Source organism: Natator depressus, chromosome 1 (assembly GCF_965152275.1).
Source record: "Natator depressus isolate rNatDep1 chromosome 1, rNatDep2.hap1, whole genome shotgun sequence".
Classification (NCBI taxonomy): domain Eukaryota; kingdom Metazoa; phylum Chordata; order Testudines; family Cheloniidae; genus Natator; species Natator depressus.
This window is the reverse complement of record NC_134234.1, coordinates 15,126,379-15,198,309: the sequence shown is the minus strand read 5'-3', so window position 1 is coordinate 15,198,309 and position 71,931 is coordinate 15,126,379. Positions and strand designations below refer to the sequence as shown.

At 45.3% G+C, this 71,931-nt stretch overlaps 1 protein-coding gene across 1 annotated transcript; it reads left to right on the top strand.

Moving 5' to 3' along the window:
- Positions 1-25,690: 25,690 nt before the first annotated feature.
- Positions 25,691-59,396, top strand: WNT11 (Wnt family member 11). Its single transcript, XM_074942968.1, has 6 exons — positions 25,691-25,989; positions 28,956-29,144; positions 39,919-40,154; positions 40,908-41,185; positions 43,917-44,209; positions 58,060-59,396. Exons 2-6 carry the CDS (start codon positions 29,074-29,076, stop codon positions 58,232-58,234), a joined length of 1,053 nt encoding a protein of 350 aa, XP_074799069.1. The 5' UTR covers positions 25,691-25,989; positions 28,956-29,073; the 3' UTR covers positions 58,235-59,396.
- Positions 59,397-71,931: the final 12,535 nt, after the last annotated feature.

Below are 71,931 nucleotides of genomic sequence, written 5' to 3'. Positions count from 1 at the left end.
GTTCATGCTACAGACTTGAAATTCCATCCTGTGCAGGACTTACACTGGCGTTCCGCATAGGGGTGAATTTTACCCTTGGTCCTTAGATTCCTGGATTTTAAGTCCAGGAGAGTCCATCATGATCACCTGGTCCAGGGGTTTCAAACTCGCAGCCCGCAGGCCATCTGCAGCCCTCGAACCTCCCCAATGTGACCCGCCGGGCAGCAGTAGTTTTGGGGCCGGGTCTCTCCCTTGGCCCCACCTGCCGCCCCCAGGCGCTCCCCAGGCGATTTAAAATGGCCCGGGGCCCCGGCAGCACAGCGGAGCTGAGCGGCGTTTGCCTGCTCGCGCCACGTGTCTGCCGGCCCCTCCGCGCGCTGCCCCGCCCCAAGCACCCCTGCGGCCAATGGGAAGCTGTGGGGGCGGTGCCTGGGGGCAGCAGCGTGCGGAGGACCCCTGGCCGGCCCCGCCTTGGAGCCCCAGGTAAGCGCCGCACCCCTTGACCCCCTTCCCGAGCCTGCACCCCCACCCCCAAACTCCCTCCCAGAGCGTTCACCCCTCCCCACACACCCCCAGCCTCCAAACTCCCTCCCAGAGCCTTTGCCCCCTTCCCACACCCCCTTCCCACCCCCAAACTCCCTCCCAGAGCTTGCACCCCTCCCCCTCCTCCCTCCCAGAGCCTGAAATCCCACCCCTCCTCCTGCACCCCCACCCCTTGCCCCAGCCCAGAGCCTGCACCCAGCACCCAAACTCCCTCCCAGAGTCTGCACCCCAGACCCCCTCCCCCACCCAAATTCCCTCCCAGAGCCCAACCTCTCACCCCTTCTGCACCCAAACTCCCTCCCAGTGCCTGCACCCCAATCCCCTACCCCAGACCTCCTCCCCTACCCAAACTCCCTCCCAGAGCCTTAGGCAGGTGGGGGGCGGAGTTTTGGGGGGGCAGGTTCTGGGCGGCATGAGTGACATTATTGGCCGACTGGGAGGATTTGAGGACTGGCACTGGCCCTAAGGTAAACTGAATTTGAGACCCCTGATCTAGTCAGACCTGCTGCATGATACCGGCCAGATAATTTCACCCAGTGATTCCTGCATCAGTCCCAACAGCTTGTGGTTGAAATAGAGCAGGTCTCTTAGTAAGACATCCAGTCTCAATTTAAAGATTCCAAGTGATGGAGAATATCGATGATCAATAAATTATTCTGGTGGTCATTTATTCCCACTGTTAAAAAATTTCACCTTATTTCCAGTATGAATTTTATCTAACTGTAACATCCAGCCATTGGCTCGTCATGCCTTTCTCTGCTAGTGTAAACAGTGTTCTGCTATCAGAATTCTTCTCTCCGCCTAGATACCCACAGACTGTGATCAAGTCATCCCATAACCTTCTCTAAAATAAGCTAAATAGATTGAGCTCCTTTAAGTCTGTCACTGTAAAGCAGATTTTCCAGTCTTTGAATCATTGTTGTAGCTCTTCTCTGACTCCCCCCGTTTTTATTGGCTCTGGAGAGGCTACCAACAAGGGTGCCCAGGTTTGCCAACTGTTAGTGGCTTTTGTGATTTGTTGTGTCCACAGGGTAAGACAACCAAATTGCTCTTCCTGATACGCCATGTCCCATAAGCATAGTGAGCTACTCCCTGCTAAGTATTTATTCTGAACTTTCCTCTCTAGAAGAAGCAATATGTTTCTTAAAAGCGAAAAATGAGGACAATAGAGAACATTCTATAACACTGGAAAATGTTATGCTGTCTCTGTGGAATATAATTTCTTTTCTTTCCTCTTTACCCCTCTCATGTTAGAAGAATGCAGTGCTGAAAACGTGAAAATTTAAAACAAAAATTGTAGACGAGCTGCAGTTTGTTACACCCCCTTTCTTCTCAGCGCCGTTTGAACAAGCAGCCAAGTTTCTCTGGGCTGTTAAATGCTTTTACCTGCTGCGTCCAAGTCAAAAGTTAAATAATGTGTGAATGGATGCAAAAGGAAAACAAGACGCACAGAGAGCAAGAGCTCCTCTTACAACGAGAAGATTGTTATGCTCCTGGAAACAAATAACAAACTCCTCTTTTCTGTGCTTGTGTCCATGAAGTCTTGACAGATACAACTGAATTTAATTATCTGCATTTTTCTTTGTACTTCTACTCTGGGGCTTGATCCTGTAAATACTACGTGGTGTATTGCTTACTACCATGAGTGGCTGTTGAAGTTGAGACTAGTCATGGGAGTAAGCACTATGGGCCAGATGCTTAGGGCATGGCTACACTTGCAGATGTAGAGCGCTTTAGTTAAACCAGCCTTCAGAGAGCGCAGTAGGGAAAGCGCTGCAGTCTGTCCACACTGACAGCTTCAAGTGCAATGGCGTGGCCGCATTTGTGGCACTTGCAGTGGCATTGGGAGCGGTGCATTATGGGCAGCTATCCCAGCATGCAAGTAACTGCAACGTGCTTTTCAAATGGGGGTGGGGGTGGGGTGTGACAGGGAGTGTGTTGTGTGTATGTGGGGGGAGAGAGAGTGGGTTTTGGGGGGTCTGAGAGCATGTCAGCATGCTGTCTTGTAAATTCAGACAGCAGCAGACCCCGCCTCCTCCTCCCCTGCCTCTCTCTCACACACAGCATTCCACAATAATGGTTGCTTTGTCTTGGAGCAGATAAGCAGCCGGCTGTCAGAAATGGAGCTTTCAAAGGGCATATCCACATTCCTGCAGCGATTCCAAAACAATGACAAGAGTGGTCACTTGACTTAAGGGGATTATGGGACGTTTCTGGAGGCCGATCAGAGCGCAGTAATGCAACACCTCGTTCACACTGACGCCCAAGTGTTTCAGCCAAGACGCAGCAAGCATTAATCTTCTCCACCGAGGTGGAGTAGACTAGCTGTGAACTCAGAGCACTCTATGTGCCTTGCCATGTGGACGGGTAGTGAGCTAGGGCGCCTGGGGCTGCCTTAATGTGCTCTAACTCGCAAGTGTAACCAAGCCCTAAAAGATGCAGGAAGGTCCCCAGGTGCTTTTGAAAACCCGAGTAGGTGCCTATCTGTGTCTTTAGGCATCTAAACACCTGTACAAATCTGGCTCTGTAGGCTTAATCGTGCACTGTGGATGTCATTTGGAGAAGTATCAGGCCATGTGTCCATTGGTAATTGTTTGTAGTACCAGGCCTTTGACCGGCAACAAGAATTACATGGATGACATTGGAAAGATGAAAGGCCTAATTTAAATACTTCCAAGTATTGATTAGGGGTACGGTTTCCAAAAGCGCATAATACTGGACTAGCGTTAGGTCAGTGCTGGGCACTTCCCCAAATCCCACCCTATATGGGGCTCCAGACCTCAAAGCGATAGTTAGATATTTAGCTTGGAGCATTTGCTGTAAGAAAATATCTCATTAAAAGTGTTTTTAAAAGACAAAATTGATTGTGGAAATGACTTCTTGAGAAGGCTGGGAAATAATCCCACCCACCCACACAATGCTGAACTCAATGTGTCAATGGGCCTGCCTTCAACACATGCACACACACCAACAAAAAAGTGTATGGCTTTGCGTACAGGAAGTAGCAAAGCAGACTTGCCAACAGGAGAAAGCTATATTAGTTAATTAGATAGTGTCATTGACACCTCTTTTCTTCTCAGTGGTTGTTTGCTGTTCTTTAAGGTTAGAAAGCTTTTGCAGTTAAGTTCAGTTTGCAGTTAAGTTCCCATTCATATACTGCTGCCTATTCAAACAGATATGCCCTTATTTATATCACTATTGGGTCTCTCTTGTTGTTTGGAAAGTCAAGCACTGCAGGTGATGTTCGACTGTGGAATCTATACACAACTCCTGCAAACCCAGCTCCTTGGTCTCAGGTAACAAGTAATCTTTATTCTTCTTTTAAAGTGTTGTAAAGTGTTATCTGCAGATGAATTGGGTTAGTTTTAGATGTAGTATTTGGGTATTTAATCTAAGCACTATATCCAGATGTATAGACACTCTTTTCTCAACCTATGTATTACATAATTCTTTTAACATTAGCTTTAATACATTTTTTGGGTGGATATGGATAGATCAAATTGAAAATGCTTAAAAGGCTCCTTTCAGCTTCTATTTCAAGACTGCGGTGCATAGTAACGAGCAGCCTTACTGTGGCACCTCTCCTCCCAAGAGCCTCAAGCGCTCCGGAAGCATTAATTCTCACAACTGCATTATTGTCCCCTTTTTACAGAAAAGGGGAAAACAAGGAACAAGAGGTTAAGTGAGTGACTTTCAGCAAATCTCACAGTATGTCAGTGGCACAGCCAGGGATAGAACCCAGGAGTCCTGATGCCTAGTCCCCTGCTCTAATCACTTTTCTCCCTTTGGTAAGCAAACTGAATTGGCAGTACTGTGTGGCTGGGGAAAAACAGACAGTCCATTTACACCGTCACTGACAGTAACTTTTACAACTGGTAAAAGAGATGGGTTTGGGGAAGGAGTTTTGTTTAGTCAAGTTTGGGACTGTGGAAAGCTTGATGGTTTGGGAGCCATGGGCCTATGAAAACCTGTTTCCCTCCCCGAATTTCAGTTCATACCCTCCATGTTTCATTCTGAATTTTGGGTTCATCAGAAAACAAAAACTCAAAGAGAAACTCAACCAAAACTTCCAAATTTTGCTTGATTGTCAGTCAAAACTATGAGTTTAGCATGGTTTCCACCTGCAGCTGTAAATGGGACCCAGGCCAACTTGAAACTTGATCAGAACTGGTGAACTTTGGCAAATGTTTCAGTGACTCAGAGTTTCAACTTTATACACATCTCCCCTCCAAACTCAGGTGAGTTTTGCCTTGCTTGGGCTTTAAGATCATTTTGCACATTTTCAGTTGTGACTACAGTATTGTCACTGCTCCTTTGCTATTACAACTAACATTTCCGTATTATTTTTCCTGCCTTAAGTTTCGATTGTCAGGTCCTCAGGGCAAAGACTATGGGCTTGATTCTGCATCCTAGTGTAGATCAGGAGTTACCTACTCAAGTCAATGGAGTTACACTAGTGTAAAATGAATGTGCTCGCTAATAAAATAATAATCATGCATTCTGCCTCTCCAGCTGGTAGTTAAACAAGCCACACCAAAAAATGTGCAAATAAATAAACAATGCCACACACTACAAAAATTTATATTCCAGATACCTTGAAGACTTCTTAGAAAAGACCACATGTGTTTTTCTAAAAACATTTCTTTTGGCAGTTTGTTCCTGGAAGACCAGGGGCCTGAGATGGCATGGGGGCTAAATGAGCAACATCTGTGGTGATAGTTACAAGGTTAGCTGCCGTTGTAAATATTTCTAGGGAGCTTGGCAAAATAACAGAACAAAATGTTATTGAATTACGTCTCAGATAATTTTTGAGTGATTTTGTTCCCAAGAGACAAAATATATCACAGGTTATTCGGCTCTTCCTATCATGCACAAATATAAAGTCCGTTAATACCAGATCTCAAGGCCAAATATATACATGTGTGTCCATTTACTTTCAATCTTGTAAACATTCCAGTCACTGTTCTAAATGCTGGAGGGATTTCAGAAATGCTTCTTCCACTGTGTACTGAAAGGCTAAAAACAGAGGGCCATATTGTAGCATTGGTTTTTAAGTAGAACTCCCTAGGCATTTTTTAGGTTCCAGAAGAATTGTGGTTAAAAATGGTGGCGCACACAGCTTTCTATATAACTTAAGAATTAGGAGCCTGATCATTAGTTGGTGTAAATCAGCAGTGACATGCTGATTTACACCAGCTGAAGATGTGGTTCCTACACCAGAGTAAATATGTTGAGACGGAGGATAGGAGCATATTGTAACCTCACTTGGAGCTTGTCTGCACTACCACTTATGTCAGCAAAACTTATGTCGCTCAGGGGTGTGGAAAAAACACCCCTGAGTGACAGGTTACGCGAGCTGAGTCCTTGTGTGGTGCATCACTGCGTAGCTCACTAGTAGATTTTATATTTTTTTTTGAGTGACTCAAAGGATTGCAGGCTGGTATCACTACTGTTGCAGGCTCAGTGGAAATCAGGCTTGGAATCACACATGGCCAAAATTGGAGCTATAGAATCTCTGTAATTTAGGCCTCGTCCACACACACAAGTTGCCCTACTTTAATTATGCTGGTATTGTTAAAGCAGTACAATTCCCCCAAGACCTGGTCTACACTGGGGGGGAATCAATCTAAGATACACAACTTCAGCTATGAGAATAGCGTAGCTGAAGTCGACGTATCTTAAATCGACTTAGAATCACTTACTTCGTGTCCTCACGGTACGGGATCAACAGCTGCCGCTCCCCCGTCGACTCCGCTTCCGCCTCTCACCCTGGTGGAGTTCCAGAGTCGACGGCAGAGCTATCGGGGATCGATCACTACCCGCCAATCCGGTGGGTAGTGTAGACGTGGCCTAAGGGTGGACACGGGTATGTGGATATAAAAGGATTCATACTGGTATAGCTCTTGCTATGTGGAAAGGGGAATAAGCTATACTGGTATAAGGCATCTTTACAGGGGTATAGCTGTGTCCACACTAGTTGTTGTACTGGTATAACCGTCATGGTAAAATATCACACCTCTAATCAACATAATTATACAAAACCTGTGTGTTGACCAGGCTTAAATCAACATGACCGATCGTGAATACAGAGGTCGGCGGTTGAGCCCAGACCAGGAGGAAGAATATAAACGTTGTTGATGGACTGTAATCCTGAGTTAATTCCTTCCTTTCTGGCCTTTAAAACAGTCCAAAGGTTCTGATAGGAGCACCCATGTAAAAAAATGGTGGGTGCTGAGCACCCACTGGTGGCCCCACCGATCAGAGTCTCCCCCTCCCTCCCAGCACCTCCCGCCCGCCGCAGATCAGCTGTTCTGCAGGATGCAGGAGGCGCTAGGGGGAAAGGGGGAGGAGCGAGGGCGGGGCACACTCGGGGGACGGGGCAGGAAGAGGTGGGGTGGGGATGGGGCCTTGGGGGAAGGGGCAGAGCCGGGGAGAGCATCCCCCAGGAGATTAGAAAGTCGGCGCCTATGAAACAGTATGTCTTGTTGCAAAGGCAGTTGTGTTACTGCATCAAGATGGAGCATGGTTATGGAAGTAAAATCATGGAAGACAGGTTATTTGAAATCTGAATTTGGACACTTTTTAGTAGGCTTGCATTATTATCCTCCAGTCAGCTCAGCATCAGTCAACTGGCGTTTTAGCACATTCTTAAAGATTTAGTCAGAAATTTGTAACAGGCTAGATGCTGAAAATGCAAGTAAGTTGGTAAAAGTATATCCATATCTAAGGATGGAAACAAAGGAGTGGGGTACCTAGTTAGCTACTAGGTTGGGTCCTTGATTACTGTGCTTTGCCTATATACTTCCATGCTTTTCTGACAACGCTTCTGCCATTTTATGGCCAAGAAAGACAATGCATATTATTGTTTATAACAGCCCCAAAAGATCTCAACTGAGATCTGGGCTCTTCAGAGCTAGGCACTGTACATAGGCGTATTGAAGCCAGGTCTACACTGGAAAAGGTTTGCCTGTATAGCTATACGAGGTGTAGGTGTAATTTATACCAGCAAAGGAGTGCATTTGTGGCATACCTTATACTCGTTCCCCAAGTGAAATAATCTATCCTAGCAAAATGACAGGTTTCAGAGTAGCAGCCGTGTTAGTCTGTATTCACAAAAAGAACAGGAGGACTTGTGGCACCTTAGGGACTAACCAATTTATCTGAGCATAAGCTTTCGTGAGCTACAACTGACTTCATTAATTTAGGCTTGAATAGAGACTGGGAGTGGATGGGTCATTACACAAAGTAAAACTATTTCCCCATGTTTATTCCCCCCCCCTCCACCCCCCACTGTTCCTCAGACGTTCTTGTCAACTGCTGGAAATGGCCCACCTTGATTATCACTACAAAAGGTTCCCCTCCCTCCCCCCCGCCCTCTCCTGCTAGTAATGCCACAAGTACTCCTTTTCTTTTTACGAATACAGACTAACACGGCTGCTACTCTGAAAGCTCTCTTGTTACAGTGTGTATGGTAACACCCGTTGTTTCATGTTCTCTATGTACATAAATCTCCCCACTGTATTTTCCACTGAATGCATCCGATGAAGTGAGCTGTAGCTCACAAAAGCTTATGCTCAAATAAATTTGTTAGTCTCTAAAGTGCCACAAGTCCTCCTTTTCTTTTTATCCTAGCAAAAACACTTTTATACTGGTGATAACCATGTCTACACCAGGGCTTTTGCTGGCATAGAAATGCCGCCAAAAATCACACCCCTAACCAACATTGCTGTACTGGCAGAGATTCTAGTGTAGACTTGGCCTGAGAGACAGTTCCTGTCCCAAAGAGTTTATCATCTTAATAGACACGACAGATGAAGGGAAGTGGGGAAACAGAGGCACCAGATACTACAGTAATGGGGGCCATATAAGTACTAAAGATGTATCCAAGTACAGAGTGATGAAGTCACTATCCCAGTGCCACATAGCAGTTCAGTGTCAGAGCTGGGAGTAGAACCAGGTAGCCTGACGCCTCAGCTAGTCTTCAGTCCGCTGATCTGCACTTTAGAGTCAAACACTATATGGGTTGTGTTTCACTTCATAGAAACCTGTCTGGATTTTTTCAGCCAAAATCACAGCAAGCCTGTGCGGTGCGGAGGATCAGTCCTTCCATGTTACCGGAGATGATACATGAGCCAGAAAGAACACATCTGGATATCACAGATCCCAGGTTGAACTTGGAGTGTGGGCAGTTAGAAAAAGCAGCTTTTTCCTTGTAAACTGAGCAAAGTTGCTATGATGTCATTGAGACATAATAAACACAGAATCCCGCAATGCCATTTTTATAGTCACTTTTCTGAGTAAAACCCACTTTAATATTGCTTTCACATGAGCTTTAGTGTAGCTTCTACTTAATTTTTTAACAGTTTTAGTTTTATTACTAAAGGCCCCAACAGAAGAATATGCCATTCCTAACCTCTTCAGGGTCACTGTCCTGAGCTGTGAATCTGCTTTGTCAGTAAATTCGTTTAATACCCCTTTCTTATGAACTGTTTGCAGAATACATCCTAACTCAGTTACCATCTGTTGGGTGAGTGCATTGTTAGGCAGCTTTATTCTGCAGAGGACTGATTTGATGGATTGTAAATGTATTCATGCATGCCACCTTGTACTATCTATGTTAGGTACTTATGTGGCTCCCACTTCCAATAATATCAGCACCTCACGATCTTGAATGTATTTTTATCCTCACAAGCCTCCTGTGAGGCAAGGCGGTGCTATTACCTACATTGTACAGATGGGTAATTGAGGCCCAGAGAGGCTAAGTGACTTGCCTAAGGTCCCTGCCAAGAATTAAACACAGGTGTCCTAACCTAGTACCCTAACCACTGGGCCATCTTGTATTCTCGTTGGAGCTCAAAGGAAGCTCTGCACTATGAACTTTTGCTGGCAGAGCTGTGACACGGTGGGATGCCTGACTGACAAAGCTGGGCTGGCAAAATCCCTAGTGTAGACACAGTTATACTGGCAAAACTTTGCTTTGCCAGTGTAGCTTATTTTATTTGTGTGGGTAGTGTGGGCTGGAATGAACTGTCCCCGCAAAAGTGCGGTTTTGCTGATACACATGCGCACTGTGACTGCTTTGTTGGTATAGCACTGGTACAGCTACACCGGCAAGGCCTTCCCAATGTAGGCTGGCTGCAGGCAAAGGAAGGCCAGGTCAGTACTTGGATTGGAAGCCTACAAGGAAAACTGAATTGCTGTCTCGTTTTACATGTTCGTGCAGTGCTTAGAACAGTGGATCCCTGGCCTCTGGATACTAATGTAATGTAAGTATTAAACACTAGTAACTGAGTGATGCTGCTTTCATAGAGCAGCTGTCTGACATGATAATAAAGCCCCAAAGGTTGAACATATGCGTTTCACCCTTCTAAGTTGACCGTTCTATTGTTTCAGTGGGATGTAGCTGCCAGGGGAGGTCAGAGTCCTGCAAGGTGAACCCGTCCCTTCAGGTAGGTTGGACCAATCCTATGGAGAGATTTGTAAATGAGGACTTGAATCTGGTTTGGTATTCAACAGGGAGGCCAGGATAGAGTGGAGCAGGGGCAGTGTGTTCTTGGGTGGCCTGTGTTGCTGAAATGACAGCTGTGGAGTGAACCATTTGTAGATTTTTTTAAGGTCAGCAGCTTCATAGCTAGGTAAAAGAATTCAGTAACAAAGAACTCAGGAACTGACAGCTCAGAGGGTCATTCATCTGGGAGGATGGGGAATATTTCCAGTTAGTGACAAGGCAGGTCATCCGGGTGCCGTAGTGTGGGGGATCCGGAAAGGTTTCTGGCAGCCGGGAGGCAGCGTTACTGAGCAGGACCGTGCCCTCTAGACAAAGGAACCAGAATGCCCAGAAACCCTGCCTGATCTCCCTCACTAGTGCATGCCGCAGTCTGGCTTCCCAGCACTTAAAGCATTTCGTTCCTAGGAATCATCCACCTGAGAGCTGCTTGGTATTCTGAGGGTTAAATCAAATTTGGTTTTCATCCAAGACCTTGCAGCTGAATTTCAGCCCAGAGTGAGTTTTTATGGCTGAATTATAGACCCCAGAAAAACAGGGGTTTCTAATGGAAATTATGACAGACTCTTAATCGTAGTAGCAGGAACTGCGCCATTGTTAATATACTTATAAACTGGCATTATCCTGCGGGGTATTATAAAAGAAAAAAGACTGCTGCCGTGGTCTGCACCACCAAGTATCAGTACAGGTTGGGGTCTCTGTTGGAGGAGGGAAAGGCTGTCTGCCAAAACGAATTTTGTTTAAAAATTTGTATCCCCTTCAACCCACTGTCAAATCCCATCTCTGCCATAGGAACAGGATTTAAGGCCAGTGTCTGGATACAGCCTTTTTACAGCCCCGAGAAAAGGAAAATAAATACGTAGGACAAATACAAAGTGACACCAGCTATACATCGATCAACTCAAGTTCTACTGTACAAAATGACACCGTGTATATTGTAGAGAACAGGTCCCTGCTGACCCCAAGGGAGATGGCCTAGGTCAGTCGTTATCAACTTTTCCATACCGTAGTCCAATGTTACAAGAGAAAAAATGTTCAGGGCTCCCACCCTCCCACCAAGCCATAAAGAAAGGGACCTATGCACAACCCTCAGGTTCCAAACCTAGGGTCTGCTCTGGGTGACCAAATTGGGCACATCTGCCCCCTCTAGGATCACTTAAATAATACAGAGCTGAAATTCCTGTGGCTCTGGCAGAAATTGAATGCAGCGAATGATAAAGTAAAGAAATGATGGTCAAATTTTATTGGCGTATTGGCCAATGGTTTCTTGAAAATGACTTATGGGAGCGGAGCTATGATTTATGCTACTCCAGACTTTATCTACTGCTGTCTTGGCTGGCACATCCTTATTACAGAGAATTATGGGTTTCAATTGACTTTCCCAATTAAAACAAATATATATACTTTAATGGAAGAGACTTTATTGATGGTTAGGTTTAAATGCTTTTTTATGCAGCGTAGACCTGATCCAAAGTCCACTGACTTCAATGAGCTTTGAATCAGGCCTTATCTTTGCTTTTAAAAACAAATTACTTCCAACAATAGTGCAGTAGCCTAACTCCACAAGAATTTAAAATTAGGTTATGTTCCCCAAAAAAGTTTTTCCATGCAAGGCTTTTAAAGCTCAGCACCTCTGGGAAGGCACAGCATTCAAGGTATTTTAGTAGCTGTTGTTTGAAGACTGAAGATATTCCTCCTGTAACAAACCTCCCCTTTTTCACTCTTCATGCCAGCCATCCCACTCTCTCAATATCTCCTAGCGAAACATTTTGCAATGCATCACACACTGTTTGTGGCCAAACACATTTTTGGCTCCTACATGTAATGTAGAACCTTCTTCCAACTCTTTAGACACTTTCTCAGATTGTTCCTTGCCAGACCTTTTTTTTTTTTTGGCCTGGTGGAATGAACAAGAGCTTTCTGCCTCTCTCTCTCTCTCTCTCTCTTTTTTTAGTTTAAAGATGCTTTCTCCCATATGTACTTTGAGAATGTCTGGTTTGTCACTTCACTGTCTGACTCAAATGCATTCTGTTTCTCAAACAAACATTTGGTCCTCCTTGTCCTTCCTCCCTCCCCCGATCTTTCTAAAACAAAACAAAAACAAAAAAGGAGCAATGACACATTATGTTTGCACCGGTGAGAATAAGATCACATGAAAGTGGGTAACACAAACATTATTAACTGGAAAAACAAGGGAGTTGTCCTGCAAAATATTAGGATGACTCAGTTGTCTACTTAAAAAAAACAATAAAGTGGCAAATTTAGGGACGTTGTTAGTGTCAGGTCTTAAACCACTGCTGTTAGCACGTGTCTCGGGAGGGGGCGGGGCGGGAGGAGGGAGGGAAGACTAGCGGTAAGGTCAGATCCTCAGCTGACGTAAACCTGAAGATGTGACTCTGAATCAACTTTTAGTGCCTGATCCTGCCCGTGGAAATCAATGGTTCTTTACCATTGACTTCAGTGAGTACAGGATTCCTAGATGCTCAGAAGGGACCACTGTGATCATTTAGTCTGACCTGCACCACTCAGGCCCACGAACCCTACCCAAGTAATTAATGCACCAAACCCATAAGGTCTCTTTGAGCTGTGGAAACATCTTATCAGGATCAAGCCTTTAGAGATGATGGGCAGTAAAAGACAAATTACTTGTTTCAAATCATCTGTATACATGCATTCTGTTTAGATATAACAGCAACAAACTATGCAATAATATAGCTCTGGCCATTTCTCTACCTAGGTAATTCTATGACCCCTGACACCGTGGTATCTATGTGATAAGTGTTTAAAAATAGAAATGATTATTTATATTTTGCTAGCACTTAAAGTCTCAGTAATGATCAGGGCTCTGGTGTGCTAGGTGCTGTACATACACATGGAGACAGTCCCTGCCCCAAAGAGTTTACAGTCTAAATAGACAAGTCATGAAAGAGGAAACAGAGGTGAAGCAACTTGCCCAGGAAGATTAGAACACCGGTTTCCTGAGGGCTAGCCCAGGGCTCTGCTCACTAGACTGTTCTTCTCAGTTACACCACACTTACCGTAACAGTTTGTAGGAGCTATAGCTTGATTGGTTGGTTTGTTTGTTTAGAGGTGGCTGTGTTGGCTATACGTATTTGCGAAGAATTAATTGAGGGAAAGCTAAGGCCCTGTCTAAGGAAATTTGAACTGCTGCAAACACCTACAACAGATGCACCGCCCTGGTGCACAGTGAGGCTTATACCAATGCAGGTTAACCCACTCATGTACCAAAGGTGGGCGTGCATCAGGGGTGTGCATCAGTGTAACTCTTACTGCCATATGGCCTGTGTCATACAGGAGATGGGGCAGTTGATCACAGTGGTCCCTTCTGGCTTTGGAATCTATGACGTCGTTTTGCTGGCGTGACTTTCCTTAATGCAGACTGGGCATCTGCCCAAGGAATGAATTTTCCATTTAGTTCTGAAAGTGGAGAGCACGTTCTCTGCTCATTGCAGTGGACGATTACAATAACTGGCGCAGTTCGTCCATTCCTGCAGTGAAAGGGCATGTCTTTCTGGGGAAGGCGCTACAGTGATTTCCTGACAGAGGCGCAGCCACAGAAGGTAGGTGGCTCAGAGGATTCCAGGTGTCTGCAGGAGGCCAGTGCCATCTGCACAGAAGCCCTGTTACGGAGTACTTGCTAGTGTAACCCCAGTAGAGCTATATCTGGCTGTGGCTTCTTCCGGGGCAAGGGGTGGAGTGGCCAGACATCCATAGGACAGTGAATATGAGTCAGGGCTCTATGAACTGTTCCAGGGTAGTTTCACGGGGCTGGTGGGGAGACGACGTACATCCTCCCCTGTTCCCCCACCGCCTCTTGGACAGACACCAGACTACGTGGAGAGCCCCCTACAGGGGAGAGAAGGGATGGTGCCATGGAGACACCCAACCCCCCTTTCTACACAGAAGGGGTGAGATCCATCCATGTAGGAGCTCACCACAAGCGGATCACAGGATCCAAGACCTGGCCATGGCATTTCTAAAATTAAGTGTAGGTTATTAAGGTCAAACAACAACAGAAATCCTTTAGTGTGTGCGGCAGGACTGGAGGATCAGGTCCAGTGGGTGGGGTCTGTCCACACCTTTCACAGTTTCAGACAGGTTTTAGAGCTATTTTGAGCTTTACATGCTTGCAATTCGCTACCTTCTCAGCCTCTCCATTCAAGGCTGAGATCTTCAGAGACATATTACAGAGTCTGGCACATAAGAAAAGCACACCATTATTTTTCATTCTTGATTTACCTCAGAAATGTTGGAAGCCTTTTCTCTCTAACCCCTCCAATAGGACCTCAGTCAGCACTCCCTCCCACAGCAACATGCCCATTGACCTCAGTGGTGGGGGGGTGGGAGGAGGGGAATGTTGCCTAGTAAGGAGAGCTAAACAGGGCCCGTATCTTTCTTCTCAGAATGTTACCTTGATGAATTACCTGTAATTTTCCTGTCAAGCTCCCTTCTGTTCAAGGGACGCGATGATGGATTTCAAACACCGTTGCACTTCATCTAAGAAAGAATAAACTTCATGAATATTTACCTTGTAGATTTCCTTAGTTAAAATGAATATTTGTTCTGCAGATTCCACACAATTAAGTGAATATGTTGATACCTAATAGCTTGGGTTGCCTGAGAGCAGGAAGGTGTCCAAGTGGTAGCATAGCAGTGCGACAAGGAGGGGCAGATCTGGAATGTAGCAGTGGTGAATTAGGCCCTGAAACTTTAAATTGCCCACAGAAAGGTTATGCTTTGGTATGTTCCTATGTTGAAAACGTTTGGCATGCAGAAGAGCAATGAAATCCATCATGGCATTCCTTATTGTTCAGACGCAAATAGTTACACACTTGGTTATGTCGTCAGAGGCGTACATGAACGTCAATATTCAATTTCATTTTCTGGTTGGTTAGCTTGTTTAGAAAGAGGTGTGTGGGAGGTGAAGTAATCCAAAAGGGCAGTGTGGCACTGTGGCAGTGTTCATATGTATATGTGGAGGTTTGTAATTCAGAGGTTCATAGGATGACCCAAACAGCATAATCAGATTTTTGTAAGTAAACAGAAACACTAAAGAAACAGTCACATGGAAATCAGGGAGCAGAACATATGCAGCTTCTGAGACAAATCTGAGCTGTCATAAAAAGAATCCACCTCCAGTATTTTCCAGGTAGTTTTGTCTAACCGTCAAAGTATGGTTGGTGTTACTGGGTAACAGCTTTTCTTCATTATTTCCTATAGAGAACATAAGAACGGCCATACTGGGTCAGACCAGTGGTCCACCTAGCTCAGTATCCTGTCTTCTGACAATGGCCAATTCCAGACGCCCCAGAGAGAATGAACAGAACAGGGCAATTATCGAGTGATCCATCCCCTGTCCTCCACTCCCAGCTTCTGGCAGCAAGAGGATTAGGGGCATGCAGAAAAGAACATAAGAATGGCCACACTGGGTCAGATCAATGGAAATCGGGACCAATGTGTTTTAGCCTTTAAAGTGTGGGGCCTTATTTTCAGAGGCACAACACCTGCAACTGGGGTCATGTTTTCAAAGGCGCTCACCGCCCAGCAGCTCCCATTGTAAGGCGTAAGGCCATGTTTTCAAAAGGGCTCAGCTCAGCTGAAAAACCAGCTCCTTATTTGTGGAAAATCTGTCCCTGACTGTGTGTGCTGATTTCAGAGTAACAGCCGTGTTAGTCTGTATTCGCAAAAAGAAAAGGAGTACTTGTGGCACCTTAGAGACTAACCAATTTATTTGAGCATGAGCTTGATGAAGTGAGCTGTAGCTCATGAAAACTCATGCTCAAATAAATTGGTTAGTCTCTAAGGTGCCACAAGTACTCCTTTTCTTTTTGTGTGTGCTGAGTGCTTGAAAATGTGCCCCAGTAGGGCCCAATCCTGTTCTTGCTGAGGTGAGCAGGAGTTTTGCCATTGACCTCAATGTGAGCAGGATGGATCTCCTAATGGTCAGCGGTGAGAGCCTCAAACACCACCGGGGGTGGGGGATGTAAGCTAACGCCTAACAAATTTAAGCAAGTTTTACAAGTGAAAATGAAATAAAAACCTAACTCTATCTTGTACAATATATGGTTACATAGCCAAGGGTGTAGCTGATAACGGATTTCCTAGTCCAAAATGTTCTAAATTTAGTTTTAAATTACAGGTTTCAGAGTAGCAGCTGTGTTAGTCTGTATTTGCAAAAAGAAAAGGAGTACTTGTGGCACCTTAGAGACTAACAAATTTATCTGAGCATAAGCTTTCCTGAGCTACAGCTCACTTCATTGGATCTGATGAAGTGAGCTGTAGCTCACGAAAGCTTATGCTCAAATAAATTTGTTAGTCTCTAAGGTGCCACAAGTACTCCTTTTCTTTTTTTAAATTACAGTGTTTTGTTCACATTTAACAGTTACTGTCACCTTAAGTTATATGTTGATGGTGATCTCCATTAACCTTCCCCTCTGCCTCCACCAGAATATACAGATTTCCCTGTAGGCTACACGGAGGAATGTTTTGTTGAGGCAGGAAAACTCTGGACCACTTTGTAATTCCCCCACCTTGGTGCTGTAAGTTTTACATTTCAGAAATAGAAGATGCAGCCAACTATGCAACCCCACCCATGAGAAATATGGGCCCCAATCCTATAATGAAAAGGCAATTGCTTAGCCTACAGCAAGATCAGAACCATCATTAATAACATGCACTTGTAACATTTATATGTGTATACTTCAGGGGCCCTGCTCAAGTGATTAGAATAAAGATTCTGTCATGAGTTCTAATATTTAAATGCCTTTTTTGGGGGTGGGTGGGGGGGGAGAAGTGGTTAATTCTGCCAGAAAAATTGGCTTCAGATTTAACCAAGCTATTTTTAAAAGCTATTATGATTTCCAAGTTTAAAAAAAAAAAGTTTGATTTTTGTTCCAAAGGTATTTTTGTTTTAACTGGAAAATTGTTTCCTAAATGGATCTCGTCATTTCAGGGGCCAGATGTGCTCAACCTCCACGGTCAGGGCTAGATTTGCAGAAGAGCTCAGCTCCCAGTTAGGCAACAAAATAAGTAACCAGATTTTCACAGGAGCTCAGTGTGTGTGGTGTGGAGCTGTTTTGAAAAGCTGGCCCTTATTTACATGCATAAACAGGGAGCTGAGCTCTCCTGAAAATCTGGCCTTTAGGCTACTCTGACCACTAAGGCCCCGCTCTTGCAGTTCTGTGCAGGCAGAAGTCATTGGGGCTCCACACAGGTGCCTGGATCCAGCCACATGGGACAACTTGGAGAATCAGGGCCTGAAAGAGAAACTAGCAGTGATAATGAAGTCCTGAGCAGACGCATTGTACTTTCTCACTGTCGTTCACACAGAATTGTACGTCAGACAGGTAATATTTTCATGGGTAAGCATAACTGCATAGTCTCTTGCTTTCATGCGACTTCTAGTCATGGTGGGAAAATTATATTCAACTGCTCAGTCATTTTTCAGCCACCTAGAGGTTCACCTTGGAGGTGGAGGGTTGTGCACGTCTGTGGTCCAAGCATCTCAAGTTGCTTGACAGACACCCTGTGGTGGGGTCTATGTGCCCGCTGCACCCCAACAAGGAATGAAGGGGATTCCTGGTACTGCAGGAAAAATACCTGTCCTGCTTTGGAGGGGATGTTCAGGCTGTGCCCCTTGGAGAGAGGGCCTGACAGTGAGTTTTTTATTAAGGAAGGAGGCCTCTAGAAGGCAGTGTTTGGAGCATGGATGGGACCTTTGCTTCATGGGAGGAATATGCACTCCACAGACTCGAGGCTAAAAGGTCCTTTGTCTGCATGGTCTGCAGACAAATGGCACAGAGCTTTAAAGAGGCTGGGCTTGATTCCCCCTCACATCCCATGAAGTCAGTGGTATTGCACTGGTGTAAATGAGAGGACCACCAGACGCTCTGAGCTTAATCTACATTAGGGGGCTGGGGATGTAGCATCCCCTGGGGAACCAGGCATGATTGCTGAGAGTTTAGTCATCCCTCTCTCAGGGACTCTAGAATAAAACCCCGCAACTACAGTATATCTTGCTGTGTGGACACTCCTGTGGACAATTCAAGGTCAATTCCTGTCGTTCCCGCCACCAACTCCACAGACATGGAGGGCCCTGCCTACTGTGGAAACAGCCTGGCTCTATTGCACTGGGTGGGCAGGGGGAGGATTTCGGGGATTGTGTATGCTGCAGAGCCTGCTTCCACAGGGGTTCGCCAAGTGATGGGATCCATCAGCCACCCTTGCCTCCACACCCTGCAGAGAGGAGCTGCAGGAATCCCGGACTTCCCAGGCTTTCTGGCCAGATGGTCCCTCCTTTCTCCAGCCCCGAAGGAGATTCCCAGTATTCTCAGCATTGTTCCCCAAGCTGTGTGCTGGGGGCGGGAGTTGATGTTATGTCTCATCACAGCATCCCTTTAGTAAACAACTACAGTGCACAAAAAACTCAGGAAAACTATTATTTAAGGGCAAAAGGAAAGGTGGGGGGGGGAGAGGGTGTTATATAAAAGATAACAATCCTTATAGAAGCATCTGCTATCCAAGATTTATGAGGTTTGATTTGGTTTTGTTTCATTCAAAAGCCTTCTTGACACTTGCTGATTGGTAATCCCATATTTCCACGGCTAAGCCTTTGGTATTTGGTGGTTTTCTTGTTATAGAAGTATTATTGTAACCATTTCACACATTGGGTAAACTGAGGCTCAGTAAGGTTACATTTCTTGCCCACAGTGAACCAGTGATATAGTCTGAAACTGAACCCAGGAGTCCTGGCTTCCGATTTGCTGCTGAACAATTATGCTAGCTCTGTCCCAGTACAAAGACTGTGGAAAATAGTGGCAGTCTCATTGTTTCCTTGTGCTCTCCCGTCTGTAAGTCTGTAGCCACCTGATGTTGTCTTGTGTCTTATACTTAGACTGTAAGTTCTTTGGGGCAAGGACTGCCTTTTTGTTCTGTGTTTGTATCACACCGAGCACAGTGGGGTCCATGCCTGTGACTAGGCGCTACCACAATCCAAATAATAATGGTTAAGGGAAGGACCATACCAAGAAAAAAAAAATTCAGATGTTTTAAAGTTAAGGACTAAGGGCTCAATTCTCTTATCACACACACTGGTGGAAACTGTAATCACTCTGTTGAACTCAGTGTATAACCAGCGTGAGAGTAGAATCCGGTCCTCAGCCTTCAAAATCTAGGCAGCTTGTGGATTTCTGACATGATTTTTCACCTCCGTGTTGGGCTTAGTTCTAGGAGGTTTAATACTGCACTGTGAATTTCTGTATTTTAATTTTGTTTTCACTATTCCAGGGCATGTGAGTGGGGGAGGAGGGGGAGAAAACACCACCCGTCACCTCACGAGGTGTAAGATGCTGTTTATTTTCATGAGGTACTGCAGCCGCCTCATTCTCAAGAAGCGCAGTCAAGCAGATTCACAAGCAAGTGAGTAAGTCACCCAGGGGACCAACCAAAAGCCTTGTTTTTCACCGTAAAAGGTGAAATGTCTTTTAATAAGGCCTTTGTGGAGTGTTAAAAATAGGTATTAAAAAAAATGAAGGAAGTTCTTTTCTTTCTGCAGTCCTCTGCCATGCTGGGTCCTCTGTGTGCAGACATTCTCACCAGCTGCTCCACTGAAAGGACAGGTAGAGCTGGTATACGACAGAGAAGGGATCAGCTGTCTTCGAGTTCAAGGCCCCTTGCTTGTATGCCCCTGTGGTGTAATTTCTCCTGAAATCCTTCTCCCCTGGCTTTGTCACTTCTGGTCTGTACTGCTCTGTCAGACCTTGAGCCCTTGCTGCTGCTGCTCCTGCATCTCTGGAACAGGCTGTCCAACCCCTGGACTCCCTCACTCCCTTTTGAAACCTACCCATTCCACCTACAGCAAGGAGAGGAAGGATTGTCCAGTGATGAGGGTGCTAGCTTGAGACTTGGGAAACCTCGGGTCACTTCTCTGTGTTGCTACCAACTTTCTGTACGACCCTGGGCAAGTCACTTTGTCTCCATGTGCCTTAGTTCCCCATCTATAACACTGAGATAATGACCCTGCCCTACCTCACAGTGGTGGTGTAAGGATAAATACATAAAAGGTTGTGAGGTGCTTGGATACTATTATAATTGCTGGGGGGGCATAAGTAATATAGTCAGAACTACTGAACTCTCAACTGTTTCCTGTGAAGGTGCTTAACAATTACCAGCCCTTCTTGGGGCTCTCATCTGCTGTTCCCCATCTCCTTGCTCAAGCATTTTCTCTGTTGTTATACTCACCATGCTTGTGCTTTATGTAACATTCTCCTGAGTGAGACCTGCCTTCCCCACCTCAGCCATCTTCCCCTGGATCACCGGCCACCAAATCAAACTCAGCATGGTAATCTCTCTTCCCAAATCCCACTTCCATTGCTGTCAGCAACTCCACTACCCTCCCTCTCCCATGTCCTCATGGATTTGTCTCTTTCTACCTTCCCATCATGGCTGCTATGACAAACTTGATTGTTATTTCTCCACCTCATCTCCACAATCAGCTGGTTCCTCTCCATTCCCACTAGCACAGTCCTGGTTCCGGTCCTGTTCAGCTCCCCCTCCTGTCTAGCCCCCTGAGTCTCACCTCATCCACCAGCAGCTATGAGAGCCATCTTCCTTGCTCACTGCTCTGACCACATCCAACTCCTCCTCACACCCCCTTGCTGGCTTTCTCTTGACTTCTGCATCACATTGAAATTCAATTGCCTTCCCTTCAGGCCTTGCACCACTTAGCCCTCTCTGACCTGTCTGGCTAAGCTGTGTATCTAACCCACTCACTTCTCATCCTTCTTCCACTCTTACTGCTGCGGTTTCCATGTAACCTCTTAGATCCAGAATCCCCTTCCTGGCCTAGTCTGCCTTGCCTCCACCCTTTCCTCCTCCTCAAAACACACATCTTCCAGGGATGCTCTTTCTTAAGTGTTACTCACACATAATAAAACATTAACATGCCCTCTGCAAGAACAACCAGAAACACCCTCTAAACCTCTCTCATGTGATCGTCACCATCTAAGGCATCAGAGTCACAATCATCTTCCTTTTCTTCTCCTCCCCAGTGTTTGTAATTATAGATTACAATAATACAGCTGGTTGAAATGTTAAGATTTTGTGATGGGGGAGGAATAATTTTTTTAAAAAAATTATCTGTTTTTCTAACCAACTCTAAAGGTGGTTGGCAAAATTTGAAATTCAAAATTTCAGGTAAGAAAAAAAAACAAAGTAACGGTGTTTTCATGGGAAAGTTTCTGGAAAATGGTCTTGCTTTTGACCAGCTCTAGTTGTAAATTCTTGGGAACAGGAATCCTTTTCTGTATTTGCGTGGTATCTGTCATGTACACACAAGGCACTGTAGAAATAATAAGAGTAAAATCAACCTCCCACATGTAATAATATTATTATGTGGGGTTATATCTATTTCATAAGTTGCATTTATCACACACCTTTGTCCATCTCCCCTTCACTCGGCTTACAAATCAGTCTCTGCCAGGACTTATTCTAACATGCTAGCCCACTGAGCAACTTCACAATAGCCACCATTACAAAATACTAATAATCCCGTCACAAAAATGTCTCCTCCTTCCCCCACAAATGTGGAATTTCTCCCCACAAGTTACACTGGCACAAGCCAGAATGGGTAATATTCAGTCTGGTCCCAGTGACAGTTTTAAAAGTCTGATATCTCATGAGCCCTTAGGGATAGAAATAGGTGCTTACACGTTGTGCTAAAGGGCATACTCCCTAACTGGACATATGATAGAACACTTGTTTCTCACCCTGGAATGGCGTAAGGCATTGTACTCTGAAGTCATGAAGTTTGTATGTGTACCTATTTTAAGTACTTTTGTAAAAGATTTTAACATTTAATAATCATTCTTTTTTTTCTCCTTCAGGGGACTGTGCAATTGGACTGATGGGTCTAATTCTCATTTACACTAAGGCCTCTATACACCACTCCAGCAGAATAAAGGGGCCCTGGTGCACATGAGAATTACCCCCATTGTAACTATGTCACCTGGCTTTACAGGTGGAGGGATATGAAAAAATACCTCCATTAAAAAGTCAAACTCTAAAATATTTTCAAAATTGCTTTTTTTAATGCCATATGCAGAATACACAATAGTGCAGAAGAAATGTTTTACTGGCCCTCATGTGCAATGACCTCACTTGTAGCAAACAGCATCTTGCATGCATGCTGATAAAACCATTATACCACACCATCACAGTATATATAACTATGTCATATTAATAAACATTTACACAGTGCCAGGATTTGACACAGTGCTCTGGAGATTTTAAAAAAAGGACATGGTCTCTGCTCTGGAAGAGTTCACGCTCATAGGTCAGAATTCTGCAAATTCTTATGCACATGTTTAACTTTATCCATGCAAATACTCCCATTGAGTGTTTGTTTTTAGGTGACGTGTGTGTGTGTGTGTGTCTGTGTGTGTGTGTCTGTGTGTGATGAACTGTAGAGCCATCCACATCTGCATTGCTGGTTCTAATTCAGCCCAGGTCAGTAGTAACTAAAAGTTGTCACTGTCTAATGGCTGTTTGGTGATCTCAGTTCAGTTCTAATAGTCAGGGATTTACATGAAAAACAACTCTCTGCAAAATTGTTAGGATCTTTGCTGACAGTCTGCACAAGGGGTCAAGAACTAAATGCCCCTCTCCATAATAGGTTTGAGGCAGGCGGACAGAGTAATGTGGACAGCAGCTTGCATTGCTGTTGCACCTGCGCTAATGGATGACCAGACAAATTCAGTTTCCAATCCAGCAACTTTTCTGAGTCCTTTTTTTCTTTTTTTTAAAAATATGTATAAAAATGAATCTGAAGATTCACAGAAAAATGACAATGTTCCCCACTTCCCAACCAACCCTTTGGGTATACATGTATATTTACCAGGATATGCACTAAAGAGACTATTTGTCCTTCTTACCTGTGTGCTAATAATTTTTAGAGCAAAAAGTAAATACTCTCCAGATATACAACATACTGGGGTTAGGTGTGCAAATCCCATTGAGTTTCTATAGGAGTGGGGTGTCCAGCTCCCTTGGATCAATTCTCTCATGGATCCTTTTCTGAAAAACCTATGGAAAATACTAAATCAAGGTATCTTCCACATCTGTTTGTGGCCATAAGTCTTCTAGGAAATGTCAGAGATCTTCATGATAGCTCTGTACAGCTTGAAGACATTAAAAATCCAAACATATCCAGGTAGCTCTCTATTGGCTACACATCTGAAGAGAATCCATATTATTCCATTGCAAACCATATGGCCCAAACTAGGTCCAAATCTACCTGAGAAAAGCAGGACTCAAAGAACTTCGATATTTTGGTAATAATGGCCCTGATTCAGAAAAGCAGTCTCACTGAAGTCCATTTAAATACATGCTTAAATGCTTTGTTGAATCAGGTCTAGAGAGCTGCTCTACGCAGGAAAGTTGTTCCAGAATAAGGTGGGGTGTGAATTTAAATTGTAAAACCTACTCCAGAATAGCTCCCCATGTGGACACTCTTATTCCAGAATTATTATTCTATGGGGTAAGCTAAATCAGAGAATGGCAATCTTATTCTGGGAGCTGTTCTGCAGTAGTGACCCTGGACATTTGCCCTGTGGAGAATCCAGAACACCAACCTGTTGACAATCAGATCTGAAGATCTGCACATTTTTAGAGGACAGCAGAATGCCAGGAAGTTAGAAAAATAGAAGTCTCCATCTGTCGTAGTGCCCACCTGCAACTACCACCCGCTCCCCCAAAACATTTAAACAAACAAAAACAGACACCTTGTAAAGCTAGTGGCAGAATAAATAAATAAATAGGGTGGCTTTGGAAAGTTTGGAGCAGAGATTCCAGATGCTTTTTAAGTCAGGTAGCAAAAATCGATAGTGATAATATGTGTTTAAATGCTGTATTTCTTCCTAAAATAAAGCCTGGTAAAAGCGTCATCACATACAAATGCCTTTTCTCAAGGAATACCTCTAGGACACTCTTCTCATCCTACTTTCAAACTCAAACTTTTGGTCCTAAGACCCCATGCAATGTGTTGTTAAGTATTCCTACCCCTCCCCATTCACCTGAAACACACAATTAGACTGAGCAAAAGGGCATGGATATTATGGCAGCTGAGAGCCTTTTTGTACCAATTTGTTCTGAATTCGGGGCAGACATGGGGGTTCCTAAATCCAGATTTGTCCTGTTCTGTAGGCACTTGAGGCCCGTTTGAAGTATGCAGTAATCTTAAACCCTCATCTACTGAGACTGTCTTGAAAGAAAAAGAACCTGATGTAAAAAAAATTAATTAAACTTGCCGTGGATTAAAGAAAGATCAAATAAACGGAGCATCATGAAAGCTGAAGGTTGACAGTATTCAATAAAGCAGGGCACATAATATGCTTTTTATTCCAACTGTCGAATTGCAACTTCTTAGCTTTATCAGAACAGGAAATCCAGTTAACAGACCTGTTCAGAACAACCAAATGAAAAATGTGGTTTGATTTTAGTTGGGAAGTCAGCCGTAAAGACAAGTAAACACTGGTCACCCTTTGTAAAGGTAACATTTAAGGTTTCCGGTTAAAATATTAACTAGTTATTGTTGCTAATCATTAACTATTCATTATAATAATGTAATAGCAATCTTAGTATTATTTCTTTGTAGTTCTTAGAACTTGTATTTGTAGAGACAGGTAATTCTGAATGCAAAAAAGACTACTGAAAAGTATATACTGCTGAAATATTGTGTGGGCTTTATCATTTTGTGCATCACCTATGTTATATGAAAAACAAATAGATATACACTTAATTAGAGCAAGTAGATAAAAATAAAAATAAAGGAAGTTACCAGCTTCATACACCCAATCTTTCCCTTGGGAAATCGACCCTTTAATCTCAGGGAAACTATGACAATTTGAACTAAAATGTGTTGTGGGTTTTTTTTTTATTGAACTTCAAATGTATAATGAACCGTTTATTATTAGGAATTATTGTATTACTGGAGTAGCAATTGTACTATGACTTTTCTGTGACAAATTGCATTGAGCAGGGCTACTGTTTGGTGCAATACATGTGCAGAAAAGAGAGACTTTTGGAAACACAATAGTCAAACTAGTCAGAACCTAATTCCCAGTCATCATGGAGAGGCTCATCTTTTTTTCCTCCTGACTTTAGCTGAAGCTTATCCTAGTAATTCTTGTTTTGCCAGTTCCCCAACACTCCTGTCTTTACCATAATGTTGTACTTAGTCCTTGTTTTGCAGGGCTTTCCAGGCAGATGACTAAGATGCTTTTATAAAGTAAACATTTCTGTGTTGGTCTGATTTGCCTTGATGATAAGATGAAGTGGAATCAGCCCTACAGAACTCCCTTACAAAGAACTTTAAAGTCCCTTCTCTGTTCTCTAGGTCCTGAAACTACCTGCCGCCTGGTCTTAATCTTTTATTTACCAGGCGGGAGAAGGAGTGTGCGGTTGGGGGGGGGATGATTGCTGAGAAAACTGGAAAATACACGTTCTTTTTTCTGAATAGATCAAACAGTCATTTGTCCTGTTTTAAGCAGTAAATCCGGCGTGCTTTGTTATGCTAATGCAGGCTGACATCACTCCACAGATCAAAGCCACGGGGACCCCATATAAGCAGGTTCTTAAGGCGGAGAGGGGCAGAGGCAGACCCGCAGCTGGTCATGCGCTCGTGACACACACACACACACACACACAAACTCACATCACCCGCTGCATCTTCACGCAGCCTTTCGCTTTTGTCGCTCGTCCCTTCCCCTCCCCTCCTCTGTCCGCCCTTAGCGGAGTTGAACAGCGTTTACCTCCGGCTGACCTCCAGCGTTGGGATCTGGATCTACAGTATTCTGTCCGCCGCTGCGGCTGCTGCAAAACTTTGTGTTTGCTGGGAGAAGGGCTGTCGAAGGGGTCGAGGCGAAGGGGCAGCTTTCCCGGGAAAGGTAAGGCAGGGGATTCTTGCGGGTGGGTATCGATTGATTCATGCCTCATCCCTCCCCCGTCGAGCCGGGTGCGGGGAAGAGGGTCAGATCCCGGAGCGGGCTATTTCTCACGGGGGCGCGGGTTTTGCTCCCTCCGAAGGCGAGGGCTTGAGAAACGTTCCCACGAAGGAAGCGAAAGCGCCCGCGGAGGTGGCGGAGAAAAACCCGAGCACGCCCCAAAGCTCGCGACCAGCCCGGAGCTGGGCCAAAGGGCCCCAGGGTGGTCGAGCCGGCATCCCGCCGGGGGTGATGGTTGCCGAGCCCCTGGTGGCACAGCGGAGCGCTGCGAAGAGAAAGAGGAGATGCCGAGCCGGAGTCTGGATGGCTCCGTGTTCAGGGGCCATTAACCAGGGACGGGCGGGCGGGTGTTGGCCTGGGTGCGAGGCGGGGGGTTGTTAATGGGTTCCGAATTGCTAAGGGATTGTCAATGGGGATGGAAAATACCGAGCCATGCCATCATTATGCTACATATCTCCCCCTTTGCCTGTCTGGTTTCTAGCTTTCCAGCGCGTTTACCTTTGCCGCGTGTGTGGACGCACGCGATAGCTATCAGCTCGGCTGTAATGTATGGTAGAGGATCTATGCTAGGGCATACGCCACACACGATCACACGCCCTGGAGTCTGAAGCCCAGTCCCTGGTGGGCATGAATGGGGACAAGAATACTATAACAAGCGTGACCCGGGATGTTTTTCTTTGCCTCTTGGCGGGCGAGCTGTGCTGTGAGTTTTAGGGAGAGGAACAGGTATCTGAGGTTTTGGGGGTGTTAGTTATAAGCCTTATCAGTTTTCTGTGGAGCGAAGTTTCTTCAGCGCGGACGTACGCCGCCGAGGAAGCGGCTGCAAAAGGCGGCTCGTCTGAAACGTACACGGGCAAAGCAAACCGGGACTTTGAGGAGAAAACAGGTCGGGTTGAGACAACAAGCCCCCTGCTGCTGGCTTGATCTAGGGCTCTTCGCCCTTGTAAACAACACGCCTGATGGCTTGAATCACTGGTTTCCCCCTTGCCAATGTTCCTGAAGTTGTAAAAATTAACCTGTTCCGGAGCTAGAGGCTGGAAATCCGATGGCAATGAAAAAGGATGAACCGGAGTGCTGGTCCGGACAGTGTCCGGTCTGGGCTGGAGGAATTCTGCAGAGCCGGGTTAGACAGCGCCCTCCGGTTCAGGGAAGCTGTAAGAAATTTCACACTGAAGTCTGTGCTGTGAAGCAGCTTCAGGAGAGACAGATAAGGGGTCTGAAATAGCCCCCAGGCGGCCCAGCGCATGGTCAGGATTCAAGGGTGAAGGTTTCAAGTGTTTTTAAAAAAGATAAAAGACCCCGAAATAAATCTCTCGCTGTGCAGACGCAGGAGAGCTGGGAGCTTGCCTCCCTGCGGAAGCGGCGCGACCGCCGCTTGCAACTTCCAGTGACGGGTCAATATAAAGAAAGGGAATAAAAATCGAGGCGGGTGAAATCCTGATCCTGTCGGCGCACATGGGAGTTTTGCCACGGATTTCAGCAGAGCCAGGATTTTCATTCCTAGCCCTGAAGATCCGCGTACAATGTCACTTTCCCGATAACAGTGTTTCAGGGACGGGATTCTTACACCAATGGGGACACCCTGAAGGAAAACCCAAAGTGCGCTGGGAATCACAGCAAGCACCCCGGGGGGAACTCGCACGTTTAAACGGGTTTCCACAATGGAGCCCTCTCCTAGGGGATTAAAGAGTTGACCCTTCAAAGAGCGCAGTTTGGAAGAGAGCTTCGGGCAGCCCCAGACCTGGGGGTCAGGCAGGCATCGAATTATCAAAATGAAGGGCATGATCCTTCCTCCCACTGAATGCCATTGGCCAAGGTTTTCCGAAGTGACTGATGATACCAGTTTTGGGGTGGCTGACTTGAGACACCTTCAAGAGGCCTGATGTAAAAGTGGACGGGTGCTCAGTCATGACTGAAAATCAGATCTCCCTCTAATGTGTGTAATGGGCCTAATTTGGGTACCCAAATTTACTAGCCACTTTTGAAACCTTGCCCGTTGACTTTAAGAGGAGCAGAATCTGGCCTTAATTTGGTACACTTGAGAAAAACCACTGGAGGTTAAGAAGAGAAGAAACCCCTCACTGTTGTCTAGAATGAATGATGGGAGGGAATCCCGATTGGTTTATTATTACTATTGTTATTACAGGAGCAGGGGTAGCCCCTGTCTGAGACAGGGAGGACTGTTGTAAGAATTTAGGAGTCATGTGCCTTGTTTGTTTAATAAAAAGCAGAGAAAAGAGGATCCTTGAGATCTTTTGTTTGCTGCTGGATGCTTCTTTGAGACAATTTTGATTGTCATGTTTCCGGGGGGGGGCCAGAGAGGCGGGCTCTTCCTTGCGCTCCAGGTGTTTGTGTATTTGGAAGAAGCGAGAAGCAAAGTTAATGAGGTGAGAATGAAAGCAGGAGGGAAGGAACAAAACACAGTTGTTTGTAACAGATCAGACAGACTGAAACATTTGCAGAGCAAGGGCACCTCGATTAGTCAACACATGTGTGTTTAATGTGTCTTTTTTCAGAAATATTATCTATCTATCTATCTATCTATCTATCTATCTGAAAACGAAGAGGATTAGCTAAAACAGGGACCTGAAATTTGTATTTCTTCCCTCCCCAAGCAGATTTACAGAACCTGCGGTGGGGGGAGGAATTGAAACAGGGAATGAAGTCTTGCCATATGCCGGGTTAACCAGAAACATACAATCAGACTATAACTCAAGTCATAATTCAAGCCATACGTTTCGTCTGTCTGTTGACTGTAAAGGTTCTATCAAGAATGGGGGGAGGGGAATCTGAACTTTTTCGTGATTCATAAACCACTCCTTTGCAATTCGGATGATAAATTTCTCTGTCACCAGGACTCACAACACTTGGGTCTTAACCATATCTTTGTGCTTTCTCCCTGATTTCAGGTTGCTGTGCCCCAAGAAGGAACCACATCTAAACTGAAGGAAATACATTGTTCAGAAATTCGGGAAGATTCCCCTTTAAAGAGTTGATTTCCTTCTGAAAGCGGGTGGCTGTGGAAAAATGAAGCTGAGTCTTGCAATATTTCTGTCTTTCATTTTACAGACTGGGATTTGCTCTGGAATAAAATGGCTGTAAGTATCTCTCTTTCTCTCACTCTCTACATTTTTACGAGCAACACATTATTTTTTAAAAATCGTGGCATATTTGCTGTTGTATGACCGTCATAGCTTCAGGTATAGCACTGTTGGCTTTGGACACATTGGAAAGACATTTCAAGACTGATCCTGCATTCCTTAGGGCACCACCAAAATTCCCACTGACTTCAAGGAATGCAGGATCAGACCCACCACAACACTATGTATATGCTTTATTTCTAAAAAGTACATCCTTTGAGCCCAGTTCTCCCCACATTTACATCAAAGGAAGAACTGGACTAGCCTGACCCACTTAATGAAGTATTTCATGGCCATTTCTACCAAACACTTTCCCACAAGGCACTGTATCAGGCATACCACAAAGTAGGAGTGATAGGGCCGGCTGTTAAGATAATGCTGCCAATCTCTAGCCAAAGGGAATAGCTGACAGATAGCATGTTTTTGTGAACCTTTTACCCTTAGGATTTTGAGAGCAGAGTACTGACTGTAAACTGGTTAGGGTTGTCTGGATTGGGTTTCCCCCCAGTGTAATAGCCTGGCATAGTGTGCAAACGGCAAAAGATCATTGACATATTTCTCCACTTAAATAAACAATCAATTAGTTGATTATCACCAAATAAACAAACAGACCCCTAGAACAGTCATCTGGTTTCATCCTCTATGCGGCTGGTGAATGATCTCTTGTTTTTATAGAATTTAAGGCCATGCAGAGGTTAAATGATGTGGGTTAGACCCGAATGATCTTTTGTAAAATAAAATGTGAAATGAAATGCAATGAAATTGTTGCCAGGTAAATCATCTGTATTCAGAACATAAGCTGTCTGAGGCTGGGTGTTTGTGGTTAAGGCACTGGATGGGGACTCAGCAGATCGGGGTTCAGTTCTTGGCTCTGCCACAGACTCCTCAGGCAAGTCAGTTAGTTTCTGTGCCTCAGTTCCCCACCTGTAAAATGGGGCTAATAATCCTTTCTTTCTCCCATCCTTTTGTCTTGTCTATTTAGACTGTAAGCTCTACAGTGAAGAGACTGACTCTTGCTACATGTATGCACACAGGTTAGCATGAGGGGCCCCACTTCCAGGGGGGCCTTAGGCACTATTGTAGTGCAACTAAAATTCAGGGTGCAATAATACCTATTAATATTGAAAATTAGGTTTTAATAGTATCAAACGTCACTTGTCTATGCAGTATGACTGGCTCACTGCTTATTAAGGGCCTGATTAACCACTTAAGCGTGTCCTTAACTTTAAGCTTTGACTGTCAATGGTAATCCTTATGTGCTTAAAGTTAAGGACCTACTTAAGTGATCTGCTAAAGCAAAGCCGAAATCAATACATCCATCAACTGCATTGGGAGTGTTGCCTGAGAAAAGAGCATGGAGCGAGTGCTGAAATTAGCCCTCCGAAAGGCAAGAATTAGGTTGGTTTCAGGGAAGTTCCATCACAGTGCTATAACCAGATCAACACACCAGGAAGGCTAGAGGGGTCTGAAATAGCTCTGCCAGGAAAAAAAGGCTTTCAGCATTTATTGTTGTTAAACTTTTAGTTTTTGGGGGAGGAAAAAAATCAATCTAAGGAATGGTCTTTCTCTGTCAAATGTGTCCCCCTATCTGAATTTTAGTGCGGAAGATGAAGTTAAGATTAAAGTGACATTTGAAGTATGAACTGCATCCAGATGCCCTGCTGTGTGCCAGTCACACCTGTTCGAAACCCGTTGGAAATCTGCACTAACTGTCTGAGTGCGCTTTTCATAAGTGGAAGGCAGCCAGCTGGGATTTTAGAAAGAACTATTTTTTTAATTCAAGTTATTTCCCCTCTCCATGTTCACGCCCCCCGCCTTGTTTGTCTGCATCAGGATGGGGCAATTTGTGCTCAGTTACGCTGGTGTAACTCCATGGAGTCACCTCTGATTTACACTGGTGTCAATGAGAATCATTTTGGACATAAAGGGCCACTCCCAGTGAAGCCAGTGGGATTTCCTCCTGAGTAGGGACTGCAGGGCTGAGCCCTAAATTACTCGGAGTTGATTTTGATTGTGCATTTTGATTTAAAATGTGATGTAAGGGGCGGGGGAAATCAAAGCTTTGTGGTAAGCTGTTTAGGGCTTCTATGCTATGTTTATACATCTGTACATTAAAAAAAAAGAAAGAGGAAAATGCAATAGAACATGAAAGGTAGCTATTTATTTTAAATTATTCTAATTATATTTATGGATACTGTGGGCCAGATACTCAACTGGCATATATCAGCACAGGTCCACTGACTTGGCGTTCTGCCATTTTACACCAGCTGAGGATCTGGTCCTATATGTATAAGGCCTGGACCTTGCAGAACAGTTTCTTGCAAGAGAAACTTTGTGCTTGGGAGTAGTCCCATTGACCTCAAGAGGACTACTCATGTGTGTAAAGCTATTTACACCAGCATGGGTGTTTACAGGATCAGCTCTTTAATTACTGTGCAACCTTTTCAGAAACCGTTATAAACCCATAGGTTGTACGCAGTGTTGTAGCTGTATCCGTCCCAGGATATTAGGGAGAGAAGGTGGGGGAAGTAATATCTTTCATGGGACCAACTTCTGTTAGTGAGAGAGACAAGCTTTCAGGCTTGCACAGAGCTCTTTAGTTTGTCTCTCTCCACAACAGAAGTTGGTCCCATAAAAGATATTACCTCACCCACCTTGTCTCTCTAATACACCCACAGGGGAATTTTTGTTTTATAAATTTGCTTTTTCCTATAGATTCTTTAGACTGGGGGAAAGTTGTTGGGTTGTTTTGGTTTTTTTGCAAAATAAGATTTCATCCTCAGAGAAGCTGTGTGCATTGTCTTGCTCCCATTGCAGCAGATGGGAGCGAGCTTTGCCATCGGTGTCATCTGGAGCCGCCTTGAGCCCTGCATGTATGAACGATCTGCAAGAGCACGAGTTGCAAGGGCCCATCCTGCACCAGGGCTTTATTGACAAGATTTGTGATCAACCCTTGCAATTTTTCCAAGGAAGTGTGAGAATTGCCTAGGGGGCACTAATTTGCAGGCAAGCTACTTGTTCATAACTGTGACAAGTGAGGGGTGCACTAGAGGGCGCTCTGTGCAACTGCACTGTTGCATTGCACAGGCTTAAGACAGGAAATTCTCACAAATGCATTGAACAAGGTGCACTGAGTCTGCTGAAAGCAGCAAAATGTATCACTCACGTTTCCTAATTAGAACGTTCACCCTTGTGTGGGAATTAAGTGGTGACTAGGCTTTGTATTGGTTTCGGAGTAACAGCCGTGTTAGTCTGTATTCGCAAAAAGAAAAGGAGGACTTGTGGCACCTTAGCTCACGAAAGCTTATGCTCAAATAAATTGGTTAGTCTCTAAGGTGCCACAAGTCCTCCTTTTCTTTAGGCTTTGTATTGTGCCTCTGCTGAGGGGGTGAATTTCACCCTAATGAAAGAACTAGTACAGAGGCCCAATCCTGTATTCATTTTGCATGTGAAACTTGCGCTCTAATCAAGGCTTACAAAACAGCTGCAGATTCAGGCCCAACCAACCATATTTTCTTCTTAATGGGTGTGATGTTTAAATAGGCTCTTTACAACCTATTCACTTGAGAGACTGAATGCCACACAGTAAATGGAGTTGTTGTGACACAAAGATGTGTTTTGTTGGCATTGTGACTTATCAAGTTCTCTGAGGTTTTCTCTTACAAAGATCTGTTTTTACACACTCCTGTTATTTCTGACTAATTTATCTCTGACTCAAGCTCTCTGGTATCCCATGTTTTAGTTATTTAAAATTTTGTTGCCTTGGGCCTGATTCTGCAGTCCTAACTCCTGTACAACTGGCAAGCTAAAATCCAGCTCCCATCAAAGTCAGTGGCAAAACTCCAATTGGTTTCAGTGGGGGCAGGATTTCACCCCCCACTGAGTACACGTAAAGACTGCAGGATTGGGCCCTTTCCACCTGCTGCAGACAGGTTAGTTTAATCACCTTCCAGGATTTTCAGATGAACATTTCTTTCAAGAGAGAAGGGGGGGAAAAAAGAACTTTGTTCTTCCTCTCAGTGGGCCTGAATCTCTCCTCCCACTGATGTAAATCAGGAGTAGCTCTGCTGTGGTCAACTGGTATAAGTGAGGGGAGAATCAGGACTGTTGATGCCAATGAGTGAGTTGCATGGGGAAAAAACTACAGGATCGGGCCCTCAGAGGGAGTTTTGCTTTGAAGTTTGCTCTTCCCTTTTTAGCCGTGAAACTGCACTGGGGCTGTTGATTTAAACCAAAGCCAGAGAGCTGTCCCTCGGAACCACCTCTTTGCCGTGCTTAGGAGAACTCTAAAAAACAAAAACGCTGACCTTAATCTTCCCGAAATTCAGTTAAGATAAAAAGATTTAAATAAAATTACACTGGGAGTGTGTGTAGGAGGGGGTGCAACAAACTTCAGCAAAGGAGGGCTGGTGGTTTAGCACTGGCTATCACTTAAAACGTTTAACCTGAAGGAACAAAGAGTTCATACATTTAAAGGCCAGAAGGGACCATTGTGATCATTTAGCCTGACCGCCTGCATCACATAGGCCAAACAACCTCACCCAGTAATCTCTGAATCAAGCCCATAATTTGTGTTTGAGGCTGAGCTATATAGTACGTCTTTTGGAAACATCTCTGGTCTTGACTCAAAGACTGCAAGTGAAAGAGAAGCCACCATGTCCCTCGGCACGTTGTTGCAATGGGTAAATGAATACCAAAGCTTTTTCAGACAGACAAGTGGCATTTATATAGTAAAAAATAAAATGAAAAAAAAAACCCTAAAGTGAAACCTTACAATAAGAAGTGCCTTCAAACCTGGAGCCAAGTTTACCACTGCAAGCACAAGTCCATCGGCTTCAAATCCAAGTCCCCCCTGAAGTTACTGCCAGCTGTGAATTGGCAGATCTATTGCAGAGAAGGGCCAGTGTGGCTTTGTAGTTTTGTCAAATTTTGTTTACCAGCCCTGGATAGAGCCCACAGGGCTCTAAAATATCCTAAAGTATGTGAAAGGATATTCCATTCCTCCTTTCCCCGTAGGTTCTCCCTGGAGAGCATTTCCCCATTCCTACCACCCAGGAAGACATGGCTGTGCTGAAACTGTACTGGGGCTGCTGATTGAAACCAAACCCAGAACCTCCTCTTTGCCGTGCTTGAAGAGAACTCTAAAAAACAAAACCACCAACCTTAATCTTCCCCAAATCCCGTTAAAATAAAAAGATTTAAACAAAATTAGACCGGAGGTGTGAGGACAGGGGTGCGGGGGTGGGGGTGGGGGTGGGGGGATTGTGCAACAAACTTCAACAAAGGAGAGATGGAGATTTTGTACTGGATATAGAACCTGATCCTGAGAAACCCTTACTCATGCAAGTAGCTCTTTGTCATGCAAGTAGTGCCAGGGGATGAAGGATTGCGCCCACGCTTCCCAAAGCATTAAATACTGTAGCTTATTCATATTTTGAAATGAATTTATTAAAACTGTCCAAGATAATTAAAAGAATAAACAAATGTCATGATCTGAGCATGCATCATACTTCCCCTGTAATTATGTTTATGGTTTTCTGTCAGTAGCCTTAACTTCAACTGAAAGTCTTAGTATATTTTATTTAAGGCTGAATAAATTTGGTTTGAAACCTGTTTATTTAAAGGGAAGGGTTGAATAAAAAAACAAAACCCTCAGTCCTCCTCAGAATGCTGGAGAATGAAGGATTGTTTAGGGTAGTAAAGGGAAGGGCAGCTAGAATTATGAAATTGTGAGAAGTGACATTTATAAAACAAAACATCGATAACACCCCATGCTCTGGATTCTCTGTGCAAGTCCACTCAGGAGAGTAGTGGGAAATAGTGGCTGTATGCAATCTTGTGCCCCCCCAATTCTTGGGCCATCCCCTGATGTGAATCCCAGCAGCCTGAAGGCTGTGTTCATCTGGGCCACCTGCCCACAAGAGACTGTTGCAACCTCTAGGATTACATGGGGCGCAGGGAAATCCCATCCATGCCCCCTTTCTCTAGCCATGCATCCTCTGCCAGCAATTGGGGTAGGGTTGGAGGAGGAGCTCCTATGGAGACTCCCCGCCACCAAAGACTCCCCCTCTGCAGTGGGGGCTCCTCTTAGGACCAGGTAAAGTGGGTTTTATTTCTTTGCCTCCCTTACATGCATCCCATGCATCCAATGAAGTGAGCTGTAGCTCACAAAAGCTTATGCTCAAATAAATTGGTTAGTCTCTAAGGTGCCACAAGTACTCCTTTTCCTTACCTCACAGTGTCCTTCTAAAGAGACCAGGTGGGTGAGGTAATATCTGTCACCCAAAGAGGAGCTCTGGGTAGCTCGAAAGCTTGTTTCTCTCACCAGCAGGAGTTGGTCTGATATTGCCTCACCCACCTCATCTCTCTAATATGCTGGGACTGACACGGCTACGACAACACGGCAAACAAGCGTCCTTCTGAGGCACAGCTGGCCTTTCCGCCAATGACATCAACTGTCATTGTAAACGGGCAGGGTCGGGAGCATAAAATGTCAGTTATGCTACAGAACAGCCCGCTGAGGCGTTGTTCCTGGAGTTATTTAAAATTAGATTGGTTGAGGACAAACCACTTGTGGCTGCTCAATAGAGATCAATCAAACCTGCACTGTCCGAGACACGCACTGGATCAGGGTTCTCAACCTGTGGATCGGGACCCAAAATTGGGTCACCAGAATGTTTCAAAGGGTTGTGTGGCAGTTCCTGTGACTTCTGTCCCATGGGGCTGGCTGATGGGCTCACCTCCCTGCACCCTGCAACCTCTGGGGTCCCAGCGCCAGTCAGGTCTGGCTCAGCCATCATCAAGACGGGAGTCTGGGCAGGCCAAATTTGAGTGAGTGGCACTGCAACCCTCAGGGCCAGGTCACAACTGCACTCTCACAAATTTGGTCCAGTCAGGGGCGGGGCCAAACCTGAGCAGGGCTGCAACCCCGGAGGTTGCAACGCCTGGAGCGGAGAGCCAAGTCCAGCCAGCCAGCCCCACAGCACAGGAACTGCAGGAGCCGCCACTGTGGGGTGAGTGCTGAGCAGGGCCCACCCCCCTCCGGGGCGGGGTGGGGAGGGTAGACGCTGACCAAAGCCACCCCAGGGCCTCCACCCCCAGGCTGTTTACTGGGTTGCAACTGGCCATAAACATTTACAAATGGGTCCTGGGCCCAGAAAAGTTGAGAACCATTGCACTAGATGACCTAAGGTGTCTCTTGCATCCCTAATCTACGTGATTTATAAATATGTATTACATTCTTTGCAAGCGTCTCCAGTAAATATGAGTTTTCTTTTCCATCTCCATTACTCTCTTCATTTGCCTCCTGACGCTCAGAGATGTTTCCAATTATAAATTCTCGTAAGCTAAGGCATGAAGCTGAAGCGTGAGAGATGTTCACAAACTACATTTCTGCATCCTGTGTTTTATTCATGGCTGGCTCCCTAGAGTGCGACTTACGCAACGAGAAATAGGGATTGCCTCTAATTACTGAATTCCTCTCTTTGGATTTATAATGTATCCATTTCTCTTTCCGTTATTGCCAATCCTTCCACGCGTCCTAGTTTCTTATTTACTGCACAGTCACTTTGGAACATTTTATCCATAAAATTCACCATCAATATCAGCAAGTGCTGTGGTACCCTGTTTCCCGATGAGCTCCCTCTTCATATCACTCCCTGCCTCTGCACCATTAGCACTGACATAACCTGTGATGCTTTCCAGCCATCTTTCCTTTGCTTTCCCTTCATCTTCCAATGGGCTGCAGCATTTCTTTCTCTAAGTGGCCTCAATGTCTGCTGGCGGGGTCCCTGAAATGCTCTAGCTTCCTTTCCATACGAACATCTTGCTTTATTCCACAGTGTTGCATAATGCTCACTCCTGTGGCTTCTTCCCTGCGGGTGATAATCCCACTGTATCTGGAGCAAGGCCCGATTTCAGCAGGCTCCTTTCCTGTCTCCGCGGTCCTGTTTTCCAGCCATATAAAGCCACAGATCAAATCCTCTCTCAGTGGTCCCAACCTGAACATCAGCATTTTGGACACACCCTGTTTTCTCTCTCAATGAATCCAACCTTCCATGCCCAGTCTCTCTCTCAGGCAGTTGGGACAGTCCCTGTTTTCCTCAAGCCCAGGCTTGGCAGAACTCCTTTACTTGATCAGACTTATTAGGTACATCTACATTGCAAAAAAAACTGCAAACAACCTCCCCATGCCCCGTCCCCAAAACCCTCAAACAAACAAACAAAAAACCCCACACAAGGCAACGAGTCTGAGAGCCTGAGTCCACTGACTCAGGCTTGTCGGGCTCGTGCTATGGGGCTAGAAACAGCGATGGGGACGTTCCCACTTGGGCTGGAGTGAGTGGGAGGATCTTGGGAGGATCTTCAGCCTGAGCAGGAATGTCTACACTGCTATTTTTAGCCCCGAACCACCAGCCCCGTGAGCCCAAGTCAGTTGACCTGGGCTCTGAGACTTGCTGCCAGGGAGTTTTTCCGCAGTGTAGATGTACCCAATATGTTTGCTTGTTTTGCTGCTTGGAATATACTGCTTCCCAAGCAGCCATCCCCTTTGCTGTATTTATGTTTAGGTGTGGTCTGAATCTCACACCAGTTTTGGCCTCTCGCCTAACTAGCTTTTGAGTCAGTTCCTGAGAGTTGCTGATGGACATTGTGGGTCAAATTTTCACGGGTCTTGGATGCCAAACTTTAGAGGCCAAGAGGCAGATCTTTTGCTGGTGGATCTGGTCCCAAGTTACTAAGCACCTGCAGCTCCAATTGACTTTAACTCTGGATCTACCTGTGCCAGTCGTCAGACAGGGCGGTTCCTCCTTATAAGTTATAAGTAGTTCGTATAGCATTATCTTCCCAGCTGCCAGGCCATATAGGTTGTGTCAACCCATAGTTACCTAGTTCCATATCACTCAGTATGATGCACAGGAAACAGGAAATTCCTCTTCCTCCTGCCAGCTCATGAGGAGCAATGAGATTATTTTCTGGAGCTGCATGTAGGGACATTATAGAAGGAACCTGATAATGAAGAGCATGGTGAAAACTGACCAGGGATCTCTGCAAAGCACTCTGCTTGGGGCTTACCTTTGAAAAGCAGGCAGAAGTTTCAAGTGATGCAGAATGCTAACTATCAACCATAGGTACCATAGTATCTGAGCTCCTCACAGTCTTTAATGTATTTATCTTCACAACATCCCTGTGAGGTGGGGCACTGCTATTATCCACAACTAGGGAACTGGAGCACTGGAAAACTAAATTCCCAGGCCCCGGGCACAAAGGAAGTTTGTGACAAACAGGGAATTTAAGACCTTGTTTGGGTTTGTGGGTTCAATTCAGCTCATAGTTGCAGTAAGGGCCAGTTCCGTGAGATTCAGATGCGGATATGAATTCCCCAAAGATGGGTGTGAGGGGGGGAGAAAAGAGCAAGTGTTGTGGTTTGGGCCCATCTCTAAATCTGTTTTGGGTTTTTTGTTTAAGTTGTCGATCACTTACCTGCTGTAGCAGTAAATAAAATAAATGTGCCCATTAGTAGACAAAATTCACCCAGGAGGACGGGGTGGTGGAGACTGAAACTGAAAGGCAGCACACTAAATACGGATAGAAGGAAATATGTTTTATGTCAGCATATTGCCAGCCTGTGCAGGATTGTTCATGCCGCCGTGAGTTACAAACTAGTTTCATGATCAGGAAGAACATTTACAGCTGCACTAGGTAGATCATAAAGATACAGAGAAAGCCACGTTCTGTTCTTCAGCTGACCACCTGCGGGTGGCTAGGGAAGAATCACATGCCCAAAGATGCTGCATAGCATAATCAGTTCCCTTGTTTTCCTTTCGCTTGATGGATTAAATATTGGCAACTGCTGGAGGAAGGCTACCAGAGTAGTTGGGCCAGTGGTCTATGGTGTATTGTTGCCTTCTATGATGCTTCATGGTAATATTTGCACTGGTGTTTTTGGACTAGCTCTCAGCTTTCTCCAGGATGCTGCCTTTCCAGCACTGTCATTTTACTTCTGCACTGGATTTTTGAAGATATTGACACTCACTTATCTAAGGGTAATGGTAATTACTCTGGCGGAGTGGTTTGCTTTAATTCAGTGGTGAAGCATCTGTTTTGGAAACTCAATCGTTTTTTTTCTAGGCTAAGCAGTGGATTCCCGCCCCCCCCCCCCCCCCCCGTAATTGCATACTTGGACATTTAGCATAATCCTTTGCTGGTGTGCGGGATGGATTCTGAATGCAGACCACTGATGGTGCCTATGTAGCTTGCTTTCTTATGCCATAGGAAGATCTAGCTATACATTACGGAGCTGATGGGTCATTTTCCAAGTGTTTGGAAGATCCTTGCACTAGCACACGGAAAATAGTTGTGTGGACACTGCAGTGGAGGCTCAGGCTAGCCACCTGAGCTCAGATCCAGGGGTAGGGTTGGCTTGAGCTTGGCTGGCTAGTGTGAGCCCCTCTACACAAGTCTGTCTGCGCCGGCTGGAAAGCTCACTCCCAGCTGCAGGGTAGGCATGCCCAAAAGAATTCCCAAAGCATCTATCTATGTTGTTCAATCCACATGGCATTCTGAGAGCCTTTGAATGGATTGAAATGTTTTCCTTAGTTAGAACTGGGGGTGGGTGACGGTGTTTCAAAGGCAAAGTATTTGCAGGTGGTTCTTGGGCAGTCTGATAGAGCAGAAACTAATGCCAATTGGAAGGTTAACTTTCTAATGGCTTTGGTGACGTTTTTGTTCCCAGAGCTTTGTCCAAGACTCCCTCCGTCCTTGCTCTGAATCAGACCCAGCACTGCAAGCAGCTGGAAGGTCTGGTAGTGTCTCAAGTGCAGCTGTGCCGCAGCAACCTGGAGCTCATGCAAACCATCATCCAGGCGGCCCGGGAAGTGATAAAGACGTGCCGCAGAACTTTCTCCGACATGCGGTGGAACTGCTCCTCCATTGAGCTGGCCCCCAACTACCTGCTGGATTTGGAGCGAGGTAACCGTCGGAGCTGACTTTGCAGGGCTCAGGGAGACGTGAGTCAGAGGTGTGTGGGAGGAGGCAAGTTTTACTGTGCTACGCTGTGGGGTAGGGGCTGGGACCCTCGTGTAAGCAGGAAAGGGCAGAACAAGGATTAACGGTCTCAAGTTGCAGTGGGGGAGGTCTAGGTTGGATATTAGGAAAAACTATTTCACTAGGAGGGTGGTGAAGCACTGGAATGGGTTACCTAGGGAGGTGGTGGAATCGCCTTCCTTAGAGGTTTTTAAGGCCCGGCTTGACAAAGCCCCGGCTAGGATGATTTAGTTGGGGATTGGACCTGCTTTGAGCAGGGGGTTGGACCAGATGACCTCCTGAGGTCCCTTCCAACCCTGATAGTCTATAATTCTATTCTGCATACATGCTTATCCTGCGCCCATCACTGGAGTAACACCCTCACATAGGGCCCAACCAAACTTGCTCTGGCCTCACCCATATCCCTCCCACACCCCCTGTGACATATACCCTCATCCCAGCCTCCCCAGCTACCTCCTCTTGTGCTGCTTGGGTCAGTCGCTCATAAAAGGGAAGGTCCAAGGTACTCCTACGTAGCACCAAGTTTGGGTTGCACGGCAGAAAAGATTCCAGCCGCGCTTCTCTGCTCTGCCTGTTTGAGACGTGTCTTCTCTGAGGCAGGGGCGGTGCAGTCCTCTCTTCAGAAGGCATCCAGTGCGTTGGCACTGGTGGCTGAGTTGCAGTTCTCCTGTCTTGCAGGCACAAGGGAGTCAGCATTTGTGTATGCCCTCTCTGCTGCAGCAATCAGCCACACCATCGCCAGGGCCTGCACCACCGGGGACCTCCCTGGCTGCTCCTGCGGCCCCATCCCAGGTGAGACACCTGGACCTGGGTATCGATGGGGAGGATGTGCTGACAACCTCAACTATGGTCTTGTCATGGGGTCCAAATTTTCAGATGCTCCCATGAAGATGAAAAAATCAGGATCACAAGCCCATAAGCTGATGCACCTGCACAACAGTGAAGTAGGGAGACAGGTAACAAACCAAAGAGAGCGACTGTCATTGTACAACCCTCGGTAGTGGGTGATGGCTTTGTGAAAGTTCAGCGTATCTACCCGCTAGCTACGGACGCTGGCCTTTCCCCAGAGCGCGCTGAACTCCTTTGGCCTGCATAAGCGTTGACGATATAATTCAGTCTCTAGAAATGTAATTCCTCTAAGTACTCATGGGCATGAGCAGCAGAGAGAAAGGCGTGGTCCTGTATCCTTGGCTGGGCACCGGAAACTCCTGAAGGCTCAGCTCTGGCCTGGACTGTCTGTGTAAGGCACTTATGTGGCCCCTGTTACCATAGTGTCGGAGCACCTCACAATCTTCAATGAATTTATCCTCAAAACACCCAGGGAGGTAAGCTAGTGCTGTTCTCCCCATTGTCCAGCTGGGGAACTGAGGCACAGAGAGACTAAGTGACTTGCCCAAGGTCACACAGGAAGTCTGTGGCAGAGCAGGGTCTTCAGTCCAGCTCTCCCAAGTCCCAGAGTAGTGTCCTAATGACTGGACCATCCTTCCTCTCCCTTTGTGAGCCTGGTGCATCACCTAACCTTTCTGCCTCAGTTTCTTTATTTGGATGACAGATGGGTTGGGAAGCATGAGCACAGGACTGGGTGTCAGGAGGTCCTGAGATCTAATCCTGGCTCTGCCACTGACTCACTGTGTGACCTTGCCCAGGCCACTTCCCTTCCCTTCCTCAGTTTCACCATCCGTAACGTGAGGATGATGTTTCCCCAGGATGTGTGGTGTGAACTAACTGGTTAATATATGTGAAGTACCTTACCCACGTAAAGTGCCATGTAAATGGTAAGGGTTACTAGCTCTACGCTGAGTCAGTAAGGTCAGTAGGGTGGATGCTTTTCAATTGTTGTGTCAGTGATGAGTACAACGTCTAAGGGCTTGTCTACACTTACGCAGCAGTGGTGCCAATGTAGCGCTTCAGTGAAGACACCACCAAATAGGTACCCCGCCTCCCTGAGAGGCAGTAGCTTTCTCCCATCCACCTGGTGCTGTCTATACAGGACTGAGGTTGGCTTAGCTGCATCGCCTAGGGGATTTTTCACACCCCGAGCAGCGGAGTTATACCAACCTAATTTCCTACTGTAGACCACGCCTGAGTGAGCCCAGGGATTAGTTTTCTCCAATAAAATTAACTTGCAAATTAACGAATGCCACGAATGTGGCGCTTTGCAGACGTTCACAAACGAATCCCCTCACCAGCCCTCCGCAAATGGAGAAATGGTTTCAGAGAGAGTCGAGGGGAAACCCGGCTCCTGTCCCTGTGGCTGCAGAAGTTCCCTTCCAGTGGATTCCACTGCTCGAGAGGAGGCTGGAGGCCTGGCTGTTTAGAGGCTGCACACCCACTTTTCATGGGGTGGAGCTCAGCTCCTCCAGGGCTCCCTGTGCCTCAGGGCTTAATGGGTGGGGAATAGGCAGGGGCAAAGCTGGTAGATCTGCCATTGCTCAGATTCTCTTGTCCTCCCACTCCCCTGTGCGGGGCTCTGGAAGCTGCTCCAGCCACTGTGCTGGGACAGTCTGCATGGCTCACCTCCATAACTATTCAGGGTATGTCTACACTGTATTGTAAACCTGGGTCCGGGGCACCTGCACCCATCGACTCATTTCCGAGCCCGCACTTGACTGTCCACACTGAATTGTAAACCTGGGCTTACCATTGCTGCCCTGCGTTTCCCAGCCATACTAATGCATCCACATTGCACTACGCAGACCTTCTGACTCGAGTCTGTGGACCCGAATCACAGTGGCACTCAGGCTTAGACCCACTCCCCTGCCAGGGTTCTAGAACCCGGATCCTGAGTGCTTGCTGACCCAAGACTGATTTGTGTGTGGACAGGAATGAGGCTTGGGCTCAAACCTGAGTCAGAGCCCCAGCTGAGTGTGCAGTGTAGACATATCCACCCTGGCTGGGGGAGAAAAGTCTTCTCTCCCTCCCCTGCATGTTTCCCAAATGGCTGGCCCAGCTACTCCCGCTAGTGCCAGTCATAAATTTTGCTCCTGAGAGACTTGTCCATGGCCACACAGGGAGTCACTGTATCCGGAGTTCACAGCACTGCACCACATCTCTCTTTCTATTAGCTCCTTAATGTCTCAATTCTAAAGGTTAAGCCCCTAAGGCAAATTCTTGTCTGGTGTAAAGGGACACGGCTCTGTTGATTCCCACCTCCAAAGAATCTTTCCTATTGCATTCTGGGAATTATGCAAACTGCAAAACCAAAGGAAACGATTCAATGCATAATACAGCAGTTCTGTACTACAGCTAATGTGGAGATATGGTCATTGCACATGGAGTTCGATAAATCTAAGCTTTGAAATCTACATTATCAAATGTATAAATACGCTGAAGGCACAAATTTCATATTGATTATTTATTTGCAAATTACTTCAACTTCCAGCTCCTCAGGAGTTTAAAGGATGTGTCCAGCACTGTGGGAATATGATAGAAAACTATGGGACTGCTCTGTGTGCTGCCTTAACAGGTGCCACAGTAAAAATAATACCCAGGCTGAGAGCAATCTTTAAGCGGTGAGCTGTGTTTCACTCTGCACAGTCGGTACTTTAACCTGGTTGTGCAGAAACCAGAGCAGTGAATACTCGTTAATGCAATCCAGTTAAGACATTAACTCCTTTAGCAATTCTATGGGAGATTTAAGTAAAGAGAAGGTCACTTCATAACTCGTTGTTGTTGTTTTTTCCATAGGCCCTGAAAGCCTCTCTTGAAATGAAATGTAAGTGTCATGGAGTTTCTGGTTCCTGTTCTATCAAGACCTGCTGGAAGGGTCTTCAAGAACTGAGAGACATTGCACAGGACCTCAAAAACAAGTACTTGTCAGCCACAAAGGTGGTACACCGACCCATGGGCACACGCAAGCAATTAGTACCAAAGGATATTGACATCAGGCCAGTTAAAGAGACAGAGCTGATTTACCTGCAGAGTTCGCCTGACTTCTGCATGAAGAATGAAAAAGTGGGGTCACACGGGACACAAGACAGGTAAAGACTCACAAGTCAGATTTGAATTGTGCTCTTCTGTTTTCAGCTGGTGCATAGAAGCAGTGATGTGAGTGTAAACATCTCTGTGCAGGTGGCATGTATTATCAGGGATGGTCGAAGTGCCACTCACTGGGCTAATCCCACCCATGGAAACTGACAATATGGTCCACAGCTGCCCAAATCTTTAATATACTGGAACAGCCAATGGGGACTACAGATCCCAGCATGTAGCGCTCTAATTGCATGTTAGACAGGCAGAGTTTGGATCCAGCTCCAAACTGCCTCCAAGTTCATGGCTGGTCAGATCTAGGGTTTTGGTTCTGACCCATCTCAAATCTTGATCCATGCCGAGGGCTGTTTGGGAGAAAATGGCGTAATGTCTGCTGGGACCTGTAGTCTCTGCAGGGTTCACCTCTTTGTTGAAGTTGAAGGCAGCTACAACGGATTTATTTTCTGCAAAGGGCTCTTGGAATGTAGACTCCCACCCCGTGTCATTTGACTTATTTATTGGGATGCCATAGGACTGTAACGGCATGAACTTGTCTCTTGGGAAATTTACGATGATCAAGCCCAACGTAATGCTTCACTGCGCCCCTCTTATCTGCTCTAGACAATTATAGCTCACGTGGGAGCTGCTGTGGTGTAAGTGCTCCTCTCTTTGGGCAGGTGGGACTCGGTTAAATGCCAACACTCCCAAGCAACATTAACAACGGAGGCGTTGAGCTATATTGCCAAGTCTCTTGGGTTTTTGATTCCACCTTTTTTGTTTTGAAAAATCTCAGCATGACTGGGGTCTAGCTGCTGTTTGAGCTTTCATGGAGGCACTTCAGGATCCCTTTACTACTAATGACTTAGCCCCATCAATGCTGTTCAAATTTCCGTCAGGCACAGTGGAGTGCTTGGTCCTTACTACGGTCCATTTAATTCACTCCACATAAATTCTACGCTACTGGAGTCTGAGTATTGGTAAGTGAGTGGCAACACCTCAGCCAGATATCATGTACCCTGTGTGTGTATTCAGAGTGCTGTGGGAAATGGTGTTAGTCACTCCACAGGAATATTATTTCTGCTGAGCCAGATGTGAACCAAGACCCCAGTAGGAAATTATAAGGCATGTGCTGCAGGGGGTGCCGTCTTTTGGATGAGACATGAGAACTGAAGTCCTGTATATGATCTACTTATAAGGAGGAACTGCCCTGTCTGAAGTCCTGACCACTTGTAGCCATTCAAGATCCCTTTAATTAAGAGTGCTATCCTGGCTAGATTCCAGTCTGGATAATTACATTCTGCCGATCTCAGTCCTCGTTAAATACCATAATCCTCTTCACTCCCTGTCCTGGCCTGTTGTGTAGTATTGGTGTGCACGCTTACACAACTGCCACATTCCCACTCACAAGGCACCTGAACATAAGATGTGTGTCTTTTTTGGCCAGGGCCACAGTCTGTTTACTCAAGGAACACCACTGTTGATGGTAGTGGGCACACCACTGTGTGTTGTGTAGACAGTCCAGAGGGATTCAGTAGAAAGAAATGCTATTGTAGCAGACACTAAATAAACTATATACATATATCCTGTCTGGGTAGCTTTTTCTAGTACATGGGCATCATACTGCAGAAGGGAAGAGACTATGGGGGAAATACACATCTGGGCATTGGGAGACATTCTTTTTGTAATGGCTCCTCTCTCCAGAACCATGGTAATTCCCTATCACCCAGCTAGTGCACAGAACAATTCTGCATTGGCCTGCTGGAGCAGACCACAAGATGCTTAGGTGATGTACATCTTAGAAAAGACCTGTCTGATTTTCTGGTACTTTATGGTAACTAGCTTTTCATATTGCCAGCTGGAACAGAAAGTTATCATAGAATCATAGAATCATAGAATCATAGAATATCAGGGTTGGAAGGGACCTCAGGAGGTCATCTAGTCCAACCCCCTGCTCAAAGCAGGACCAATCCCCAATCAAATCATCCCAGCCAAGGCTTTGTCAAGCCTGACCTTAAAAACTTCCAAGGAAGGAGATTCTACCACCTCCCTAGGCAACGCATTCCAGTGTTTCACCACCCTCCTAGTGAAAAAGTTTTTCCTAATATCCAACCTAAACCTCCCCCACTGCAACTTGAGACCATTACTCCTTGTCCTGTCCTCTTCTACCACTGAGAATAGTCTAGAACCATCCTCTCTGGAACCACCTCTCAGGTACTTGAAAGCAGCTATCAAATCCCCCCTCATTCTTCTCTTCTGCAGACTAAACAATCCCAGTTCCCTCAGCCTCTCCTCATAAGTCATGTGTTCCAGACCCCTAATCATTTTTGTTGCCCTTCGCTGGACTCTCTCCAATTTATCCACAACCTTCTTGTAGTGTGGGGCCCAAAACTGGACACAGTACTCCAGATGAGGCCTCACCAATGTTGAATAGAGGGGAATGATCACGTCCCTCGATCTGCTCGCTATGCCCCTACTTATACATCCCAAAATGCCATTGGCCTTCTTGGCAACAAGGGCACACTGCTGACTCATATCCAGCTTCTCGTCCACTGTCACCCCTAGGTCCTTTTCCGCAGAACTGCTGCCTAGCCATTCGGTCCCTAGTCTGTAGCTGTGCATTGGGTTCTTCCGTCCTAAGTGCAGGACCCTGCGCTTATCCTTATTGAACCTCATCAGGTTTCTTTTGGCCCAATCCTCCAATTTGTCTAGGTCCCTCTGTATCCTATCCCTGCCCTCCAGCGTAGCTACCACTCCTCCCAGTTTAGTATCATCCGCAAATTTGCTGAGAGTGCAATCCACACCATCCTCCAGATCATTTATGAAGATATTGAACAAAACCGGCCCCAGGACCGACCCCTGGGGCACTCCACTTGATACCGGCTGCCAACTAGACATGGAGCCATTGATCACTACCCGTTGAGCCCGACAATCTAGCCAACTTTCTACCCACCTTATAGTGCATTCATCCAGCCCATACTTCTTTAACTTGCTGACAAGAATACTGTGGGAGACCGTGTCAAAAGCTTTGCTAAAGTCAAGAAACAATACATCCACTGCTTTCCCTTCATCCACAGAATCAGTAATCTCATCATAGAAGGCTATTAGATTAGTCAGGCATGACCTACCCTTGGTGAATCCATGCTGACTGTTCCTGATCACTTTCCTCTCGTGTAAGTGCTTCAGGATTGATTCCTTGAGGACCTGCTCCATGATTTTTCTGGGGACTGAGGTGAGGCTGACTGGCCTGTAGTTCCCAGGATCCTCCTTCTTCCCTTTTTTAAAGATTGGCACTACATTAGCCTTTTTCCAGTCATCTGGGACTTCCCCCGTTCGCCACGAGTTTTCAAAGATAATGGCCAATGGCTCTGCAATCACATCCGCCAATTCCTTTAGCACTCTCGGATGCAACTCGTCCAGCCCCATGGACTTGTGCACGTCCAGCTTTTCTAAATAGTCCCTAACCACCTCTTTCTCCACAGAGGGCTGGCCATCTACTCCCCATGTTGGCCAGGACTGGAAGTCCATACTCTAGCGAGCTCACAGAGTTCCCCAGAGGGTACTTTATCCAAGCGATGCTGCATGGCGGACCGCACCTACCTTTTCCAAGCTGGGGTGCTAGGTTTTATATACTCCTCAGGTTGAAGATGGAATAGTAATTAGCAAGTGAGGAAGGGATCAAGCAAGGGCTATTGTCATGAGTCCAGTGACAGCAGGGATTGTGAGTGTGGTAGAAGAGGATCCACTGGAAATGACATTGGTTGAGGATGCAAAGGGCCAAGGTGGTAAGGCAGGAAGGAGGTGATGATTTTTTGAAGGGAGCCCAGTAAAGCGATACCCTTTGTTCACAGTCAGGGCAAGGTCGGTGTTGACTCGGAAGCAGGTGGGAGGAGGACAGAGATGGGCTGCGGTGTTGACTTGTCGGTGTAGCATGTGCTAAGTACTATTATCAGCTGACTGTGTATATATAAAATAATTTTCACAGTTGTTAGTGGCTGCTTCTGCACAAGAAGCCCTGTGTCTCAGAACTAGGATATGCAAAGTGCCATGTAATAGAGGCTTTGCCATAGCAGCATGGGGTCTATATTAAATTAGCAAAGGAAATAGGTATAAAATCCCCACAGTGCGTTTCCACATCATTGCTGTGCCCCTCGGGGGTTGCAGTAGCTAATCCAGACCCCTTTTTTTGTCAGTTTTCCTTTCAAAGAGAACACTTGTAATATCTTCGAAATACGGTGGCCCCATTCCAGCCTGGCATGTAACTGAGAGATAGTGCCTAGTGACAGAGATGAGGAGAAAGAAGCAAAAACCAGTTGCTGTTATGTACAGGAGAGAGATATATAGTTTGCATTGACTACACGAAGGCGGTTAACGTTCATTTGGAAATATCCCAAACAGGATTTATTTGATAAGTAAGGTCCCAAAGGCATCTTAATATTTTATTCCTTCTATAGTTTAACTTTCAGGAGATTTTTCTTTCCTTTCCTTCACGCCTGACTTTTTGAAGGAACTTAAAAGTGACTGTAATTAAAAGGAATTTCAATGAAGTCCCCCCGTCTGTTTCCCATCTCCTCCACACCTACCCACTCTCACTCACTTTTTGGCCTCTTTTCTGGCCACTAGAACAAGAAAAATGTTTCCCTTCAGCAGTGCTGCCAGCAGCGCTCCATGGATCAACAGACAGGAGGTGTTATAATCACACTGCAGCCAGGGCATCCTCTCCTTTACCTCACACCCCTCCGTCTCACACAGTCCATCCTGATGACCGAGCACATCACACCCCCTTTCCAGCTACAAACTGAGAGAACTCCAGCCCGAAGTTTTTTTGGCAGATAGTTTTTCAGATCTGCTGGCTACGTTTAAAGGTGCATGGAGGAGACAGGCACGCTGCAGCTCCCTTGACAAGTAAGGCCTGCATTCTCTGTTCCCTCTTGTTATTTTAGATTACATGAGCTCATTCCCAAACCCTTAACCCAAGACATATTTGCTAATTGTGCTGCTAACTTAGAGAGTCTAGCGAAATTAACAAGGCAAAGCAGAAAGAAAAGGGGGGAAAGGGAAATAAAACCATCCCATGACGTACGGTGCTTTTAAACAATCTAATTTTCATAAAACTCTGTTAAATGCAAAATTCAGGAGCAATTTTTTTTTAAAATTGGATCATTAGTTTTCAATATAAAAAGGGGGGAGGGACTTTTCTGGCTCACGTGGAAAAAGAGTGGTCCCTCAATGTCCTGTGAGTCAGAACAAGTTTTGATCATGTAAAATGGGAAGTTCTACTGTGCTGAATATTGGATTTCATTATATACTGTAGAGAACAATACGGCACTGGCTGACAGGTGGATGGAGTGAATAGTCCTGTAGATCTTTTCCATCTCTAACTTCTACAATTATCTAGTTAACCCTCCCATTGCTTACACGAATCATGGAGTTTGGGGAGTGGCAGGGGAATCAAGTTTCTTTGCAGCAGAGCTGTGTGAAATGTTTCACTTCAAACTGAGCCCAGGATTAATCAAAAAACTTTCAGTGAAACCTTAGGCCTTATTTTGAATGAACCTGGGATCATTTGTAAGTCAAACTGGGCTATTTTATGGTTTTGAAACTAGAAATAGTGTTGGATCAAAACCCACAGAGTTCAAACCTCATTCCAAACCTGAGATCTGAACACTCCCAGACCTTTGAAGTGTACAAAATCTGGAGCAGGGTCTGAATTTTGCAGCTTGAGTCCATTTCTGTTAACAACTGTCTTATCATCATAAGACAGAACACATTAATCTATGTATCACTGCCACATTTTTTTGTAAAAAAGAAAAATGGTCTTGAGAAAAAATAAATATCCAGAGCAGCTGACACACGAAGCAGGACCCTGAATTTGTGACTGTCAATAACTAGAACAAATTGAACCACAGAGAAAGATGGTTTAAAGTTTCAGGGCGTTCTTGTGAGAAAACACTCCATAACGTACCTTCAATGAGGTATTTCAGAAAATTCATGGTCAGTTTCAAATAAAAGATAAATGATACCAGATTAGGAAAGTGGGATCCAGTCTGTGAGAAAAGAGGCAAAGGAATTCACTTTCTTTAACATTAGGGTGCAATGTATCATATTTCAAATATTGTTTTAAGTCCCATCAGAAAGTGACTGAAAGGGAAATATTGCCATGCACACAGAATTCTTGTACTGCTAGAATCCCACAAAGATTAGTGAGCTGTTTATTACTGATCAGTCCCAGAACGATCTTGGAGCCCACCGGATGCCACTCCTCACTGCTGAGGGAGAGGTTTCTGAGCTGTAGAAAATCATTCTGCAGTTTTCTGGAGGCTAACCAGTAGGGCTGGTTGAATGCTGTAAAACAGGGCCCAGGAGGGTTCTCTTGAATTCTGAACGAGTAGCTGTTTGGTTCGATCACATTAGTATCTCTTGCCATCCCGCTGTTCGTGAACATTAGCGCGAACACGGTTTTCTTTGCATGAGTGTTTGGGGAATGGCTGTTCCTAGAACAAGCACCAGCATTTGCATGTGGACAAGGGTATTTGTGTGTACTTGCTACTTGTTATTAATTATTGTCCTGCTTAAGGAGTTTCAGTCATCCATCCAGGAAGCAAAGGATGTAATGAGGCCCAATAATACACAGCTAATAATCGCACCATACTACTTGTCCCTCTAACATGCTTATAACTTGTATTAATCATTTATTAACTTTTTGCAAACTTCCCAGAGGCTGAAATTTGATTGTATAAGCCAGGGTAGAATTTGGAAAATATAAAAGTAGAGTTACTCTCCCAAGTTGTGCCACACATCAAGTTCTGCATACCTGAGAAATCACTCACAATAAGACGGTTAAGATGTTCAGATTATGAACATATGTGCTTTACTGGGTTCCTTGGGCTTGGTTCTGCCTTGGGGGTTTGGATGCACCTCACTCAGTGGAACTTGGATGCCCTCTGGGCTCTGCCATGAATTATTCAGCAAATACTTTGTAAATCATGAATATGTTGGCGCCAGAAAGAGTAAGTTCACAAACAGGGAAAATACACTGGGTATCGTATTCATGATGAATAGTTAGCCCAGTTCTGCTAAATACATTCAGTATCTCTCTGCATCCCACCAGTAGCATGGTCACAAGCTCTGTTCATTTATGCAGTGTTATACGTGTTCATGGTGTCTTAGAAAAATATAAATAGACAGAACCCTGTGTCAGGAATCAGAGCCTGAAGCCGAGCCAGTTTCCAGGCACCCCAATGGGCACAGTTGTTCTTGTTGTTCAGTGGCTGCTCAAAGCATTTGTCCATAGGTGTGATCGCTCAAGGGCCTGCTTGTTCCCAGCCTTGCCTCACTGCAGGTAACCTGGTTCTGACCCTTGGCTCTAATTCCTGACATCTGACCTCTTGCTCTGACCCTTGGCTCCAGTCTCTGATTCTGGCTCTGGCATCTGGTCTCTGACTCCAGCTCTGATCCTTTGCTCTGGCACGTGGCCTCTGACTCTGGCTCTGAAACGGGGTTGTGGTTCCTGGCTACTGACTCCCATTCTACTCTCTAGGCCCGAGTCTTGCTCCAACCACTAGGCATGACCATCCACACCCCAGTCACCTGTCGCACTGCCCTACAAGGCTTACATGGTAGGGATCCCTTCCTGGTTTGCTGCACATCTTACCAGATTGCATTTGTTTTCACTTCTTCTAAAGGATGAGAGAATTAGCTCACTCCTCTCTCTCTCTGACTCTCTATCAGTTTGATACTACCACTCATCCCTGCAATTTGAGTGCCTTCCACATAAAATGAAGAGCAATGGTAAAGAGCCTTGTGGACTCCTATTCTACTGCCAACACAATGGTCAGTTATGTCCATATTGCTGATGATGGATCATGTAAGGCACAGAGAGATCTCAGCTGGAACCAGAGAAATCTGCCTTTATAACCTGCAGACTGAACTGATGTGAGCTGGGCTCCCTTAGAGACAATAAAGAGGACAGCTCACAGCACTGTTCTTGTACCATTTATTTATTTATTTGTATTACTACGGTTCTCAGGAGCCCTAGCCAGGGACCAGGACCCCACTGTGCGAGGTGCTGTAAAAACTAAGTTACCCCATTTTGTTTCTACTTCAAGGCTTAGCTCTTCAAATCTGCCTAGGTGATTGAGACACATAGCACCTATTGTATTTTTATGGGAATTGTGTATCTAAATCTCATAGGTGGTTTTGAAAATCTCAACCCAAATGTCTTCCTCCCCACCCTCTGCCCCTTCCTCCTCTCCCCCTAATGTCACAATAGTACTAAAGGCAAGAGAAACAAATTGTCTTGTGGAATTATCTTGCAAGGGCTCTTTTGGCCTCTGGCTTTGGCCTGATGACTAAAATAACAATTTATATCATATTAAATGTCGATATTATTTCCAGTCCATTATGAACTGGAACAGCTCCTTCCGGCACTCATGGAGTTATACAATTTTTAAAAAATGGTGACATGATTTTAAGTTTCCCATTTCCTGTGTGATATGTCATAGAAAACTAGCATACAGCAGCTCTGTAGCGCACCATCCAGCAGATTCATATATACACAAAAGGACATCATCGGGAATCATTAAGAAGGGGATAGATAATAAGACAGAAAATATCATATTGCCTCTATATAAATCCATGGCACGCCCACACCTTGAATACTGCATGCAGATATGGTCGCCCCATCTAAAAAAAGATATATTGGAATTGGAAAAGGTTCAGAAAAGGGCAACAAAAATGATTAGGGGTATAGAACGGCTTCTGTATGAGGAGAGATTAATAAGACTGGGACTTTTCAGCTTGGAAAAGAGGCAGCTAAGGGGGGATATGATAGAGGTCTATAAAATCATGACTAGTGTGGAGAAAGTAAATAAGGAAGTGTTATTTACTCCTTCTCGTAATACAAGAACAAGGGGCCACCAAATTAAATTAATAGGTAGCAGGTTTAAAACAAACACAAAGTATTTTTTCACGCAACGCACTGTCAACCTCTGGAACTCCTTGCCAGAGGGTGTTGTGAAGGCCAAGACTATAACGGAGTTCAAAAGGGAACTAGATAGATTCATGGAGGATAGGTCCATCAATGGCTATTAGCCAGGATGGGCAGGAATAGTGTCCCTAGCCTCTGTTTGCCAGAAGCTGGGATTGGGTGACAGGGCATGGATCACTTGATAATAACCTGTCTGTTCATTCCCTTTGGGGCACCTCCCATTGCCCACTGTCGGAAGACAGGATCCTGGGCTTGATGGACCTTTGGTCTGACCCAGTATGGCCGATCTTATGTTCTTATCAGTGGCGTAGCTAGGTGGAGCGAACAGGGGCAGCGGACATAAAGAAAGGTGCCACCCGCTTGTACTCACCGGGTGGCGCTCCAGGTCCTCAGCGGCACTGAAGGCCCCCGCCACTGAAATGCCGCCGAGGACCCGGAGCGAGTGAAGGCCCCCGCCGAGCCGAACCCACTTGTGCTCAGAGAGGAAGCGGCTGCTCCCTCCTGGCTACGCTACTGGTTCTTATGACATGATAGCTCTGAACGAGTTGTTCTAAGTGTTGTGACACAAGATGAGTAACTTCCTGGTGCAGGATAATGGGCCATCATGTCATGATTTGATTTGACTTAGAAGGGCTTGCTCAAGTTCTCACTGGACTAGCATGTATAATAAGAGTAATAATCTTTTATATTATTTATAGAGTACCTGTCCTCCCCAAGTGCTTTGAAGAAGTTGGGCTACGTGCTACTTACTCTCTGCAGGATGGTGCAGAGAGAAGCATGGTGTGGCTAAAAAGGATGCATACCCACAACTAGGAGGAGACCTGAGGCTCTGATGCATTCTTTGCTCTGGGCCCTAGACACTGTAGAAGCCCTTCTACATGGTCAGAGTTCCATGGCTTGTGGAATGGGAGAGAGTGGCTAGGAGTGGGTGGAGCTAGAGGCAGCTGCTTTCCATCTCATGCTTCCCTGTGGCATGGCTGGATTTCTAACTGGGAATTTGACTGCAAGCTCAGCAGGAAGGATTCCTTGAAGGAGCTACAATCCCTCCTTTGCTGCAAGGCCACTAGTAGGGAGCACATGGCAGCCTCGCTCTTGAGGGAGCTCTGGTAGAGCATTTGGTCTTTATGTTAATGGTCTTTCCTCCTGTGTGTGGTCTGGGATTCAAACCGGTCTTGGAACATCAGGGAGTTTACATGGTGAAACCACCTGCCTGTTCCACAGGGGACCTAGAGTGAACGGTTCAGAGGATTCTCCATGAGTTTATGCTTGGGGCATTTCTTAGCCTCTGCTGTCCGTGGGAAGACTCACATAGGTGTAACCTGTGACCCTGGGGTTCAAGAGTCCCTTAGCCCACCACTGCAATATAGTCACTTCTGGAACGCAGATGAAGGCGTTCTGAACCAAGGACTACTGCACAACAGTGTTTTTTAGAGATATACCTAAAGAGCACTATAAGGAAACTTTAGATGGGCAGAGTGTGAGTGAAATTTGGCTCGGCTACTGGCTAACCTTCCCTCTTGTTGCAAAAAATGCCATGGCATCTTTAAGGAGCACAGTTGGGTCAGGGGCTTGTTTTAGGTCTCATCTGAGGTGGCTGGTACATTGTTTTCCATTGTTTTTGCAAATATTTCTAGGAATTACAGTGCTAGGTTCGAAGACAATGGGCCAGAGTCTCACTTGCAATGGAATTGCACTGGTGTCGATGGAATTGCACTGGATTTACACAAGTACAAATAAGGCTCAGTCTAGCTGGGTGAGATTAGAACCAGGATCTGTGACAAGCCAATGCCAAAGGATTGTTCCTGTAGATAAAATATGGTGAATTTTACTGATCCCAGGCACCCCGAGGTTTGGCTGCTAATTTGGACAAAAGTGTAGGTCCTGTCCTTGTTCATCTTTAGCTACTTATACACATAGGTCCAGAAGAGATACTGCAGGTACCAGCAGCTGTTTCAGTCTGTAAAAATATTTGGGTATTATTCAGCCAACCCCAACACTTACAACAGAGAACGAGATATTTGTTTAATGGTATTGACACAAAATTGTTCAAAAAGCATGTTTAGGGTAGAGGTAGGCATAACAGGCTGGGGTTTTGCGAAACCAAAATCAGAATGATTCAGCTCTGACCTCTTTGATCCAAAATGACAAAATTTAAGGGAAGTTTGGCATTCTCTTAGAACGGTTTCTTTTTCCCTCTCTCTATATGAGGCCAAGTGGGGTAGATTTAGTTTTGGAAAACCCTAACTCTACAGGTTTCAGATGAAACCTGATGAAGTGGGTTTTAGCTCATGAAAGCTTATGCCCAAATAAATTTGTTAGTCTCTAAGGTGCCACAAGGACTCCTTGTTGTTCTTCCTAACTCTACAGGTAGTACAGGGTTGGATTCCATTTGTATCCAAACCTTCAGTCTTTTGGTGGGAAGAAAGGGGGAGGGGGAAGATTTCAGATAAATGGTACCAGTTTTGCTCCATGTGTAGTTTGGGGGTAACTTCGATCATAATGGGCTAAATATATCTCGCTACAGAGCCATATGAGTGTCCCCATAAGACACAGTGTCCTTGACACTATAGTGGGGTGTTGGTTCCATAATGACGCAGAGGAAAGAGTGACACCCAATCAACCATGCCACTTCCTGAAGCAGCTGTGTGTATCTTGGAGAGCCCCATCTAAGTACTAGCCCCACCCAATTCTGCTTAGCTCCCCCTGAATTGTACAAGGTGGTGTGGAGGCATCACATACCCAAACATGTGAATTTTACGGCCTGTTGTGAACTCATGAGCCTTGGAAAACGAATCCAGTGGCTTCAACCTTCCCAACCTCCGTCAAAGCTGACTAAGCCTTTAAAGCCCCTCCATAATGTTAATATTTATGTATTTGAACCTTTGCTCTAAATATTTAACTTATTGACTAATATGTTTATGAGGAGCCATTCTGAGGTTTCCTGTTGGAGGGGGCGCAGGGTCACAGGCATATACGACAATGCCATTCGTTCAGCGTTAGGTAAACACACACAGTGTGGTTATGGACTGAGCTTTTGACTGTTGGTCATAACAATTACGAGCAGGCTTTGGTGAACCTTCCAGAGGTTTGTAAATATGTACACGCACTCCCAAAGTGGGGGAATGAGTGGGGAAACTTTACAAACGGAACCTGGCCATGAATGGAGGTCAGAAATAACAAACAGGAGGTCGTACCGAGTCAGAAATAAATAAGGGAAGAACAAGAACAAAATTCCCAGCACTTCATTAATCCTATAACGTCTCATAAAGCATTACCTCATGAGGAATTCCTATAAATCACTTGGATTCATTTCCAGCTGTTAATGGCGGGCTCAGCACAGGAGTCCAATTCTCCCTCCTCACTCACCGTTCTCCTCTCTCCTCCCCGGCCCCCCTGATCTGGTGTAAAAATACTTCTGGCCAAAATAACCTAAGCAAAATGTGATTTAGAAAAGATGTCTGAGCAGTTTCCTAGGGAAATGCTTCTCACTTGATATTAGCGTCTAGAGGCCGCAGCTAAGTCTGGGGTCTGGTTGTGCTGGGTGCTCTAAGTACACAGAGCCTCTACCCTAAAGAGCTTGCATTCTAAGGACTCAAGAAGCATTATTGGTATTGTGCAGATGAGAACCAGAGTCAGAGTGAGATTAAGAAACTTATCCAAAGTCACACAGGGAATCTGTAGCAGAGACAGGAGTTGAACTCAAAGCTTTTGAGTGGCCAGCTAGTATTTTAGCCATAAGACCAGCTTTCCCCACATGCTGGTTTTATTCACCATGGTGCTTTATCACTGCAGTGTGTGATGCCAGCCTGAGAGCCATGCAAAACTTGCACCATTTTACCAAGTGGACATGAACTTCCCACTACCCGGGGGACTGAATTTCAAAAGTGACTAGTGATTTTTGCGTGCCCAACTCGACACAGCTTAAGGGGTGGGGGCTGGTTTTCAGGAAAGGCTGGGTATCTACCATCAGAAAATCAGAACCTTTTAAAGGTGTCTCAAGGTGACACCCAAAATCACCAGTTACTTTTGAAAATTTAAGCCAGCTTTGTGAAATGATTCCAGCAGACAATGCAAGAGAACCATACAGAAGTACAGACTGACTCTCAAGAGGATGGGTTTAATTAAAAGCTGAAGAAAGAAAAGGAATAAATCTGTAAAGCTACATGTATCATCCCAAGATACTCATATTCCCCACAGCCTGCCATGAGATGGAATGTCAGAGCCACGCAAGGCCTGCTACTCTGCTGTTTATACACTGCTGTGAGATATTCATTTGGAAGGCCCCACAGATGTGCAAAGTATTACCCTGGTGCGATTAGCTGTAAGGTACCTGACACAGTTGTGGCTAGATCATGGCTTTAAGACAGGGAGGTGACTTTCCCAGTCTCAGGCATTGTGCACGTGGCCTCTGCAGTCCCTCGGGGAGTGCATGGCCCTTTTTGCACCCTTTGCAGGGATGGCAGTGCTGTCTTCTCTGCTAGCCCAGTGCTGCTGGCCAATGTGCAGCATATGGGCAATGGCACGAGGGTATTGACCTAGTCTCATCCCTCCCCACCCTTGTGGGGTTACTAATGCTTTTGTTGGGGCTAGACTCCCCAGCGCTTGCATAGTAGGGGATTCTAAACTCCCAATTGACTTCCGTCAGCTTTGGATCAGGCCCCAGAACACAGGGACTGAGACTTTATCTGGCTTCTTTGCAGGTGCGGCATTCTCGGGCAGATCCCCAGGTGGCTTAAGCATCCAGTTAGCCCTGCTGAAGATCAGTCCTGGCACATCCGCACAAGCAAAGCCACAATTGCAGACACAGACGATCACTTCGTTTCTCAACAGGCTTTGTGATGATTTGCACTAATTCCCCCATCTCCTTTATTCCAGGCAATGCAACAAAACCTCCAACGGCAGCGACAGCTGCGATCTGATGTGCTGTGGCCGAGGCTACAACCCGTACATGGACAAAGTGGTGGAGCGGTGCCACTGCAAATACCACTGGTGCTGCTACGTGACCTGTAAAAAATGCGAGAGGACTGTTGAAAGATACGTGTGCAAATGAAACATCTCCCACGCGGTCAAGAAGCTTAGATGCCAATGGCACCAAAGCACTGTTCATAGAAGAGGAAACCTTTCCTGGACTAGACATCGTTTATCTTGCAAAGACATGGACTTGGAGATGATATAAAGAGAATTCCATTACAACAGTAAAAATAACCTTGTTTTTTAAAATGTAAAAAGGGGAAGTTTTTCCCACCAATCAAATTCTTGCTGAGAAGACAAGAGGCTTAAACCAAAACTCATTTTGGATCATACCTTCTTGCAAAAACATGCCTTACGTTGCCAACAATGTCCAGCTATCAAGTGCCTTTAGTACTGTAAGAAACAAAGAGAAACTTTCCTGGGGAGGAAGAACAGCTCTGGCTGAAAATAATGCAGGCTAACGTCTGCTCTTGCATCCTACCACAAAGGGCTTGGATTCTCCAGTAGCCTACAGGACAATCCCTGACAAGGGATGCACTATAACTTCAAAGCAATCATTGTATTTGTTTCCAAAGGCTAAATTTTCAGGACGGGAGAATCCACTCAGCATGATAAAGCCAGAAACATTCCTGGTTCTGCCCCTGAAATGAAAAGACATGTAAATCAATTTAACCCTTTTTTTTTGTCCAGGGCTGAGACTAAAGTTATTGTTCTACCGAAGGACTGGAGGTCTTGTCCCTACTTAGCGTAGGCTGCCAGGGTGTCAAATTCAAGTATTCACAAACATGTACTGAACCCCAGTGTCAATGTAATCCCGGTGTAGTGAGAGGAGCCCACTGGACACAGGGGCTGAGTGACCAGAGAGCAGCTATGGGACGTAACGAAATATACAGTGAAGTCAAAGTAAAATGGAAATGGAAAGTCGACTCCTGTATCCTTTTCCTCTCTCTCTTGACCATTGGATGTTACTCCCTAGTTCACTGTTGCTCCAATGCCTTGTCCCATCCAGGCCTAACATAAATATGGCACCATCCCTCCTCCCTCAACAAAGCTATAAACTCAGAGCCAAGAAATTGCCAAGACACCAGCAGTGCGGGAGGTGTGTTTACATCTTTAGAAATTCCAGACAAGGCGAGATGTCAGCTATTCTAAGCAGACCTAGCCGGAGTATGTGAATGAAATGTATGGTCCTGCCGTGACAACAGCACAGAACCACTATCTGTGGATGTACATATTTTATTTTGTATGCAGAACATCCAGAAATATTTATAAAATATATCTTGTGCTTTTCTCTATTCTACTTTATATATAAATATATCTATTATAAACAAGCTTAACAATAGTATGAAATAAATGCTGAAATTACTCAACAGTGCAAAGAAAAGAGCTTATAATTATTATTATTATATCTAAATCTATAACATTGTCTTCTGCTTGGACGGATGTCTAATTTTCCCTTCCAGAAGAGCAGTTAGAATACTGCTGGAAATACTCATTGCAACGTGACCAGTATGTTTCACCATTCCCTGTCTCCCCAGTCCATTACCTCCTACATACGATCAGTTAAAAAAGATTAATCACAGATTAATTGAAGCAGAAGTAACAAACATTTAGTTGAGTGAGACAGATGCATACACAATAGAAGAGAGAGAAATTATTCTACTACCAGCCTCATTACCATAATACCTGAAAGCCTTCACATAGTGCATTAAGCGACATGTCTAACATCTTTCCCACCTGGTTTGTTCTCTCTCACATCCTCTCTCCGGGGGGACAATTGAGTGTGTGTTGTGCAGTGTTTTGTTTGAGGTTTGTTGATTTTTTTTTATTGTACACACTGCTCTGTGTTTACATGAGAGAAGGCAAGATTGAAGAAGTGCATGTGGCACTTGGAGTGGACAGTGGTGAGTCTGGGACGGCGCTTAGTCCCCGCGGGAGTTTGTTCCACAGTCTAGGGACAGCACAGATGAACTTTACCCTTATTCAGTGAGGCGGGGGGGAAGGGGGGGAAACAATAACAGGAAATGTGAAAATGGCAGAAGTGCTAAATGACTTTTTTGTTTCAGTTTTCACCGAAAAGATTAGTAGCGATCGGCGTCTAACATAGTGAATGCCAGTGAAAGTGAGGTAGGATTAGAAGCTAAAATAGAGAAGGAACACATTAAAAATTACTTAGACAAGTTAGATATCTTCAAGTCACCAGGGCCTGATGAAATACATCCTAGAATGGAGCTGACTGAGGAGGTATCTGAGCCATTATTGATTATCTTTGAAAAGTCATGGAAGATGGGAGAGATTCCAGAGGACTGGAAGAGGACAAATATAGTGCCAATCTATAAAAAGGGGAATAAGCACAACCAGGGGAATTAAAAACCAGTCAGCTTAACTTCAGTATCCGGAAAGATAATGAAGCAAATAGTTAAGCAATTAATTTGCGCACACCTAGAAGATAATAAGGTGATGAGTAACAGTCAGCACGGATATGTCAAGAACAAATTGAGTCAAACCAACATAATAGCTTTCTTTGACAGAGTAACAAGCCTTGTGGATAGTGGGGAAGCATTAGATGTGGTATATCTTGACTTTAGTAAGGCTTTTGATACTGTCTCACATGACCTTCTCATAAACAAACTAGGGAAATACAACCTAGTTGGAACTACTATAAGGTGGGTGCATAACTGGTTGGAAAACTGTTCTCAGAGAATAGTCATCAGTGGTTCACAGTCATGCTGGAAGGGCATGTTGAGTGGGGTCCTGCAGAATTCAGTTCTGGGTCAAGTTCTGTTCAATATTTTCATCAGTGATTTAGATAATAGCATAGAGAGTACACTTACAAAGTTTCTGAAGCTGGGAGGGGTTGCAAGTGCTGTAGATGATAAGATTAAAATTCAAAACGATCTGGACAAACTGGAGAAATGGTCAGAAGTAAATAGGATGAAATTCAATAAGGACAAATGCAAAGTACTCCACTTAGGAAGGAACAGTCACTTGCACACACACAAAATGGGAAATGACTGCCTAGGAAGGGGTACTGCGGAAAGGGATCTGGGCGTCATAGTGGATCACAAACTAAATATGAGTTAACAGTGTAACACTGTTGCAAAAAAACCAAACATCATCCTGGGATATATTAGGAAGAGTGTTATAAGCAAAACATGAGAAGAAATTCTTCTGCTCTACTCTGCCCAGTTCTTGGCTCCACATTTCCGGAAAGATGTGGACAAATTGGAGAAAGTCCAGAGAAGAGCAACAAAAATGATTAAAGGTCTAAAAAACATGACCTCTGAGGGAAGATTGAAAAAATTGGTTTTGTTTAGTCTGGAGAAGAGAAGACTGAGAGGTGACATGATAACTGTTTTCAAGTACATAAAAGATTGTTACAAGGAGGAAGGAGAAAAATTGTTCTGCTTAATCTCTGAGGAAAGGACAAAAAGCAATGGGCTCAAATTGCAGCAAGGGCGGTTTAGGTTGGACATTAGGAAAAACTTTCTAACTGTGAGGGTGGTTAAGCACTGGAATATATTGCCCAGGGAGGTTGTGGAATCTCTATCACTGGAGATTTTTAAGAGTAGGTTAGACAAACACCTGTCAGGGATGGTCTAGATAACACTTAGTCCTGCCATGAGTGCAGGGGCCTGAACTACATGATCTCTTGTGGTCCCTTCCAGTCCTACAATTCTATGATTCTATGGTAGGCATAGGTGCTGGAACTGAGGATGTGGGGGGTGCTGCAGCACCCCATGACTTGAAGTGGTTTCCATTATATACAGAGTTTACAGTTTGGTTAAATGACTCTCAGGACCCCCACTATACAAATTGTTCCAGCACCCCTGATGATAGGAAGTTCCATTGTGCCAGAGAAGCAGAGTTGTCCACAATGGTCTTCATCCTGGAGCTTTAGTCAATCTCTTAGATATCCTGGGCCCAGGCCATTGAGAGCCTTGACGATAAGGACTGAGGCTGTCAACATGGCTCTATGTTCTATCGGGGGCCAGGGCAGAGAGCAGAAGATGGGTGCAATGCACTTGCAGCAGCCCACACTGGGGAGGAGACGCTGCAGCGTTCTGTACCAGCATGAGTGTCCCAGGGGCAGATGGCTTCCTGCCTGCAATAAATACACAACACACACAGCCCCTAAAATAAATCTATGAATCTATAAACAGCAGCCTTTCCTGTTACAAACCAGACTCAGGAAGACACTGCAGCTGAGTGGTATGCAATTTCTAAATCCCTTAGAGGGACAACAGAATTTTACCAACTGTCAAATACTGTATTCTATGCATAACATATAAAGGTCTTTTGGGAACCCTGTGAATCCTTCGGATTCTTAAATGCCTTGAAGCCCCACGCCCAGATTGTGGTTGATGCTACCGTGCCTTTGCACCACAGTGGGAGTGCAAAGGGGCTGTAAAGGCAGCTTAGCCAGCTAGCTGAGAATTCACCCATCATGGGGGAGTCCCTGGGTGGTACCCAGCCAACATGATGCCCCTTCTTTGCAGTCCCCATGCATGTAGATGGGGCCGTCGCTGGGAGGGAAAGGGAGCATGTGTGGAGCACTGCTTCATTTTACTGATCTCCAACAGGTGTGAGAACCCCTTAAGGACCATTGCAGTTGGCGTAACTTAGAGCAGCCTTTGGGGCAGGGGGACGTCCCAGAGGCAGGAAGCTACAAAGGTAGTTTTGAGCTACCTTTACCCTCTGCTATTCAGCTGCACTGAGCAGAGCTTAGCCTCAGCGGAGAACTGAGTCCACTTGTGATGCAAGTGGGCAAAAAAGACTGCTGAACTGATCCCTGGGTTGTTTTGTTATCATCCTACAAAGCCCCATTGACAAAAGGTGTAACTCACCCTGGTGAGGAGAGCCAATGCAAATCTCTGTGAACCACAGAAGCCCTTACATCTAAATGCGACTCCTGCTGCATTTAATGGCAGGACCCCCAGTGCCTCACTGGGACCAGAATTTGGCCCATTACTTGAGATTTAAATGGAAACTGGCAACTTGACTACTTTTTAAAGTTATTTTTTAAAATTCCACTTTCTCAGAGTGTCCCCATCAACCGGGTGTCCTGACTTAAGACAAACACATTTTCTTAGATTTTAGTCTGTAAGGGCTTTTCTGTTCCTCTGTTGATGTTTATAAGGGTCTTTCAGAAAGGGGAAAAGTAGCTGACCAGACAGGTGAAAATGACTCGGCTCAAAATGCCACCAAATGCACAAAGGAACCACACTCTCCCCTCCCCCTCACTAAATGTCTGTCATTACTCACTATTGTAGGTGTTACATGTACAAAATTTGCAGACAGAAATGCAATTGTCAAGTTGATGGTGTGGCCCTTTAAGAAAAAACTCACGGGGGGCTGAGAGACTTGTACAGGCTTTCTTGACTGGGATGAATTTCACCTACAGAGCATCGGAGGTCATCTCTAATGACAAAGCGAATTCGTCAGTCCCGGCTTGGGATTTCTAGGATGGTAATTCCCATCTCAGAAGAATCAATGTCATTGTACTATGGCTTGCCAAGATTTAAGTAAAATCCAGTTTGCACATTTATCAATACAGGTTTTTGCATCCCCCCAAAATACTGCTCAGTTAGGTTAGAGGTGCACCATTTCAAGGAATTAGTCCACATGTTACCCATCATGCCTAATTCACCATTCCATTGCATCAGTTTTATCTTGGTGTAATTCCACAGAAGTCAGTTTCAGTGGAATTATTCTGATGAAAAATGGAGTAAATGAGTGGATAGTCAAACCCTCTCTATTATAGAGAGATATAATAGAGTTTGACTGTGTATATGTATAACAAAAAAGTTAAGTGCAAAGTAAACCACTCAAAGAGATTTATTCAGCCTTCTTGTGCACATGCATTATGATACAGTCATTAACTACATGATCACATATTGTTTTTTGCACAGGACCTGCCTCATTCACTGCAGAGGATGGATGGGACTCACTGAATGGCTAGCTATTCAATATTTCTTTGTATCACGAGATGTGGGGCCCCCCATGCCTTATTTTTGAAAACCATCCAAACCAGGCACTGAATACAGAATAATTAATTTCTTCATGGGCTTTTCTATGTAATGAATTTACCATCACAATGCTCTTCTGAGGTAGGGAGATGTTATCACCCCTAGTTCACACCTGGGGCCAGAGGCACAGAGATAAATGCCAAAACTGACAAACGCATCCACTAACTTTGAATGCCAATTTCAAACACCTCAGGCCAGACTTTTCAGAGTACTTAGCATTTTTCTCGCACACTGTATGTTCAGCGTACAGTCACCATTGACTTCACTTGCTGTTGTACGTGCTTCCAACCAGACCTGAGGGATACGTCTACACAGCAAAAAAAAACCCTGCAGCAGTTAGTCTCAGAGCCCAGGTCAGCTGACTCGGGCTCACACTACGGGGCTAAAAATAGCAGTGTAGACATTTGGGATTAGGCTGGAGGCCAGGCTCTGAAACCCAGTGAGGCGGGAGGGTCTCAGAGCCCAGGGTCCAGCCCAAGCCTGAATGTCTATACTGCTATTTTAGCCTTGCAGTGAGAGCCCAAGTCAGTTGACCTGGGCTCTGAGTCTTGCTGCAGTAGAGGGTTTTTTGCTGCCTAGACGTACCTAGGTGTCTCAAGTCAGGTACCCAGAAAAAGAGGAACACAAAAGTAGTCATGGCAGGTGTGTGACTCCCGCATTTGTGGAGGCTGGACTAGAGCTCCAGAAGCTCCTTAGAAGTGGAGGGGGGGAGGGGGCCACTTGCGCCGAGACCGTGGCCCTGCCCCCTGCTCTGCCCCAGGCCCTGCTCCTGCTCAGCCCCCTCCCGCAAAAGACCCCCCACCCACCCACCGCCATGCCTCTCTGACCCCTCCCCCAAAGGCCCCCTGCCCACACCGCTCTGCCTCTCAGGGGGCGAAGAGGCATGAGTGGTGTGGGGGGGCACAGGGGAGGGGCCAAAGAGGTGTGAGAGGCAGGCGTGGGGGGGCCGCAGGGGAAAGGGGCATCAAAGCGTGAGCAGCAGGCAGGGGAGGCCTTAGAGGAAGAGGTGGAGCAGGGATGGGAAGAGGAACGGTGTGGGCAGGGCTGTGGGGGAAGAGCGGGACATGGGAGCGGGACCTCGGGGTGGAGCATGGGCAGGGCCACGGTCCAGACGCCCTTTCGGCAGTGGCACTCCAAAGGTAGCATCCTTTTTGGGGAGACTTAGCTCCCCCTAGCCTATTATACCCGCCGCTCATGAAAGTAGTGGCCCTAGTGAAGAGGTTGGTTTAATTAACTTGCCCAGCATCCCGTAGGAATTCTGTAGCAGAGGGAAGGATAGAATCCAGTTCTTCCAGGTGGTATTCAACCATTTAAACCACAAGACCATGCTCTCTTTTCCTGCGCTACCATGCCTCATTCATGGCACACCTTCCAATTTCTGCAACAAATGAGGCAGAGGTCTAGCTACAACCACCTCCTTCACTACACAATCTTAATGCATCCACAGAGCACCGTCCATTATGTGTACTGAATGAGGCAGGGGTCACGTGGGAAAAAATAGCATGTGATCATGTAAGGAAAGATGGTATCATAATGCAAATGCACAAGGGGGCTGCATTAGGGTTGCACAGACAACCTTAATTTTGGCATTTCCTAACGTCTGAGTACTGGACTTTGCAACCTTAATGTTCTATTAAAGTAGGTTTTTAGGGATGTAATTCCTTGGTTTTTAAAAAAGCAAACTGAAAAAAGAAACTCTATAATGTGGAACCGTGTTGAGTACAGCCTGCCCCACCCACCGCCAGTCTCCGCCGTTATCTCCCTACATCCTGTCTCCACTTTCTCCTCCTCCTCTACGCTGCCTGGGAACCAGGAGGGAAACGCTGAGAGCACAGGACAGACAATCTCTCTATTCTCAGTTCCAGTACCCGGCACTACAGCTGTTGAGAAGAGCAATTGGAGGGAAAGTAACGGTCAGCTCCTGCAGCCTTGGGGTGGAGCGTGTGTGAGGCCGACAGACTGTGGGCGGGGCTGTTAGCTAAGGCTGTAGAGCAGACTCATTTTCTCTCCTGCTCTAAGTGGTCTCGGTGCCACTGGATGGGGCAGAACACCGCACCCAGAGGTGTGTGGGTTACACAAGCTCAGCGCAGATGGAATCGTTTGAGACTTTAGTTGCCACACAAGCCTCTAATGAATGTGTGCGAACTGAGACTTTTGGAGGCTCATAACTCTGCCAAATGGCCGTGGATTTTTCACAGGCAAAGCAAAATGCACATCCCTGTCAACAGGGCTCCTCTCCTCCCTCTCCCCCGAGCTCCAGCTACACAAATTTATAATCCCTTACTCCAAATTACAGAAGGCTCCAGAGCTTCTCAACGAAATGGCGATAGGAATTTTTTTTTAATATCGGCAAAACACATTTTTGCCTCCTCTCATTTCTGTTTGTTTTTTTTTAAAAGCTAGTTACCCAGCGTGGGACATTCCAACCTGAGTGGTTGAAGTTCAGCAAAGTAATGAGCAATTGAGAACAGGGTCTTACACTGGAAAGTGTTAAGCAACCTTAACTCTAGGTTGTGCCTCCTGCTCTGCCCCATTTAGCCAGCTCCACATAGCTGGTGTAAATTGGTCACATTCCATTGCCTTCTGTGGAGCCATGATGATTAACCCTAGCTGGCAATTTGGCCCGTGATATATAACTATATCCAATGTATTCTCACAAACATTTTTATTTCAGAATGTTAAAAAAGCTGTCTTAGAAAGTGGCTTCATAGCATTTGTTTGAAATATTATTCAAGCTTTAATAAAATGATTTGTCCTTAACGTTAGTGTGCAAATCCTGGGGTTTAGATCTTTTCATGCATCCAGTTGGCTTTGTACTTGTGGTGTATTTTCAACTCCCTTTTCATCTTATGTTATTTAGGCTGCTCTCCTTGTCTGCATGGATTACATTTGTTATAGAAAACTCCCAACCGCTTGTTTATTTTAGACTGCAAGATGGAAAGTGCCTTAATCATACTACAGCAGACAGGGCAAGGGTGTTCCTCACCCAAATACAAAAGGCCTTTGACAGGGGGGAAAAAAAGGCAAAATCTGAATACAATTAACAATGCCTTTGTCAGGAAAGTGATAAAAGAGTCCCAGAGGGAACATCCCTGTTTCCTGTTAGAAAACAGACCCTGAAGACAACCACTAATGTCTTCTAAGTTAACCACTGTTTGGTGCTTGCTTGAAAAACACATCCAGCCGCTTTGCTCGTGCTGCTGTTACCTGCTCGGCAAAGGGTTGAGAAGGGAGCTCTGGAGGTATGTGGTTACCCAGCTACAGGTGAATACAATTCAGTATTACAACCCATGTGCTTTTTCTTAACCTTCCACTGCGGCCGCCATACAAAGCTAAAGACAGAGGTAGCTCCTCCTCTGCTGCTTTCTCTCAGAGCTTGTTGCAAGTATGTTTCGAATGGAATCATTCGTGGCATCAAACAAACTCCGAGCAGGAAATGAAGCTTGTGCAAAGGAACTTCCATGCCCTGTCTGGATTCATTTTTTCCCAGATTCAAATCTCACCATGCACTTCTCTTCATCGCAAAAGGCTGCAACGAAACCCCACGCTGGCTTTCTGCAGATTTGACCCCCCCGCACGCTATTTGGATTTCACTAATCGGGAAGCAGGACATGAAACCGTGTTGCGATACTTTCAGATTTATTACTGTGATCTCCTCATACAGAGGATGTGAAACGTGGACCTCGGAAACGGTGGGACAAAGAACAAAAAAAGAGGGCCACACTTAGGAAAGAAAGAAAAAAAGCAGGAGGCGGAGCAGGAAGCTTGAAATCCATGTGGAATTAATGACTTTAACAGGTACAGCATGTTTCTTCCCTGGGGCCAGTTTCATTACTCAGAAGGCATTGATTAAACATCTCAGCAGCGTGATGGTTTATTCATTTAGCATGAAATTCACCCTGTTGAGGGGGAACAACGCAAGGTATATGTACACCACTTAAGACAAGTCTTATCATTAGGACTTAAGTGGTGCAGATATTGCTGCCAACTACCAGCATTCAAAAATCCTGAGTCAGGCCCCCAAATCAGGAGATTGGCTTAAATACCATGAGGATTTTTTAAAGTACATTTTGGGTTCTTTTTATTTGTCTTGTACATGAGCTCAATACAAGAATAAGTGAATGAAATTTTATGGCCTGTGTTCTGCAAGATGTCCGTTTAGATGATCTAATGGTCCCTTCTGACCTGAAAGACTATGTATCCTTCTGGTTATTCATCCTTTGGGGTTCACATTTTCAAGCTTTTCTCCACAACCCATGAGGGCTGGACATTTCCATTTCATATAAAAATGATAGATGAGATTCTCAAATAGCACATGACTCTGAGAGCCGGGACTTTAAGAAAAAACACCAAATAGCACAACATTTGTGACAAAATTGTGAGAGCTGGCAACACAAGGTTGAACTAGGATGAATTTCACCCTTAATAAATGGATTAAGTTTCTTTTATATTATGCTGGTTCTAACTGTGACAGCATTGACTTAAGTGGGACTATTCATATGATTAAAATTAAGCATGTGCTTAAAAGTTTTGCTGTATCAGAGCCAGAGTGGTCATCACCACAGGTGCTGGCTTCTAATTTTCTCTGGGGGTGCTCAACCCCCGCTCAGTCCCAGGCCCTGCCCCCACTCCACCCTTTCCCCCAATGCCCCGCCCCCGCCCTGCCGTTTCCCGTCCCTGCTCCACCCTGTCCACACCCCAGCCCTTCCCCCAAGGCCTCACCCCCACTCCACCCTACCCTGCCTCTTCCCCGCCTCTTTCCGCCCCCTCCCCTGAGTGCGCCCCGTCCCCTCCTCTCCCCGTCAGCACCTCCTGCATGCCGCAGAACAGCTCTTCCGCAGTGTTCAGGAGGCGCTGGGAGGGAAGGGGAGGATTTGATTGATGGAGGCCACTGGCGGGCGGGAGTGGGGGGAAGGAAGGGAGCTGGCTGCCAGTGGGTGCTAAGCACCCACTAATTTTTCTCTGTGGGTGCTCCAGCCATGGAGCACCCATGGAGTCAGTGCCTATGGTCAGCACCCTGGAGAACTGAGTCCTATAAGGGGAAATTACTGATATCTCAGCTCTCTTTAAGTGGAAAGTGTTGGTAAATGCTGTCCTTTGGAAGTGGAAACCTCCAGACTTTTAGCATTCTATATGTTAGAGTTGGGCCCCAAGTCAAAGTTCAGATCTGATTCAATTGAATTTTCTGAGTGTGGGGATATTTAGATTGGGTGTCCCATTTTGTCCAACGTAAAGCAAACCCTACATTGTGAAATACAAATCTGGACCCAAATACCTTCAAAAATTCAGTAAGTTGGGGGCAAAGAGAAGAGATGGATTCACATCCAATGTTGCAGGCCCATCTCTACAGTTTATGGATAATAAAGCATTGCTATTCTCCATCAAACAGTGTTGTTGCCCAATTTGCTATTTGAATAATACAAAGTTCATTCAAAAGCATTATCTATGTAACCTTTCTGGCAACTGCCAATGGAAGTAACTGAGGCCAGGTTCAAACTGTCTAGGGGTCCTTTGTCTAAAATAAAAGGGTGACTCAAGCACCTACCCAGAGCCATACTTCTATTCTCATTCTAAGAAAGTAAAATACAACCTCCCTGTTCACCTTCCTCTTGCAAGCACTCAGCAGGCAATTGGGAATAGGGAACTGCAAGTTTTTAATTTGGGGAAAAGGGAAAACAGTAGAAACACGTTAACTTTCTATAGATTTACACACAAGAAAATAAGCAACCCACATCCATCCATCAACCCCCACAGTTCCAAACAATCACCTGATTTAAGGAGGCCTGGAACTCTTAGTCTCACCACGAACCCTACACACTTAAAACTTCACTCCTGGGTCCAGCTAGAGTCAGCGGTAGTTGAGGTGTGGCTTTCCTCCATTGGTTGCCCAGAAAGAACCACTCCACCAGTGCCTGTGTGCAGCTACTCTAGCTGAGCGGGTGGGCCAGGACACTGTGAAGTCAGCTCTGTAGTGCCCTGTATCAGTGGTACTACAAAGTCACCTCTGCACCACTAGTGGTCCAGCCATGTCTTACCTGAACCCTTCCTGTATTGTTATTTACACTGGTAGCAAAATCAGTAGGGAAACATTTACCTCCCAGGACAAAGAGTGTATTCCAAATGATGAATTGTAAAAAGCCAAAAGAAACTTTAAAGAATAAAACTGATGGCATTGAATGACAGGAGCGGAGATGGAAAAGACCTATTGAACTATGTAGTCCTGCCAGCACAGGATTGTTCATTATAGAACATTTCCTAGTGCTTTAACTGGTGTCATTTGGAATAGTGATGCGGGTTACCCCACTTCCCTTGGGAGATTGTCTGACAAGCTGACACACCTCACTGTTCGGAAACCTTTCCTGAAAGTTAGCTGAAATGTTCCTCTTAATTTCACCCTTTTATCCCTTGCTATGATCCCTTGGGCCTGTCTCAAAATTCATCTCCATTCTTGTTGCTTATACCCTTCTAATACTCTTAAGCACTTATGTTCCTCCTTTAGCCACTGTTTATACCTGCCGAAGTGTGTGTCAGAAATGATCTAGGGAACCACAAAGAAAATGAGTTTGAAACACTCTGGAGTAGCCAGCTTAGGCATTGAAGGCATCCCAAAGCACCTAAATGACTAAGTCCCACAGTCAATTTAGGCACTTTTGAAAATTTGACCCTCTGTAGTCAGGAGCAAGTGGTCCTTCACAGGTTTATGTCTGACACTGCGTCATGACATATGGAATCAGAATCCTTCTTAAACAGGAGGGGTGAATCCTGGCTCCAGTGGGGCTAGAATGTCACCCAACATGTTTATGAAAGAAAATAAGGACATAATTCCAATAGAAACAAACAGGCTTCAACACAGTTCAAGTCCCAACTTTGTCACCCTTACCAAAGACCATACTACTTGGGATGATATATATAGACTTGGCAGAAGTCAATTTTAAAAAATAATTTCTATGTATAATATCAGTGTTTATATTTAAGCATTTTTTTCAATTTATATCTATTTAAATTTTCATAGTTTTGGGAAATAATGCATGGACTCATATAATAATTATTTAATGACAGTAGATGTTGAGAGTCAAAAAGCCAAAGCTTTGTAATCATTAAAACAAAACTGTCAACATCGCATGTCAAAATACACAAAGTAAATATCCTTAAATAAAAGTTCTCAAGCACCATTTTTCTTACTTTGTCTATCTGTAAATTTTGATTATTTTGATTAAAATATTTTTTCTTTGGTTTGTGTATAAGGTGAAATCAATGTTTAATGACATTTACTGATATGTAAGCAGGGTCTGAATGAACTCTCTCCTGACAGCTAGCTGAGAGTGGAAGAGACTTCAGGAGCAAACTGTATTTACATGAACACACCTATTCCGCTTAGCTATCCAGCAGATAGAGCAGTGTTGCTCAAAGTAATGAACTTTGGCTGGTGGTGGGTTACAAATCACGTTAGTACTGAATGCAGGGGTAGTGAAATGCTGTTATCAATGTTGTTGTCTTTATTGTATGAATAGAGGGGAGCAGAATTGTGCTTAACCTGCCCCAAATGAGGGGGTCACCCTCAGCTGAAAGGACCTCATTAAGCCAGGGGCTCAAATGCCAGAGCCCTGTGAAAGTAAGATGGGTGGGGATAGGTATCCTGGCCAGGAGCTGTGGATACTCCCTAAGGATCCCAGTCTGGTTTAGCCTGTTCCTCCCCACTGTTCAAAGATGGGGCTAAATAGGCTTCTTGAGGAGCCTTTTTGTTATG

Excerpts from the sequence above, each read along its gene's own strand:
- WNT11 (XM_074942968.1), top strand. The coding sequence starts at position 29,074 with ATGAAGCTGAGTCTTGCAATATTTCTGTCTTTCATTTTACAGACTGGG. Across the intron at positions 29,145-39,918 it reads TGCTCTGGAATAAAATGGCT|AGCTTTGTCCAAGACTCCCT; the intron begins GTAAGTATCTCT and ends TTTTGTTCCCAG. Across the intron at positions 40,155-40,907 it reads CCTGCTGGATTTGGAGCGAG|GCACAAGGGAGTCAGCATTT; the intron begins GTAACCGTCGGA and ends CCTGTCTTGCAG.